Source organism: Equus quagga, chromosome 3 (assembly GCF_021613505.1).
Source record: "Equus quagga isolate Etosha38 chromosome 3, UCLA_HA_Equagga_1.0, whole genome shotgun sequence".
NCBI lineage: Eukaryota > Metazoa > Chordata > Mammalia > Perissodactyla > Equidae > Equus > Equus quagga.
Window position 1 is genome coordinate 123,898,128 of NC_060269.1, and position 72,089 is coordinate 123,970,216.

Sequence of the window (72,089 nt, forward strand, 5' to 3'; positions counted from 1 at the left end):
TCCCAGCTGCTGCTCCTGCTGGTTTGCTCTACTCACACTCTGAACCTTTCTTTGGAGTATTATTCCCATTTTCTGCCTAAGGCCACTGGTGCGCACATGCTTAATGAGGTAATAACAACAATGCCTCCAAGTTAAGATGCTTTCAGCTTCAAGAGAAATTCCTATTTAAACTGGTTTCGTTAATAAAGACGTTTATAAAATGTCTCACCACACAGGAAGGGAGTTTGAGGGTTGGCTGGTTCGGTGGTTGGAAAAGGGGCAGGGACTCCTGTACTAGTTGTTTTCTTAAAAACCAGGTATGTTTATCACTCTCATTTTCTTAAAGATGCCACTTGTGCTACAGAAACAAAAAGATTAGACATAATAAAATGGGCAAACACCAAACTGTAACGCGTTGGGGACCACCGATACATTACCTTGTCCTGCCCCGTCCAGGATGTTTTCTAGACCTCCTGCCTGCCATGCCTGTGCATCTGAATGTGCTTCTTCTTAGCGCATTGCTGTTGAGGCAGGTCAGCTCTGCCCTGGGCTTCTCAGATTCAAGCCTGTCCATTCTCGTACAGCTGTGCACGGCAGGACACCTCTACGGCACGTGCTCACCACACTCGAGCGCCCAGCAAGACCAGCCACGCGTTCCAGTCACGGTCTGATGGTCAGTTACACAACGACGAGTGAACGAATAACGAACCCAGAAGATACTATTTATTTGTGATTCCACTTTGAAACACACATTTCCTGCTACTCATCTTTCATGCTTTTTGATTAAGTTTAACTGGAGAGTATCTTGAGATTGCAAGATGAGGTGTTCGAAAATTTTTTATAGTTTATTATTAGTTAGCTTTACCAGTCAGGATTTTTCTCAATACTGTGTAACCAAAATCACACAAAGAAATAAGACTGCTGAGGCTGATAAAAGACAGCAAATGTCACCATGACTCCCAATTTCACGTTTGCATCAAACAGCTCCATTTTATCATTCACTATTTTTATACATAGCTGTTACAAATCTGAAACTTTAGGGGCCAGCCCGGTGGCATAGTGGTTAAGTTTGGGGCTCTCTGCTTTGGCAGCCCAGGTTCACGGGTTCAGATCCCAGGCACAGACCTACACCACTCGTCAAGCCATGCTGTGTCGGCAACCCACATACAAAGTAGAAGACTGGCATAGATGTTAGCTCAGGGCCAATCTTCCTCAAGCGAAAAAAGGAAGATGGGCATAGATGTTAGCTCAGCGACAATCTTCCTCAAGCAAAAAGAAGAAGATTGGCAACAGATATCAGCTCAGGGCCAATCCTCCTCATCAAAAAACAAAACAAAACAAAAAACAAAAAACTAAAAAAACTCAAAAAACAAATCTGAAACTTCAACATAAATTTGTGCTAATAAAACACCATTTTAATTATTTTACATTGGGATTCCAGGAAAATTTCATCTCACAAAATGATTCCTCTGCTAAAATGTTTCATTACCATTTGTCTAGACTGTGCAAAATTAGGAAACACCCAGATTACATCACAAAATCAGTGCCTGGAAAGTAATCATTTTTTCCTGTGAAATAATAGATTTTAAGGAGGGTGACTGCCAGAGATGTTTAAATTTAAAGTTGATGAGGTCAATTTTACACAGCAAAATTTATTAGGATCTACAAAGAAAGTCAAAGTACACATGACTTCCCTGAGTTAAATTAAAACGTAACCAATTTTCAAAGTTATGCATTACTTTTATAAAAAATACTAGTTCACATATTTAAAAATTCAAAACAAAATTGGCTATCCACCTTACATATTTTAGAATGTAACTGTCTAAAGACTTCCTTTGTGAGATGCAGTAGAAAGAGAGGATTTGGAGTCAAAAGACGAATTTGAGTTCTAGTACTCAGGAAAGAAACTCCTTCTTCAGGTCATTACTATCATATAATACAACCATCATCTCATCAGAGCGGTGTGAGGAATCAAAGGAATAAATGGTATAGTGCAGTCTATCATAAAACGAGGGTTAATACTGTTCTTAGGTTATATTGCCCTATCTTAGAACATCGTGGTCTTGGTTTCATAGAGGTCCTAAATCAATGCAAAACTATTTTACAGGTCTAAAACAGTCACACCAATGTAAAGAATCAACACTCAAACCCTTAAGCCTTTTAAAATTATTCCAATGATGTTATAGTACCATGTGAAGGTCTCATGCTAAGTATACGTGAACTGATCAGAGTCTCAATCTACACTGACTGTTTCATCACAGTATGACATTTTTCAGAAATGAAATTTGACAGTGATGTACAGGTAACAGGCTTAAAGGATTCTCTAGAAGTTTCAATGTATTTTTTAATTATATTGTTAACAGTAAACTCTTACAAAGGTATTTTGTGATTACACCATAGCAAGCAATTGTTTACTGGAACAAAGAAGATATGCTAAAAGACAAATCAATTACTATAATTAAACATGCACTGTTTATTGACATTTTTCCTAAAACTAAAAGTCTGAGGTATGTCCACTGAAGTCTAGGCATTCTGCCACCACCTCTCTTACCAACTAGAATCAAATTTTAAAAATTCCTCTGATCTTGAATGTCTTATTAAGCATTAGAGGGCTTCTGTTTTTCTTTTAGCCACTAGATTTTTCAGAAAAAATTCACCTATTTAGGAAAAATGAAAACACATTAATATCAATTTAAAGTAAATTCAGAATAATTATGCAAACCTCAGTGTTTCCCATTAAAGACTTTTATATTCATTGGTGTTTCACTCTTCTCAAATCTCAATGGCAATAATTTTCTAACCTCACATATCCCCTATATCTTTTGCCCTTTCCCAACAATAATGATTAGTCATTATTCTTTAAAATTTTTTTTATCACTACAGTCTCTACTATTATTCCTTCTAGTAACTCAATATTACAAACGGTGACCCTACTGTATCGATGGGGCCGCTTCTGTGCATTTACTCCCCTTTATGTGCACTATCCATTCCTCATCACTGACAAAGTATTGCTGTTGGCACAATTCATTTCAGAGAGCAATTCTGCTACATTATTAGCCTGGATCTGATGTTTATAAAAACAGACCTCGTTGCAGTTGAGCAGACACATCCGATGGAATCTCTTTAGTTTATTCCCCTCTAGGGAAGCAAGAGCTCTTCATTTATAACAGGCTTTCTCTCACCCCCCAAGTTGTGCCTGTGCAATAAGTTAGCTGCTTAGAGGGGGCACATTCACCTTTCAGGTCATCAGGGTTCCATTTAGTCTATCACTATTACAGCACAGCTCAATGCGTACTGGCACAGCTCAGCACTGCAGGCCTGATTTTACGAGGAGTCTGATTAACTTCTCTTTGTCATCCTAATATACAAGTAGAACAGCAACGATCATATCTGTACACAATCACCGAGGATCCCCAGACTCATAACCTAGCCAAGTCAGAGAGAGAATAACTCGCGCTGCTCCACAGCTCATCTAAATATGATAGGACGAGAACCAACATTATCAGATCCTAATCCACCATCTGAGCCCAAGGCTCTACACCCCAGAACTCGATCTTTTACTGGTAATTTTAAAAGCATTAAAAAGTTCATAATTTACTTCCTTATAAATGCTAGAAATTTTCCTTAAAAAAACCCCAACAAAATAAAAACTCCTTTCAAACAATATTATTCTACTTTAACCACTCTGGAAGCTGATGCTGGTCCTATCCTTTATATATATATTTTAGCTTGCCACTAGCACTGCTTGAAGAAGAACAAATCACTTGTAATTATTGGATTCCTAGGTCCCCACATCCTGTCAGTCAGTGTTGAATCAAATTCTTGGGTTTTATAACCAGGATAAGTTGTTTTTAGTTCACTACAGTGTCTTCAATTTCTTTAAAAGAATACAATGAATATTACTAAAACTTGAACATTAATTTTTACAAGTAGAATTACACCTAATTTAAACATATGTATGATTTGGACCCCAATATATAACACAGTCATTTAAAAGATCATTAATAGTAATAACATGGTTTAGACAAACAAAAAATAAATAGCTGTTTGACCCACAACTAAAAATACGCAACTACGTACTGGGGGCTTTGGGAGAAAAAGGACAAAAAAAAAAGTTAATAAATAAATAAACAGCTATTTATTCTTCAAAAAATTATAATTGTGAAGTCCAACAGGGAAAACACCATAAACATTTTTTGAACTAAATTCAATCTTCAGATATGTTCTCATAGACCCCCTGATGGTCACTACCACATGACTTTTTATCTCTTGGAAAAGCCTTTTATTTTCATAAGTCAGCTCAAGCTACTGATCAAAGTAAGAGCTGAGAAGGTGAAAAACTGCATTGTAGCTAGTAAAAACACTAAAAATTTCTATAGGGAAAATAATCTTATGGATTTTTTTTCTGTTGCCTCTGGGAGGGAAAACACAAAGATCTTAATGGTATAAACAGCAATGCTGTCAAACAGATACTTTTCAAGGTTCAAACTGATCTCAAATTGGGAGTTTGGAGAGGTAGCTGGCATCACTGTCAAATGAATATACATTTTCCAGAAAACTATGTTACATGCTTGACTGATATTTGTCTTTTCTGAATAACCTACTATTGAAATCCACACACAGAATAAACTGATTACTTCTGCTTTCATCATAGCAGCTAAGCTATAGGGGAGGTGGGAAGGATTCTTTATTTAAGGAATAAAATAGGTTTAAGAGAAATTTTTCCTTAATATGACCCCTATGGAGCAAAGCTCCCAACGATGTTCCAGAAAAAAACATTTTTTCTTTCACAAAAGACAAGCACGGCAATTATAATTTTAATGCGGAAAATTATGGTCTATATAAAACCATCCCCTGCAGTCTAACTTACCTGCTTTATATGAAGAACGCACCAGAGGGCCACTTGCAGTATAATGAAATCCAAGTTCGTTTCCTACTTTTTCCCAGTATTTGAACTTTTCAGGAGTAATGTATTCTTCAACCTAGATTTAAAGAATTCATTCTGATAGATTCTAGAATTTCTCTAAATCATTTTGATTCTATGGAAAATCTATGTCCATGCATTCAGGGTGATTTTCGCTTCATAATTTATTCTGGCACTCCCAGGCTTTCCTTCTCTCCCTTCTCTCTGACTACCTGTCTCCTGGTCACTTATGTGTTGGTCACTCCATCAGAACATAATTACATAGAATTGGAGAGGAGGGGAACCATATCAATTTTGTATTATATTAGCTACTGCAAAGGACAGAGAAAGAAAAGGAGACTACTATAGAGATTACATATCTGTATCATTCCTTTACTGACTGGTAGATACAATCAAGAATTAGTCATGCCTGTAAGATTCTTGAGGATAAAACTGTGTCTTATTCATCTTGTATCTTCTGCTTAGCATTGTGTCTGGCACATGGTCACTACTCAAGAAAAGTTTCTTGAATGAAAGAATATATTCCAATATAGAAATAGGAAGACTGATTTTTCCTTCTTACTTCATCTCTGGTTTTCATGTAACTCCAACAAATCACAAGATCACCCAGTGGGAATGAATGTAATTACCCAACTTTAAAATTTTTTTTCTGTGGGTTCACTTAAGTCATACAATTTTGGGGGCAGCAAATAAGTGCCAGTGTAGCTGCTTTATGCGGATAATAAAACGGAAACTGGAACTGGGACATATACATGGCACATTACACCAAAAAGCCAGCAGCTTCTTAATTTTACCTATAGATAATAAAGATTTAATTTAAATTACCAATAAACATTTGGCAATTCATGGTAGCTGTACCTTAAGATGGCGCCTTGTTGGCTGCATATATTGTCCTAAGGTCAAACAGTCCACATCTGCCTCACGGAGTGCTATAGAAAAAAAGCACACATTGCATTACCAGATGTTTTTACAATGCTAAATTTGTGGATTTAAGCACAATTTTCTGAGCATAATTTTACTTCAGACCAGTGTGAACTTTACGCGGCCTATTATCCCGATGTTGGGGAATGACTATACCTATCCATTCAAAAGTATTTATGTGCCAGGAAATACACTGTGGTTTGGAAACACACAATTAAGGCAGTCATGTGGGGAAAAATATAAGGACAAATAACTCTAATACAGTGGAATAAATGCTAAAATAGGAGTGGAAAGGTATTTAGAGCCAGAGTCTGTTAGGCAGAAAAGATGAAGGGAACAGTATATGACAGGCCTGCGAACATTCATATTACAGTCCAGATATGCCGTCTTCGGCTTTTGCTACATGTACAAGATACGCTCTGCAGGATGTGATTTGATCTCTGCCGTTTCAGAATCTGTCTAGTAAAATGGTATACACTGTGGTAAGGAGCAGCTTTTAATCACTATTTGAACTTATTACTCTTTAAACCAATAAATGACTGCACATAGGCCAAGAATCCTCAGGGAAAATAAAGGCTTTTATATTTTAAGATTTAAAAAGCCCAAGAATCACAAAGCGAATGGGCTTATGGGACTGAGGTTCAGCAAGGTCCAAAGCACATGATGTTATGTGACACTACAAGTAAGCTCTTCCTCAAAGGCCTGGATTCATCTTATTCATCTTCGAATTCTCAGTGCCTGCCAGAGCTCCCAGTACTTGGCTAGCTCTCAAAAACTGTCCAACGACTGACTAAGAAAAGTGGACAAAAATCACGTTTTTACTTGATGAAAGGGTAGGGAATAAAACGGGATAGCAATTTCATATCCTGAGCTTCCTGCACATCATTCCATAAAGTTCTAAGAAAACATACTTCCTTTGCTTTCCATGCTGCTGTTTATAACCACAATACTGTACTTTGTTCTGACTGGCACTTTCACTGAGACCGTGGAGGAATCATACATAACACGGCCTTCAAAGTGGGGTTCCTGCTATTACTCAAATTAAATGGGAAAGAGTTTCATTTTTCAGTTTCTTTACCTTTCATTGTTGCATATACTTGCTCATCACTCTCGCCTAAACCCAACATTATAGACGTTTTAGAAATAACATCAGGCCGAACCTCCTTGGCATGTTTCAGTACACGCAGAGACTGGTCGAAATTGGCCCGGGGATCACGAACTTTCCTTGAAAACAGCAGGGCTGTTGTCAGCAAGAATAACCACAGCTCAACTAAGTACACAGTTATGCAAGCAACTTGAAAGACCAGAAAAGTACATTCTAGACATTATATTACATCATACGGTTCGATGGCAGCATTCGTGCACAAATGTCTGACTGTTACTTTAGGAAAGAAAATAAGGCTTCACTGGGCCGCCTAGCTCTGCTGAGTTTTAAGTCCTTTCATGCCTGGGGCAGTGAAAACTAGAATGGAAGTAATTTAGTTTATGAATTACTCATTAAGAAACTAGAATTCTGAAGCTGAGAATGAGTGATTGTAGGGGTAGTCAAGAGAGAAAGGAAAAAGAGCACAAGTAAGAAAATCTTGATAGCGAACAAAGAAGAAACTGTTTAACCTGAACCCACATTTCAGGTCTGAAACTTTTATGTTCAGTTCTTTTCTAAAGACTAAGCTGCCCTCTGCTGGTGAGTATACAACACTGACATCTCTTAGGTAAAAAAATGCACAATTCTGGAATTTTCACTGGAAAGGATAATGTTTCTTAAGTGAAACCAGGGAAGTTGGCACCCACTGGCGGTGGTATCATGAGATAGGACAGGGTTGGAACAGGCCATGTGCTAGACTTCAACAGGGGCCAAAGCACCGAGGTCATATGGCAACAAGGCCCAAAGGACAGAAAATCACTATGTTAAACCATATGCTAGCATTCATTTGAATTCTAATGCACCTTTATTTTGTATATTGGTTTGCTGCTGTGGTTGTTATTTTTAAATAGGGACCAGCTCACAGGGAAGAGAGAAAACAAATTAATGAATTTAAAAATAACCACAAAATTGATAATACAGGAAAATTACTTTTTGAAAGTATTTCTCCACTGAATTTAAGTTATGCTCCCTGATGTTTAAGTATGATTTAATGGGAATGCTGGTTATTGTTTATCATACTTCTTTCAAGTTCTATGACACAGAATAATGTGTAGAAGCCAATGAAATCACTGCCAAGTACTTTACTAAAATTTATGAAAATGAATTTATTAACCTCACTTGAATCAGGCTAAAACAATTTTCATTTTTCTGAAATATAAATATAGTCATTGATATGGAATAACAATCTTTAATTATTCCTAACTACTAAAATTATTAGGAAGAGTAAAGAAGCATAGTATCTACTTTTTAAAAGAGATTTAAAATACATCTGAATGATACCAGTTTTTCTTTGGCATTACTTATTGCATATATTAGTGCCAAATGCATTTTTAAAAGTCCTGTTTTTAGAATTACAATCAAAGCAACTGCTCTTGTGTAACTTTTTCTTTTTGAAAAATGTTCTTTGAAAAAAAAAAAACTCACCAATACTTGCAATATACTATTAAAAAAAGAAAGAAAAAAATATTATTGTGTGTGTACCAACACATACACACATATAAATATATAAGTATATACACACTTAGATGTCAGTAATCAATGTTACTGGACGGAAATATTATGGGTGATGTTTACACTCTTTTTGTTGGCTATATTTTCTGATTTTTCTGTAATAGACATACGTTGTTTTTGTTTAAAACAGAGAATTCACTTTATAAAAGTCAATTACAAAGTTTTCCCCTGAAAAACCGTGAGAAAACAGTACAGCAGATTCTGACCCTCCAAACTTCCCCACAGTACTCTGTGCATGTAATCACCTCTGTAATTCCGGAACTGTTTCTACGTTATGTGCGTACACATCTAATCCTGACAGAGCAACTTTTTCTATTGCTTTAAGATCTCCTCGGAAATCAGGGGTAAGACATTCCACAAGAATTTCTGGATTCCTAGGGGAAAAAAGATAAGCATCAAACCGAGGAAAATAATCGACATAACTGCTGCTCAAAACAGAAATCGCCAGTACTCATTCAATCTCAGTCTCAACACAGTAATCTTTAGAACCGTGCCAAGAAAAGCACGAACATACAAATGTTTATATATGAGCTGTTAAACGAAAAACACCCCCAAAAAACGCAGAACATCAAATAAGATGTACATGGTGGTTAAAACACACCTGCATGCAAATAATGATCAGAATAAATTTTGAGATTATATAGACTTTTAAATTTCATTGAATAGGTATTACAAAAATAAAATTGTTTTTATAGGAACTAAAATATAAATATTAAAACATTAAATACAAAATAATTTCTTTTTTCTTTAGAAAGTAAATTAGGACATTTCTTATGTGAATACAAATATTATTTGATTGCTTTTAAAATTCAGAGTGCCCTCTTCACTTCCTCCAGGCAAATATTTCACTATTTTCTGAGTTGCTGAGTCATGAGCATTGCTTAAATGAAATACACATTAAACATTAATCTTGTTATTTATATTCTGGGTATATCTATACGTTCAGGCATTAAAAAGTGAACTAGGTCATAGAGCTGTTCCCTTTGACGCCACTTTACAAGACTGGGACAGCTGATAAATTGTTTCACAAACCCAATTGCAAAGTTCCTGGAGCTGTTTCCTGACAGAACAGATGTAGAAAAGACCAAGATACACCCTCTCATGGATATAAGAGATGTTGAAAGAACACATCCTGTAACTCACCGTTTTTTAACTGCGAGTTGAGACTCACCAGTAGCTGTGAAATCAAGTTAGTGGGTTGCAAATAGAATCTCTTTTTAATGAACTATAAAAAAAATAAAATAGAAAATATTGGGGGAATCACTGAAAAAAGATATACTAAGTGTGCCAGGTGCTAGACTAGCTGAGCTGTAGGAGATTAGCATAACTCCTTTTTTATGCTTTTTAAATAGATGGGATTAAAAATACTAATAAAAATGTGTATTATGGGTAAAATTCCCAAGGCATACGAATATGGATAAAATCTATTTCAAGACTTACATATTTTAACAATGTGGGAGCTTATCTCATCTTAACTACTTCTAGATGATGATTTATTCAAAATCAGTGCTAGGAAGACTGCAGTTTATACTTCTTTTAAAAATTACTCAAAGTTTAGAAATCAACTACAAGAAAAAAGCTGGGAAAGGGACAAAGATGTGGAGACTAAACAACATTCTACTGAACAACCAACGGATCACTGGAGAAATCAAAAAATATCTGGAGACAAATGAAAACGAAAACACACCATACCCGCTCATTTGGGATGCAGCAAAAGCAGTCCTAAGAGAGAAACTCATTGCAATACAGGTTCACCATAATAAGAAGAATCTCAAATAAGCAATCTCTACACCTTACACAATTAGAAAAAGAAGAACAAACAAAGCCCAAACTCAGTAGAAGGAGGAAAATAATAAAAATAAGAGCAGAAATCAATGAAATAGAGACTAAAAAACAGTAGACAGGATTAATGAAACTAAGAGCTGGTTCTTTGAGAAGACAAACAAAATTGACAAACCCTTAGCTAGACTCACCAAGATAAAAAGAGAGAAGGCTCAAATAAATAAAATTAGAAATGAAAGAGGAGAAATTACAATTGGATATCACAGAAATACAAAAGACTATACGAGAATACTATGAAAAACTATATGCCAACAAATTGGACAATCTAGAAGAAACGGATAAATTCTTACACTCTTACAAACTCCCAAAACTGAATCAAGAAGAAATAGAGAATCTGAATAGACCCATCACAAGTAAAGAGACTGAAACAGTAATCAAAACCTCCCAAAAAATAAAAGTCCAGGACCAGACGGCCTCCCTTGAGAATTCTACCAAACTTTCAAAGAACGTTTGTTACCTATCCTTCTCAAACTATTCCAAAAAAATTGAGGAAGATGGAACACTTCCCAACACTTTCTACAAGGGCAACATCACCCTGATACCAAAGCTAGACAAGAACAACAGAAAGAAGGAAAATTACAGGCCAATATCACTGATGAACATAAACGCAAAAATCCTCAATAAAATATTAGTAAACTGAATACAACAGATTAAAAAGATCATACACCATGATCGAGTGGGATTTATACAAGGGGCACAGGGATGGCTCAACATCTGCAAATCAATCAATGTGAAACACCACATTAACAAAATGAGAAACAAAACCACATGATCATCTCAACAGATGCAGAGAAAGCATTTGACACGATCCAACAGCCATTTATGATAAAAAAAAAAACTCTCAATAAAACGGGTATAGAAGGAAAGTACCTCAACATAATAAGGGCCATATATGACAAACCCACAGCTACCATCACACTCATCGGGGAAAAACTGAGATCCTCTGATTCACAAAATAAACTCAAAATGGATCAAAGACTTGAAGATAAGACCTGAAACCATAAAACTTCTATAAGAAAATATAGGCAGTACACTCTTTGACATTGGTCTTAAAAAGATCTTTTCAACTATCATGTCTACTCAGACAAGGGAAACAAAAGAAAAAATAAACAAGTGGGACTTCATCAGACTAAAGAGCTTCTGCAAGGTAAGAGAAATCAGGATCAAAACAAACGGACAACCCAACAACTGCGAGAAAATATTTGCAAATCATATATCCACAAGCGGTTAATCTACATAATATATAAAGAACTCACACGAACTACAAAAAAACAAACAACTCAATCAAAAAGTAGGCAGAGGATATGAACAAACATTTCTCCAAAGAAGATATACAGATGGCCAAAACGCACATGAAAAGATGTTCAACATCCCTAATCATCAGGGAAATGCAAATCAAAACTACACTAAGATATCGCCTTACACCCATTAGACTGGCTATAATCGGGCTGGCCCGGTGGCATAGCAGTTAAGTTTGTGCACTCCTCTTTGGTGGCCTGGGGTTCACCGGTTTGATTCCTGGGCATGGACTTATGCACCGCTTATCAAGGCATACTGTGACAGGCATCCCACATATAAAATAGAGGACAGATGGGCACAGATGTTAGCTCAAGGCCAGTCTTCCTCAGCAAAAAGAGGATTAGTGGCAGATGTTAGCTCAGGGCTAATCTTCCTTGAAAAGAAAAAAAATCCAAATAAAGGGATTTTATTAAAAAAAAAAAAAGAATGGCTATAATCACCAAGACAAAAAATAACAAATGTCGGAGAGGGTGGGGAGAAAAGGAAACTCTCATATACTGCTGGTGGGAATACAAACTGGTGCAGCCACTATGGAACAGTATGGAGATTTCTAAAAAAATTTTTAAAAATAGAAATACCATTTGACCCAGCTATTCCACTACTGGGTATTTATCCAAAGAACTTGAAATCAACAATTCAAAGAGACTTGTGCACCCCTATGTTCATTTCAGCATATTCACAATACCCAAGATGTGGAAGTGCCCATCAACTGATTGGATAAAGAAGATGTGGTATATTTATACAATGGAATACAACTAGGCCATTAAAAAGACAAAACAGTCCCATTTGTAACAACATCGACGGACCCTGAAGGTATTATGCTAAGCGGAGTAAGACAAAGACAAACACCATATGATTTCACTCATATGTGGAAGATAAACACAGACAAAGAGAACTGTTTAGTGGTTTCCAGGGGGAAGGGAATTGGGGTGTGGGCACAAAGGGTGAAGGGGAGCACTTGTATGGTGACTGGCAAATAATGATGTACAACTGAAATTTCACAATGTTGTGAACTATCATAACTTCAATTTAAAAAAAAATTACTCAACGTTTGGACTAACACTCAAATATGAAGAAGGGGTTCTATGGACTAAAGGTCCATGGATAAGTTTGTGCCTCTGAATGCCTGAAATTTCTGAAAATATGTATTTGTATGTTCAAGTATGGTTTTTCTGGAGAAAAGATCACATAACTCCCAGCAGATTATCAGAAGAGTTTATAACCCCCAAAAGGTTAATAACCACTGCTTTAAGGTAAAGATCCTAAATAAACTGAATTTATATGGGCCAAAAAAAGTCCTTAAATTACACAAGCAAACGGAAAAACAAGTACCTTTCCTTTAAGTATGATACAGTCTTTGCAAAGTGCTCAGCTCCTCCATCAGGCATATCTAGAAACAAAAGAGTCCACTAATCAAGATGATATCACAACTTAGTAAGAGCCAATTTCTGGAAGAGGCAATGATGACACACTAACCATCTCGATCCACAGACGTCAGGACAACATAATCCAGACCCCACTCTGCAATTGCCTTTGCAGTATTGTAGGGCTCATTGGCATCCACTGGAGGTGGATTCCTTGCAGTTTTAACAGAACAAAATCTGCAACCTCTCGTACATGTGTCACCCATCAACTAGAATAGAGACATTACAATTTAAATCAAATAGACAGATGACACTCAAAAATTTAATTTTGGGAGAATAAAGATGCAAAGAATGAATACAGTTTGATTCTATTTATAAGAAATTTGAAACATTCAAAGCCAAACAATTTATTTACGGAATTCAAATATGTGTGGTAAAACTAGAAAAAGAGGGAAACAAGCTCAGAATCAATAGTAGCGTTAAGGGAAAAAGAAAGGGGAGGGGATTAGGAAGGAATGCACAGGGGGGTTCAAAGATAATGCTACTATTCTACTCTCAAGCTAGAGGTGAGGATCAGCGTGGTTGTTATATTGGTATTCTTTTAACTTACACATAAAGATTCTTTTTTATCTATTTAATATTAATAAAAATGATTTTAAAAGAAAATATTCAATTAACATATCAATATGCAGGTCTCTGTGGGAGTTAGAAAGCAGAGCTCCTTCTCGTTTAATAGATGAAACAGAAAACACATAAAAAGTCAATAATCTTGGGGGCCGGCTCTGCATTGGCGGCCCAGGGTTTTGCAGGTTCGGATCCCGGGCAGAGACATGGGACCACTCATCAAGCCATGCTGAGGCGGCATCCCACATGCCACAACTAGAAGGACTCACAACCAAAAATATACAACTCTATACCGGGGGGCTTTGGGGCGAAAAAGGAAAAATTAAATCTTAAAAAAAAAAAGTTAATAATCTGCTTCCTGTGGGTACTGCCATTTCCCCAGGACTCTGCTTCTGCTGCCACAGGTCACCACCATGTTCTGCCCCCTGCCAAGCACAGCCACTGCAGATGTTCTGGGGCCACTGGGAGTTTCAAAGCCCCACAGCAGGGTTTTGACTTGGGGGAGAAAGCTCCTCTTCCCCTTTATGTTTAACTCTCTCAGAGGAGACCCACAGCAATGGTGCTTAGGCCCAACATCTCATGAACTTTTACTGAAACAATGAACTCTCCCCAGGAACCAGTTAGGAGTCAATAGTGGGGAAAAGGTTTCAAGGGATGAAACCAGAGATTTCTATCATGGAGTATTCAGAATCACTCCTTCCTTTAAGAACTGAGGTTGCACAACTTGGATAAGCTCCCTGGCCAGCTCTGTATTATTCCAGAAGGAGCTCTATCTTACAAGAATCCTCAGTCCCTCCTATAAATACTGCAGTCTCCTCGTCCCACAACTCAAGTTCATCAGACATTCCCAGACAAGTACAAACTTTTAGTTGCACACAATTTAGGTTTAACCTCAATAACTCAACCTCAAACCCCTCTGGATAAACATGGTACACTGCGTTGTTAATCCCAATTCTTACTCCATCATATTAAGATTATACATCTCATCCTAGGCCAGGTAACTTGCAAGGTCCTCCCACTGAGGGAGGAGTCTATGTCTCTGCTCCCATTGATGTTTCGCTTGGCCATGTGACTGACTTTGGCCAAAAGAATGACAGCAGGCTTGACCAAGGAGAAGCCTCAAACGTGCATGCATGGTTGGCTTGCCCTCTTGTGCCCCTATCCTCCTCTATCATAAGAACACACCTTGGAGAGCTGCTGGACCACGGAGAACAAAGCTCTGTAGAGCAGACCCGAGCCCAACCTACCTCCTGGAGTCCAGCTTAGCCCAGTTGAGATCAGCTGAACTCCAGTTAACTGAAAGACCCATGACAGAGAAGAATAAATGCTTGTTGTTTCAGGGTACAAAGAAGTTAAGCAATCATGAATAACATTTCCAAAAATTAACAGAAGAGATATCTCAAGGCAACACATGAATAGCTGTCAGATAAATGGAAGAATCAATAACAGATTTATTCAGAGAAGGGTGAGATTGTAACAGGCTGGATTATTCTGTCAGGCTTTTTCTCACATTTCTCATACACTCGTATGTACCAAAAATTCTGATCCAAGATTCATAGTGCACATTTTTAGGATAAAGATATAAAATATCTCCTTTCAGTTTCTAGACTAAAACTTCAGAGTTTGAGGCTGGCCTTACCATGATTGTGGCAGTGGCAGTGGCATATTCTCCACCTCCCCAACACTCTCCAATATTGGGACATCGAGCTTCTTCACACACCTGTGAGTAAAAGGTAAGTGAATACAATCAAATTGAAAATATGTACTAATTGAACAAATTAGCAATCAGGCATTTTACACTGTCCATTCTTTATAACATATTTATGAAAAAATTTACTATTCAAAAATGCTGTTAAACTGCCAAACTGTATATATATTAGGATCCCATTTTTATATTAAAAACTACATGAATGGGGCCAGCCCCAGTGGGCTAGTAGCTACATTCAGCACACTCCACTTCAGTGGCCCAGGTTCAGTTCCTGGGCACAGACCTACACCACTCTGTTAGCAGCCATGCTGTGCTGGTGGCCCACATACTAAAAAATAGAGAAAGATTGGTGCAGATGTTACTTCAGGGAGAATCTTCCTCAGCAAAAAAAAAAAGAAAGAAAGAAAGAAAGAAAAAAACTACATAAATGTATATATTTTATATGTGCAAAGAAAAAGGTCTGGAAGGATACATATTGAACTGTTAAAGTGGTGTAGTTAACATTTGGGATTGTGTGCATGTTTCACATTTAATACTATAGTCACATTGCATAATGACATGTCAGTCAATGACAGAGTGCATATACAACAGTGGTCCCATAAGATTAGTGCCATATAGCCTAAGTGTGTAGTAGGCTATACCGTCTAGGTTTGTGTAAGTGCACTCTATGATGTTTGCACAACAACGAAATCATCTAACGATGTATTTCTCAATACATATCCCCATTAGTAAGCAACACATGACTGTGTACTCTTTCCAACAAGCATGGACTTAATTTGTAATATAAAACAAACAAAAAAACCATCATTTCCTAAGTTGAAGAAAGAAAATCTTTGTTTTTTGCACTATTAAATGAGAGGTCAAGAAATACAATTACTTTCTGTTTCTTTTGCAGGGAAAATTATTTTTAAATATATTTCCATTATGGACAGTAATGCATCCTAAACATCTTTACTGACTTTCCTTGCTGTTATTGATATGCATTCTATTAATTTTTAAGTTGCAGATATGTAGGAATGTTATACCTTTTGGTCAAGAGGGACAGTTAACACTGACAACTTACTGTATGGAGATTTAAATTCCGCAATGTATTTTTCAGTCTATTGTAATTTTTCCCCATGGGAATCTCTGTCTTTAGCCATGGAGGTAGTCTTAACCTGAGGAAAGCCAAACACATCCATTAACAAATATGTTCCCATAGAATCACACAACTTCGAAGTTGCTTTGCTCTATTACAATTCCTAGTTTTTTCCCTACAATCCTGGATTAACTCTTATAGTTTCTGCCACAGGACTAAGAACAGAGAATCAAATTTAGGCTTGTTCAAACCACTTTATAAAACATCAATAATTGTGTCTAACAGGGCAACATCCTCATGTCTACCTTTTGCAAAGGCACTGAGTAAGAGTATCTTAATAAAAGAATGAGGAAGATTTTGAACATTTCATTCGTAACGAATAACACTGACGAAAAGTTCTACGTTTGTTCAGAGTAGGGAGAGATCCCACAAGTGTACTTTCTGCTCTACATTCTAGAGTTTATGATGGTTATTCAATGGAAAAAGTCTAAAATGTGGAGTGAAGACCATGTACCCTCAGGTTCCCCTTGACTTCCATCTACTGGTGATCAGAAGTCGTTGGGTAAAGTATCCGGCAAAGCAATCTGCCCTCTGCATGAAATGCCCTCACCATTCTTTTAAATGAAGGCAAAGGATCCAAAGGTCATATGTCTACTGACTAGGAGAAGCAACAAGTTTAGATCATCAACACGCAGTAACAATGAAAACTTTATCAAGGTCTAATAAACTAGTAGCAAGGTGATAACCTTCACTCTGAAGAAATTTGATGCTAGATAGAAAATAGGAGATGGTTAACAAACAAACAAACAAACAAAAAAGAGGAGATGGTTAAGTCCTAGGAAGGTTGAAGAAAAACTGTCAAAGGGCACAGACAAAACGATTCCAACAATTTCACCTACTTACCTGTTCTATGTCTGTTATTGCTTCTTTCTAATGATTTTAAGCTAAATTTAACAAGTCATTAAAAATATTCTCTAGGGCTTGCTTATATCTGCAAATAATGCATGATGAAGGAATGAGACGTTGAAATTATCTCAAAATTTCAATTACCTTTCTCCTTTCTGGCGTTTTAAGTTTCCTTTATATTCATCCCAGGTGTTCTTGTCTGCAAGATCACCAGATACAAAATCCTGAAGTTCTGGTCCATTCTGTAAAAATTTCTTTTTTTTATCTGGCAAGGAACTTATTGCTTGGACTGGACCGCATAAATATTTTCCAAATACCTAAAGAAAGATTCATTATGACATTTATCTAAGGAGGGTTGGAATAATTTAGTTTTAACCTATTTTGATACCTAACAGGAAGGGTAAAGACAGAGAACTGACTCAGAAATTATGTCAAACTATTTACAAAATGGGTCGGAGCTTAGAATCTAAGATTAAAGATGACTCAAGAACAAACCAAACCTAAAAGAGAATGGGGGTTAATCATTTACTACTAGATTTAGAATAGATTTAAAAACCTTTAGAACTGGCTAATATGTCACACTGTCCCATAACCCACTTAACAAGTACTAAAAGCCTGTCTTTCATCAAGTTTAAACTGCAATAACTGGAGAAGATGCCACAGCTTTGAATTTTCTATCCCCGACCTGAGCCAAAGACGTTTAACAGGAAATTTGCAATAAACCTCTCTGTACTTTGGGCTTTGGATAAGCACAGGTGTTAAACCGTAGAGGTAATGGTTCAGTGGGTTTCGCAAAACTGGAAGGAGGGAAACCAAACCTAATGTTTTAATTTTCTAGGTTACATTCTGTGTTTGAACATAGCAGTCACTCAGCATACAGTTGTTGACCATAATAAACCATTGGCCTCTAGATCTGTACACAAAAGATAGCTGAAACACTAAAATTCACTAGTCAGTACATGTAACGCAACAGAACCTTCAACAATTCAAAAACCGTGCCTTTGAGGGAGCTGCACGATAGCTACTGCATTTGTTCACGTCTCCCGCTTAAAGCCTAGAGCGCAGGGTTGTGTACTTAGCAGCCAGAGCGGTGTCTAGCACACAGTAAGAGCCCAACACAAAGCAGTAATTTGGGGTGCCCATCGCAATTCTCCAAAAAAAAATACAGGATACAAATCACTCTGAACATCCGAAAAAAAAAACTAAAGAGAAAAATAAAAGAGAAAAAAAAATCACTCTGAGCAGCAGGAAAAAAGCTCTCAGCGCCGGAGAGAAACCTACAAACAAACCAATACCAAAGACTCTACCTCATGAGGGTGTCGGGAGAATTAAATGAGATCCTACATGAAAAAAGATCAGAGCAGTGCCTGGCTAGAGGTATACGCTCAGCAAGTATGGGCCTTATTATTGGGCGCTCTGAGGAATGGGAGCCCGCCACCCCACACCCGCACCCTGCTCGCCCCGCCGCTCACCCAGGGCCCCAAGGTGCGGGCGGGTCCCCCGCAGCGTAGAGACATCCCCCTCTTTTTTTTTTCCTAGCAAGGTCGAGGCATCACTAACTCCCAGGAAAAGACACGTGAACAAACCGTCGCTCTGTTTATGACGGACCACGTGAGCCACCATTGACCCGGTGGAAGTTGAGCTGCTCCGCGATTGGCTGCTTTACCCTAGTGGCGTCGCGCCCTCATGACGCCATGCGCAGGGCTTTTTCCGGCTACAAGAACGTGATGACGAAAAACGTTCTCTCTTTGCCGCGTCTACTGCGAGGTGAGGATGTGTGTACTCTCGGTGGGCGCTGGGAATCTGAAGCCATCGGCTCTGGGAAAGAGAGCGGTGCGAGTCTAGCGCTCGGATCCTTTATTCTGGTTGTCACCCCGCGCGGGGAGCGCCGTCTGGATCTGGCAGCGCTGGGATTCGAGCCCTGGTCTGGGCTTTTAGGCCTACCCCCGCCCCTCAGCCTTGCCGGGATGGCGCCGCCCTAATAGGGCTCCCAGGGTTGCGCTGAGCGCGTTCGCCCACCGGGCCTCATGACACCGTGAGGGAGCTGCTCCTCCCGGGCCGGGACGCGCCGGGGGCCGCTCTCCGTGTTGGCCCTCCTGCCTCCTCCCCGGGATTCCTGCTGCCGGGCCGGTAGGAGTGGCGCTCTGTGCAGGGCCGTTTGGTCGAAAACAGGTCCTGCGCTGGCCCGCTTACCCCAGGTGTTTGTGTTTCAGAATGAAGACCATTCTCAGCAATCAGACCGTCGACATTCCGGAAAATGGTACGAGACTCGATGTTTGCCTTTTCCTTACGTCTTTCCTGCCTTCCGTGTGCTTTGTTCCGAGGCCTCACGAATACGTTCTCTCCTAGTCGACATCACTTTGAAGGGACGCACAGTTATTGTGAAGGGCCCCAGGGGAACCCTCCGGAGGGACTTCAATCACATCAACGTGGAACTCAGTCTCCTTGGCAAGAAGAAGAAGAGGGTGAGGAGCTTTTTTTTTTTTTTTTTTATCTCTCGGTTGATTGGAAGGCGATGGCTTAAGAGCATTGAATGTGGTTGCTTTAAAAATTATAGAAACGAGGTTCAGTGTTTCAGCTTAAAGTTGAGTGTCCAAAATTGTAGTTAGTTTCAGGGTATTGTTTTAGCGAAGTTGGAAAACCAAATTCCGAATCCAGTGGCTTGTCGAGCTCAGTACTAGTAGTCCTCATCAGTGGCGGGTCTCAATACTGTCACAAGTTGGGTTTACTTTTCTCGTGGTTGTCAGAATCTTGGGAACCGGGCAGTTGGTCTTTTAAACCTGATATTTTAGATTTCCGGAAGTGAAGTTTGATGCAGCTTGTACAGAAACGGTGTTTCTGGGTTGTCATTCCATTGTGAAATTGTGCACCTGTGATGTACAGTAATAGAAATGTTAGTTAATCTTTGAGAACTTTATATCCGGTGGCTTGCATTTTTCCAGTTGAAAATTGTATGTTTTAATCAGGGTTAATGCTAGACTCCAGAGTAATTCTGTAAATAAATGAACTGTGTTCTTCCAAGCCTGCTTATTACTGGAAAGAGTTCTAAAGTTTTTGTTGTGCTGCAGCTCCGAGTTGACAAATGGTGGGGAAACAGAAAGGAGCTGGCTACCGTCCGCACGATCTGTAGTCACGTCCAGAACATGATCAAGGGTGTTACGCTGGTAAGCGGTCGTCAGACTTCTTGGTTGCGGGAGGGGAGGTTTCTCAGCTGTATTTTATGTATTCGACATAAAGGTCTACTGCAGAGAGTAGATTATGCATGTAATTTAGTGAGATACTTGAGTTCTAGAACTTAGAAAAAGGGGATTGTGGCAAGTGTGTTTAATGGCATCCCTGGGTCTTTAGGATAAAGTGGTAAATGTGAGTAAAGACCAGAGGGTCTTAAAGGCTGATGTGTTTTCACACAAAGTAAGATTCACACCTCAAAGGTGTGTTTTTAGTAGAAAATGTGGCACATAGGGTAGGCCCTGACTTGTTGTTATGCCTCTCGCCACCAGGGCCCTTGGAGGGGTAGAAAAAACGTGGATCTAATTTCTGAGCTCCTTGTCCATTTCCCTAAAGCTTATTTGGTGTCACTGTTCTCTTTCCAAACCCCTCCCCCCAGCTTTTAAGATAAAGTTCGTGCTGCTGTCTCGCTGAAATGCTTTTCTTTGCATTAAAACTCAGCCCTTCCAGAGTGCATCTGTTCATGGCACCCTGTACTTGACTCCATTGTAAGCCTATCCGGGCGTGGTTCCCGTTCACCCTTGTTCCCAGGCTCAGTTCCTGGAGGGCGGGGGGCCTGTCCTGATAGCCTCAGTTCTTGCCATCTGGTGTAACTCAGTAAATGATAGCTTAATGTGCAAGATGGAAGACAGACTTTAGGGTCTCATTAAAAGAAGCTAGTATTGTTTACTGTGGGCATAGGAGGTAGTAAAATAAATGCTGTCTTAAGGAGCTTCTCAGTCCACTGAGGAGAGACAGAAACAAGTGTTTGTGTATAAAATCTTTGTAAGGCTTGGTACGGGTGACAGTTGGCCCAAAACCTTGACAAGGAGTGCTGTGTGAGGACTGTTTTAGTTTTAAATAAGTATAATGTAAGTACCGTACAAAATTTGGGTTTTTCAAATTTCTCAGCATCTCTAATAGTTTGTTTATTTAACATAGGGCTTCCGTTACAAGATGAGGTCTGTGTACGCTCACTTCCCCATCAACGTCGTCATTCAGGAGAATGGTTCTCTTGTTGAAATCCGAAATTTCTTGGGTGAAAAATACATCCGCAGGGTTAGGATGAGGCCAGGTATGTGCATACTTTGGGATATGATTCAGAAATTTTTCTTTATACTTGTGAAACCTGGTTTTTTGGGTTGGCTATAAATGAAACTAGATGTGTTTCATAATTGTCCATTTTGATTATGCTTGTAGTAACTCTTGTTGCTAGCTAAGGTTTTACATGATATTTATACCAATTGCACTTCCTAAAGGCTTATATGTTGGGGTAGTTTACAGGGCATGGTGGCTGTTTAATTAGCTTTGCAAGCTGAAATCCTTAAAAAAAAGACCATTTGAATGGTGATTAATAGCATAGACTCTGCCTAGGTTCAGATCTCAGCTTTCACAATCAACCTTGAGCGGATTGTCTCTATGTAGCTCATTTACTCATCTGTAAGATTGGGAATACCTTATTTAACTCATTAAATGAGTTAAAATTGAAAATGCACTTAGAGTTCTTGCCTGATCGAAAGTAAACGGTGAAATGTTAGAAAATTTTAAAGCCTAGTGCTCTGTTGATGCTTTTTGATTCTGTTGGGGTGGGGAGGATTGGGAAGAACGGATTCTTAGTACCAGTTTCATGGGCTCTGCAAGAGTATTATATTAGTATGGTCAGCAACATTTAATGAGAACCCTTCTTAAAAAATAAACTTTTAAGGGATACCAAATATGTGTGGTAGAAATAAGACTTCATACAAATCTTTGTACAGCTGAAATCCCACTAGCTGAATACCATTTTCTCATACTCATTTGAACCACAGAAAGAGTCTGACCACTCTGGGACAGATTCATTCAAGCAGGGACATGAGACTTTGGCCCAGATAAGTCAGCTCCTGTAGAACCGAAATCTCAAGTTTCATTTGGTGTGTAGAATTTTAAATGGAATAAATTGCTACTTAATTTAAATACTTTTAAATTAAATATTTCTTAGACAGATTGGATTTTTTGTTGACACTATATGCAAATGCTCTCTTCCCTTTTAGGCGTTGCTTGTTCAGTATCTCAAGCCCAGAAAGATGAGTTAATTCTTGAAGGAAATGACATTGAACTTGTATCAAATTCAGGTTCGTGTGTTTACTATGCCTAAATGTGCCTACAAAATTTTATCTAAATCTTGTAGTTGAATACATGATTATTCTCTTCAGTTGATGAGCTTTTTTAATTGTAGAAATTAAGTAAAAAGCTATCCCAAAGATAGTCAGATTTTAAGCATAGCATATAATAAAGCACTTTGTTAAGATGGTTTGATTGGTAAAGTAATTGTCTGTTTCTCTCTACAGCTGCTTTGATTCAGCAAGCCACAACAGTTAAAAACAAGGATATCAGAAAATTTTTGGATGGTATCTATGTTTCTGAAAAAGGAACAGTTCAGCAGGCTGATGAATAAGATGTAAGGTAGGTTGTTGTGAGTTTTATTACTGCTGTAATTGGAGGTCTTAATTTACTAAGACTTCAACTGGAGTTGTAGTAATGGGAGAAAATGGTGAGTTGAATTCTGGAACTCAGTAAATTTGGCAGAATAAGATGGAATTACACACGTCTTTGTTATGGACCCATAAGTCTTAATCATAAAGTATGTTTTAGATTGTTGAGCGTAAAACTTTTCTGGGCAAAGGTGTTGATAGAGATTTACAGACATTTTCATTTCTTTCTACAGTTGTCCAGCTACAGAAACAGCAAGATGCCGGATGATTCCTGAGACTTATTTGTGATATTTTAAAAGATGCAATAAAAGCTGTGTATTGATTTGGGACTTTTTCTTAAACTGAATTCTTTCTAACTATTTGGCAAGTAAACAGTTAAGAAATAAATTCTGGTGTGTTAAGAACAATAATGGAAGCAATGGAACAGGAGTTTTTTCTAGTAAGACTTCATGGGAGAAGACTTGAAGTATCAAGGGTGTTTCAGGCAAGAGCAGTATGGTACCCATGAAAGGCAACAGCACTATAGGCTATTCATCATTGGATATAGAACTTTAGGGAGTGTCCAAAGGTATCTATAATTTTGCAGAGTCAGGAATTTGAGTATTTGTGAGGCAAGTGTGCCTGAGTCACTTGTTTGTATATGAGTAACTTTGTGAAAAAGTGCCTGAAAAGTGGAACAGAGATAACAGTTTTAGTAAAAGTTGGAAGATGAAATTAATTTGTGTTTATGATGAACATGTTTGCTGGGGGCCAAGGTCCTCTCAGTCTTATCCTTTATCCTACCTCAGCCACTTACTCTCATATCCGAGTCCTTGGTATTTTAAAAAACTGATAGACCTCCCGTAACCTCTTAATTCCGTGCATCACATTCTCCATATGCTGCCACACTGGCTACCCTTTAACTCACCCAGGTTGCTCCCACACCTCCTCTTAACAGTCTTCCCCATCTCATTTGACGGAAACTCCAGCCTTCCAATTTCTCGGGCAAACAGAACATTCAACCTTGGTTTCCCTTACACTACACTTCCAATACATCAGAAAAGTCTGGGCTCTGCCTTCAAAGTAAGATGTTCAAAGATTTTAATAGAAAAATTAAGCAAAAAATAAGAGCCTTTGGAATGTATGGATCTTACTGAGATTTTGATTTAAATGAATGAACTGGGTTTTTTTATATTAAGGAGTTAATCTTGGATGATAATGGGGTTAAGTTTTGAAGAAATGGATGAAATCATCTAGGATTTACTTTAAAATATCTGAGATGGGGTTAGGGTAGGCGTTGGATGGGGTTCTAGGTGAAACAGCTTACTTGTTGAAGCTGAGCAATGGTGATTCATTATGCTATTCCTACTTAAAAATTTTGAAATTTTTTATAATGTAGAAAATAAAAAAACCTGTGTATTTCACCTGTTACTGTAACAGCCTTTTAACTGGTCACCTTTGCTCCTCCCCCATCTGTTTTCAGCAGCAGCCAGAATGCTGCTTTCAAACTCAACTCTCTCTTAACCTTTCTGACTACACTGTGACCCTCCTGTCCCTCAACACCGCTGCTTTAAAGCCTTCAAGTTGCCCGCCCTTTGGAGTGGCAACTTCAAGTCTATAGTCAAACATTTTCAGTGAAACCTACCTTGACCACCCTATTAATTGTGCTCCCTCCACACCCCCATTATAGCATACCCTTACCCCTGCTCTGCTTGTTTTTGTCCATGGCATAATATTTATTGTTTACTTTGTTGTGTACTGATTGTATGCTTTTTCTTTTCCTGCTAGAGTAACCTTCATGAGGATGCAATCTTTTCTACACTGGGATGTTCCAAGTACCTGGAGCAGTTCTTGGTACATGGCCATTTGCTGGGTGACTGGTACCCAGACTGCCAGGGAGATTCAAGTTAGAAAGACTTAGACAGTAATAACAATGGGACTAGAAAGGAGATGTTTTGGGAGTTATTGACAGGATTTCAAACTGAATTTGAGAGTTGTGGAAGAAGAGTCCAAGGGGCAATATTACAAAAGGATAGAAGTATTAATATTGAGAGCATCAAGTATATATAGGCAGTAGTAGCGGCTGTAGGAGTAAACGTAATCTCTCCAAGAGTGAAGACGCCCAATATGCTGGGTGAGACCTTCACAGGATAACTGGGAGGCTGGTTGTAGCTAAGGAGTGATTTCTATGTAATAACTTGGATGTGGAAAATAAAAGTCCTGCTCTTCCAGGGAAGTCTTCCATGTCTTCTGTGTCTACTATGGATAAGCACTTGTGTGTTATTTTCCCAACTGAGGTGCAGGTGTCAGTGTCATTTTATAATGAGAAAACATACATAGAAGTAAGTTACCAGTTGTCGCAGCTTGGGAGGCTGAGGGGGGCAGGGTTGGGACAGAACCCAGCTGGAATACCAAACCCATCCATATTCCACGGTGCTTAGAATTGATCAGCTTGTTAGTTGAATATAAATAATCAGCATAAACCAGTTTATTTGGAATAAATTACATTAGTAATTAAACATTTAGTCACAATGTACTGACCTCATTTTCTAGAGGCTCTTTAAACATGATAGTTAATGTAATATTTCCATAAATATGAAAGACTTACTAGTGATAGTTATATTGAATACACAACGTAACACAAGAATACAAACGCTAACGTTAGATTTTAAGATGATTTTTTTTCCCAACAAGTCTCAGAAAAGCTTAAACTTTGAAGATTTGATCCTGTCAAAAGCTATCAACACTTTATAACTGACTCTACGATTTTTAAGTGAGTTTAGGATAAACCCAAATAGTATAAGTGATCATGAGCCCGATTAAATATTTACCTAAAGATTCTTGTATGATGATGGCTTAAAAACTAGAAAAATAATTCCCAAGCGGCAGAAAGGGAACGATTGTGTAAGCATTAGGTTAGGAACTTTAGTAATTGGTGAGTTTATGGTCAGGCAAGTTCAAAAAGGAGGACGTAAGTTTCAAGTGTAAGCTCTAAATGTAAAGACAAAAATAGTGAAGGTTAATGAACTAGTAAACCACCAATACAAGATAATTAAAGCACAAACTAGAGACGAGGAAAGGAAAAACCTAAGTTTAATTCCAAATCTTTGTTATTCCTATGGCTAAATATGCATTTCTTTTTCAAAATCTTGCGTGTCAGTTTAAAAAATTGATGAGTGGCTCAACTGATAACTTCCTATGAGAATATTCACTGGAGCTTGGGTCAGAGCGAATCTGTGGCACAGGAGGAAAAAACACAGCCAAGTGATTCTTTTAAATGATCGTCTTTCCACATGGTAACATTAATTGACCAGTTACTGTAATTGTGTGTAGCTTCAGGCCCACTTAGTGGGTTCTCAAAATACCAAGAATTCCTGGCAAAGCATAACCTAAAAACTGTCAAGTTTGGGGGAGAGAGTCCAGTGGGGCAAAGAGAATAGGCTAAGAAAAGAAACGAGCAAAACTTTACTATTTGAATTTGGGCAGCTAAATAGCAAACTGATTTCTCATCACTTGTATTTATTTGAATTGACCAATTGTGTTATCTTTTTACAGTATCTTTGATATTTGTTGCTATTCCTTATCAACTTGACTCAGTTATGTATGAAATTTGGCTTCTGACATAGGTGGACCTGGAAAACAACCGTCATTGCCTTAATTTAGGGTAGTTTCCTACCAAGGCTTTTTGAACAGAAGAGCTTTCCTTTGACTCTTGAGAGTGAGTTCTTGGACAGAGTGGACAGTGCCTAGCTACTGTGTATACTGAGTGGTTGCTTAAATGTTGGCTAACAGAAAGAAAGAATGGGTGTAAATGAGTTCCAGTTTTCTTCCTCCAGCGTTTAGAAGACGCTGAACAAATCTGAAGGACAGAGTTCAAGGAAGTCAAATTCAGACTTCAGAATTTACTTAATCCCAGCTTCAAAGGTGCAATGTGGAAACAGTTTTAAGTCATTCAGATCATCAGCGTTCTGAGTTGCATCTGAAGAGTCACAGTGCCAGTTCCAGGTGTCCTGGCTGCGTTCTGCACCTCGAGAGGTCCCTAGATGTGTGTGTGTCAGAACTGTGACGCTCCTCAGGGGAGAGGGCAAGTCTTAGGATACTGTCCTTTGATGACTTGTTAATAAGTAAATTTTTACATCTTTTTAGAATGTTTAGCTTTCGTAAGTGTGCTAGATCTTGTCACCTCACAAAAATCAGGAGGAAGAATGATGTCAATTTGTCTTGAGAGGAAGTTGCTGTACTGTGAGGTTATAAGACTTCCCCTGTCTTCACAGGCAGTTGGGTCCAGCTCTCTTTAATCTTAGTCCTCTGATCTTTTTGTGAGATTAGTTATGGAAGTTACATGTTACTTTTTAAAAAATAAGATCTGATAAAAAGACCTCACAAATTAGATGTTTTATAAATACTTGCTAACTTGTTTCTATTGAGAAAAACTAAAGGATTGATATGCTTAAGAGTCTATGCAGTAACTGGATATAGACAAGCACTGCTTACCCTACTGTTTTTTTTCTTTCCGTTTGAGAACCACCGTAACCTAAAGAGGAAGCACCTTGTTAGAAGTGACTGAGTAGGTCACTAACTATCCAGTGTTAAGAGATTTAAATCTCTACTATGGGGTCTAACAAAACAAAGTTGTACTTTTTCAAAACAATTTTTTTTTATCATAAGTAGCTATGGGTATTTATAGAAAGCTAGAGAAGAATGCTGGAAAACAGCTCATCAAACTTCATGCAGCAGTGTATCAGATAATCCTCATAGCTTACTGACTGTCTAGGTGAAGCCTTTATCTTCAGATCCAAGAACTGAATTCACTGACATCAACACCTAAGGGAGAATTCATTTGAATCACAGCAGAGAGATCCAATGTCATCAGTGGCTACCACTAATATCTTAAATTGTCTTCTTTCTACAATATGGGTGTATCTTTGTTACCAGTATATGGAACTGGAGTGAACTTTTAAACTTTCTGTCTTGCAGACAGAAATAGGATCAATTTAGCTAAGAACTCTCTTGTGGCCTTTTTTTAATGGTATGTGTTGTAAGTTCTTTGCTTTCCAAAATTTTCTTCTCTTTCGCTTATGAAAAATGGTAATTGCTAAAAGTAGAACCAGGGTGGAGAAGAAGCAACAACCAAAGAATATCAGTGGTGTCTTCTGCACGAGAAACAAGCAGACAATGCACTCGGTGCTCCTTTGAGTCTCATTGCATCTCGGACTACTCTTCTCAGAAGGGAAGCCACTGCTACTGACCAGTTTGTTGTAAAAGTGAATTGAGGATTTAGCTTTGAAATCAGATGTGAAGAATCCAAATCTGGGTTTAGATTTTTCTTCAGTCAGTTTGAATGCATAATAGCCTTTGATTTTGACTTTATCAATCAGGTATGCTGAAAAATATCAGAAATGGACATTATTAATTACAAATAGACTATAAAATATCTTTGAATAAGAATTTAGTTTTCACTGAAACAAGCTAAACTGATGCCCATAAAAAACAGGTGGTGATTTCCATTAATGGCCTTTCAGACATTCTTTTATGATTGATATAAAGAAGAAAGTTAAAATATATGTAATGATTTGTTTAAAAAGAAATTCGAGGTAAAACTTTGATCCATAAATAATACAAGAATGCCTTGTGGAAAAAGCAAATTTAAGAATTGGAGCCATGGGGGCCAGCCCTGTGCCCAGTGGTTAAGTTGGCACGCTCCGCTTCAGCGGCCCAGGGTTCTCCGGTTCGAATCCTGGGCGCGGACATGGCACCACTCATTAAGCCATGCTGAGATAGTGTCCCACATGCCACAACTAGAAGGACCCACAACTAAAAAATACACAACTATGTACGGGGGGCTTTGGGAGAAAAAGGAAAAAAATTTTTTTTTAAATCTTAAAAAAAAAAGAATTGGAGCCATGAAAGTAAAAGGACTTAACTATCACTTTTGTTCACAGGGTCACAAGCAGAAAGATCTTGCCTGTTTGGCAGGATTCCAAACCTCAAATGTACCCTTGTTGCTGCCCGAAAACCACACTTGGTTTCCCCTAGTCACTCACTCTCACTCTCCCACTCGACTGTTTTACACCGTCTCTCTGTCTTCAAACTTACAGCACCCCCTCTGTCCTCCTTGCTTTGGAGTGATGACCTTCCTTGCTTCTTCAGTGAAAAACTGAAGCACTCAGGGGAGAACTTCTTCAGTCTCCCACAATCACATCTACGCATCTACTGGCATCTGCACTATATTCTGCCTTCTCCCCTGTTACTATAGATGACTCCACTTAATTCTCTCTTGCCCACTCAAGGACTTTGCTCCAGGTGTTCTCCCCTCTCTTTTCTCATGTGTTAGTTTTCCCTCATTACTGGGTCATTTCCATATAAACGTGTAACTTCTGGTATCTTAATAAGCAAAAACTACCACCTCCCTTGATTGCACATCCTCTTCTATTTATCTTGCACAGCTCTGGCTCCTGTTCAGTCTTTTTTACTGGTTTCTTCTCTCTCTGACCTCCAAATGTTGAAGTGTCCCAGGGCTCAGCCGTTTTCTCTATGCTTGCTCCCTTAGGGATCTCCTCCAGCCTTATTAAATACCACCCATTTGCTCTTGACTCCCAAATTTGTATCTCAGCCCCAGACCTCTCCTCTGAATCTGAGACTCATATCTGTTAGCCTACTTGACATCTCTAATCGGATGTCTAATAGACATCGCAAACTTAACCTGTGCAACGCCAAGCCACTCATCTCCAAACACTGTTCCTACCAGTCTCCCTCAACCTGGTAAATGGCCACGCGTCCTTTTAGTTTCTCAAGCCAAAACCTTGGGATCATTTTTTCACTGTTCTCTCACACCCCACATCCAATCCTGTTGACTTTACCTTCAAGATACATCCAGAATCTAGCCACTTCTCACCATCTCCACTCTCAATAACCTGATCCAATCCACCATTATCTCTTACCTAGACTAGTGCAACACTCTTTCTGTTCTTCTCCTTTACACTGTATTCATGAAAGAACAGCCAGAGCGGTTATTTTACAGTCTAAGTTAGATTATGTCAACTTTCTGTTTAAAACCTTCCAGAACCTTCCTATCTCAGAGTAAGAGCCAACGTTCTTACAATGGCCTACTGAGCCCTACCTCTTCCCTTACCTCCTGACCTCATCTTCCATTACTGTCTCCCTTGCTCTTTCTTCTCTAACTACTCTGACCTCCTTCCTGAACCACAAACAGACCAGGCATGCTCCCACATTAGTGTTTTTGCATCTGCTATTCTCTCATCTGAAACACTCTTTTCAGATAACTCCACAGGTTTACTGCCTCACTTCTCCAGATTTTTGAAGACTTCCCTGACCACTCTATCTAGAATTGTAACCACTCTCCTATCCCCCACCCTGGGCGCCCTCTTCTCTGCTGTTTTTTCTCCATTGACTTTTTCATCTCTGACATGCTATATCTTACTTATCTATTTGTTTGGTGACTCTCATCCCACAAAAATCCAGGCTCTACAAGGACAGTAATCTTTATTTCATTCAGTGGTGATATGGTGCCCAGAGTAGTTTTTGCCCATTTTAGGTGCTCAATAAATATCTGTCAAATGAATAAATTTCTGGGAACTTTTTGCTGCTTCAACAAATTGATCATGAACATTTAAAAATAAGATTTAAAAAAAAATGATAACAGGGGCCTGCCCGGTGGTGTAGTGGTTAAGTTCACGTGCTGCTTCTCTGGCCTGGGGTCTGCAGGTTCAGATTCGGGCATGGACCTATGCACTGCTCATTGAGCCATGCTGTGGCAGGTGTCCCACATATACAGTAGAGGGAGATGGGCACAGATGTTAGCTCAAGGCCAGTCTTCCTCAGCAAAAAGAGGAAGATTGGTGGCGGATGTTAGCTCAGGGCTAATCTTCCTCAAAAACAAACAAAGAAAATGATCATAGCCAATGCTGGGAAGAGTATGAGAGATAAGTACTCTCAAACACTGCTGTTTATAACATTTGACCCAATAATTCCATATTGGGCAATCCATCCTAAAGAGACAATCAGAAATGAAGACAAAGATTTATGTACAAAGATACCTATTTTTTTAGTAGTTAAAAAACCAACCTAAGTATCAAACATTAGATGAATGGTTAAGTACATGGAGGTAAGTCCATATGATGAGATATTAAGCAACCGTTAAAATAATGTTAACAAGGAACTTTTAATGATGGAACACGTGATAGTGAGAAAAAAGTTGGATACAAACTATTATAGCATGAACTCAATTGTATTAAAAATATCTAGCAAGCACAAGTCTAGGTGCTTGTTTTGGAAAGTGAGATTTCAGGTTTTTTTAAAAAATGCTTTTCTATACTTGCCAAATTTTCCATAATGAGCTGTCTGTCACTAATGAGCCTACTCCCCTCCTTCTTTTGTTTGTATTAGTCGGGAATATCATACTTCACTGTATCTGAAGTGGTCCCCGAACCTCACCTTTTAAAGCCTCCTGAACGTATTTCTCTAGGTAGTATTTTCGGAGTTCATCATTTTCCAGAGACTGGTCATCGATGCCATTGGCCGTAATGTAAATATCCACATCTCCATAGTTCCTCTGGATCCACCTCAGCACCTTCCGCTCTCCCCAGGGCATCACGGCCAGGCGGCTGGGGGAGCTCAGGCAGGTGATGTCCTGCAGAAACTGGACGTCCCTGTCGGCGTCGTAGTTGCTGCCGTTCTGGCGCGCGTGCATCACGAACCTGGTGGTGAAGTGGTTCAGGGCGTAGAAGTCGGCAGCGCCCTTGACCAGCCTCCTCTCCTCCTCGGTGAACTGAGGCAGCGTGGACCGCGAGAGCCCTTGCCTGTTCTTGAAGGCGATGTACTCCTTCATGGCCGGCGGGTAGTCCCCGGTCTTGAAGAGGGGGTCTGCGAACCAGGCGATTTCGAACTGGAGGAAGCGCTCGGCCGCCTCCCAGTGCGAGTCCGCGTAGGGGTTGGCGGGTTCCGCCCAGTCCGAGTGCAGAGACAGCGACACGGCCCCGCGCTGCGCAGGCCGGTACCGCGCATCGTAGAGGTGCCAGGCCCGCGCGTGGGCCATCAGCAGGTTGTGGGCTGCCCTGTAGGTGTCGTTACTAGTGCGGCCGTAGATGTCACTCAGCCGATTGGGCTCGTTGATGGTGATCCAGAGCTTCACCAGGTCCCCCAGCTCCTGGAAGCACAACCCGGCGTAGTCCAGGAAGGCCTGGGCCGTGGATGGGTTCAGCCATCCGCCGCTGTGCAGCAGAGGCGTGGGGAGGCCTAGGTGGGCGTGGGTCGGATAGTACAACGTGACCATTGGGGCGATGTTGAGCTTCAGTCCCTCACTGACCACACACCTGTAGTACCTCAGAGCTTGTCGGTTCACCGAGGACAGGTTGCCAGTGGGAAGGATTGAGGGCCAGTCGAGAGCAAACCTGTAGTGAGTGACTTTCATTCTTGCCAACATCTCAAGTTGTCTTTTGATGCTGACAAAATCTGTGCATTGCGCTGGCCGCGTTTTCAGCCTCACTCCTTCCACTCGGTGCAACAGTCTGTTGCCGGTCACATTCCACACGTACAGGTGAGGATCGCTGAACTGGGGCGAGGAAGCCACCGACTCGGGCTGTGAAAAACAAGCGCGTTCAGGTAAAGCACACCCCGCAGACAGGCTCTTAGCGTACATGGCCCGAGAGGAAGAAGGGCCCCGTCTTGTTTTGCCTTTCACTGACAATAGAGGAAATAAATGATGCATATGTCCTTCATAACGACATGTGTGTTCCTGCTGTTCTCCTGGTGATGTAAACGAACAGGGCTGATGGATTATCCTCCCTTCCAGCCCTTGAAATTTCCCAGGGAGACCAGAAAACATAGGGAAGGAACCACACCCAGTGCTTGGCTTGGAAAACAAGCTGTTTTTCAGAAAATGCTGAGAAGCCGTTTTGCAGTTTGTCCTAAAACCCACGTTATACAGTAGGGTCTCATGAGATTCTCTTCAAATGCATGAAGAAATTGGCTTGGTACCCTCAATTAAAAGGAATCTCTAAAGATGGACCTTTCTGCCATAAATTGGAGGCAAAGTTAAAATTCCAGTTGTAGGGGCCAGCCTGGTGGCAGTGGTTAAGTTTGTGTGCTCTGCCTCAGAGGCCCAGGGTTCCCAGGCCTGGATCCCAGGCTCGGACCTAGCACTGCTCATCAAGCCATGCTGTGGCAGTGTCCCACATACAAAATAGAGGGAGATTGGCACAGATGTTAGCTCAGGACCAATCTTCCTCACACACACACACACAAAATCCAGTTGTAGAGAATTTCACCGAGGCCAGCACTCGGGGTTGGAGGAGGCTGGTTGACTCCAGCCACAGTTCCTAAAGAAGCCAGTGGGATGCGATAGGGAAAGACTCCTTGCATCTGCCGAGTGCAATTCTCTAACATCTCCTATTTGAAAAGTCCAACTGATATCACATGTGCATCCTTGTGTTCTTCCCCACCCATGTGCCTGTGAGAATATATCATTTATTCATCCAACAAGAGAATACCGAACACCATCTTTATGCTGGACACTTGGATTAGGAGTGGAAAGGACAGTAAAATACTCCCCAGAAACTCCCAAGTTGACTCTCGGATTTCATGGTGTCTCATTGCCTGCGCTTCCACCAAGAAGACAGCCTTGGTCTCCTGTTCTAGTTCTGTCCCTTTGAAACTCAGGCTTGGCAACTCTGTATAGTGACAGAGCAATCTCACCCCCTTCACAGGTGTGCTGTGAGGTGTTAACGACTCTGGGCAAGTGCTCTCTCAACTCGAAAGCACTCTACAAACATAAGGTAGTTATGACTTGGGTTTAATTCCCCCTAGTTGCAATAATTGCCTGCTTGAGTGTAAGTTAAAACAGAAATGGCTTAAGAAAAACATTTCTTAAGAAATTCAAGATTAACAAGAGAAAGTAAAAGTTCTGTCCTTGTTTTAAAGTACTTTTTCTTTTTGTGACTGAATTTAAATGCACCTGGAAAAAAATGATAATTAACCTTTGGTAAATATTTTCCCTCTAATTGTTTTCTCGTGTGTCATCTTTCATAGTCTAATTACAAAACCACATCACTGCCCACTTGCCATCTGCCAACCAGTTATCTAGAACATTAAACTGAAAGAACATTGATCATGTGAGCATGAAGTTAAATCTGTATCTAATTATTTGAGTAAAATCCTTCTAGCCCGGATGGTCAGTTTCAGTGTTTTGAAACCTCAGAGCATCATGGTTTTGAAAGCAAGTTTACACAGGGCAATCTTGCCGTAAAGTAAGGCAGGATCAAATGAAAAATCTCTCTTCCTTTTAAAAACCTCCGAAAGCATTAATCTTAGCAAGTGGGTGTGATTAATCTGCTAAGAGATCTAGTTAAAGATAATGTGCCCTGGTCTCAACCCTAGCTCCCAGAGCTTGGGTGTAAAATTCTATTCCCCACTGAAAGGATCCTGGGCTCCTTGGAGAAATGGCTTTTTCCAGGTCTGGCGCAGGAATAGCATGAGGTGAGCTGGTACATCTTGCACCAGAAAAATAAGAAAGTGCTTAAAAACTGAAAGGGAAATGTCAAAAGGACACAAGAGCATCTTGAGGGAGTCCCACTGGCCACATTTGAGATAATTTGAGCACCAAACATCTAATGAAACAATGACAACAATGATTTATAACATATTGAATTTAAAAGAACCCACCTAATAAACATAGAAGGAATAACCTAGTTAGAAATTCACCATTTTGCAATCTACAAAGTAATAATTAATTCAGGCAAGGCTCATGAATCAATGTTAAGGCCACTGGATGAAATGTTGTTGGGGAACAGGATATTTATACAGTCTCAAAGTATCACCATCAGATTACTTCTTAATTACAAATGGAAAAGGTACCTTTCAATTAAGAGATCTGGCAAATGCCACCTTAACCAAGACATCTGGTGGCTACTACTTCAACCAACGTTTTCAGTAATGAAACAAACTGACATCATGTGCCTCCTGATGTGATGTGTTGGGAAAGATACAACATCATCTGTGTAGTATTATTTCCAGAAATGGTTAACTGAATCTAATAAAGAAAAAATTAGGGGCTGGCCAGTGGCATAGTGGTTAAGTTCGCATGCTCTGCTTCGGCAGCCTGGGGTTCGCAGGTGCAGATCCTTGGGGCAGACTTACACACTGCTCATCAAGCCATGCTATGGTGGTGTCCCACATACAAAATAGAGGAAGATTGGCAACAGATGTTAGCTCAGGGTGAACCTTCCTCAGCAAAAAAAGTAAAAATGTTGACTTTATTCATTCACTATGTATTGAGCATCTGCCGTATGCCTGGCACTGCTCCAGTAAGGCATACAGCAGACAGCAGCACCTCCTACATCTCCATGTGTGGAGAGAGCTTGCATTCTAGTAGGGGAAGACAGGTGATAAATAAGAAAAGTGCGTAAAGTGGTTGCCAGGGGATGGGAGGTGGGAGAAATGGGGAGATCCCTGTCAAAGGGTACAAACCTCAGTTATAAGATTAACAAGTTCTGGGGACCTAATGTACATCATGGTGAGTATAGCTAATAATACCATATTATATACTTCAAATTTGCTAAGACAGTTGGTCTTAAACCTTCTCATTACAAAAAAGAAATGGGAATTATGTGACGATATGGACTTGGTAGCTGATGCTGTGGTGATAATCATTTTTCAATATATAAACCTATCAAATCAACACATTGTATACCTTAATCTTGCATTATGTTGTACGTCAATTATAGCTCGATAAATATAAGCTGGAGAGAAAAATGAAAAATGTGAAAAGTGCACAATGTTAGATACTGATGAGTGCTGTATAGGAAAATGAAGCAGGAAGGGGAATGAGAGGCGATAGCGATGGGTAGTTGAGAGAGGAGGGATGGCTTATTGAGACGGTGACATTTGAGTGAATATCTGAAGGTGAGGAATGAGACATGTGGGAAGGCCCCACTGGGATATAGAGACCTCATAAGGCAAATTACCCAAATCTGTCAAATAAGAGGAATCACTTAAATAAAGGGCCACTGATAATTTGCTTTTGGCAAAACAAAAACCTAAAAAAAATTTTTTCCTATAATTTTGTTTGTTTTTTTTGTTTTTGAGGAAGCCTGGCCCTGAGCTAACATCCATGCCCATCTTCCTCTACTTTATATGTGGGACACCTACCACAGCATGGCTTAGTCAAGCAGTGTCATGTCCGCACCCAGGATCCGAACCGGCAAACCCCGGGCCGCTGAGAAGCAGAACGTGCGAACTTAACCGCTGCACCACTAGGCCGGCCCCTATAATTTTGACACTACTAACAAATGCCTCTCACAAGAATGACTATAAGTTCCCTGAGACTGTGTACTCCTTGAGGGCAGCCTCCATCTCCATCACCAAATATGAGCTCTGGCACATGAAATGCTCAGGAAGCATTAACTCTTCTCTTCCTCTTTCCCCGACTTCCCTTCCTAACCTTCAGGTGATCATGGTATTTGATATCGTCTGACAGCTATCTTTTAGCTGTCATTGGGTAAATGAACTAAAATATTGTGTACTGTTTGCCCCACTTTATAGTTAATTTGTACATAGTCACTTACCTTGAGGACAGATTCAGTGACACCCCAGGAGAAGTCGCAGGGAAACTGACCCTGCACATCTGGTGTGGACTCTTTTAAAGTAAAACCATTTTCTTGGATGATCTGTTTATAGTAACGTGCTGAAGACTTGGGTTTTCTTTCTTTTTGTTTACTATTAAAATCCACATAAAATAATCCTCGGCGAGTGGTGTAAGCATCCTGCCACTCAAATCCATCCAGGAGAGACCAGGCAGTGTAACCAAACACTCGTATTTCGTCAAACCTTATTGCTGCTCAGAGGGAAAAAAAAAAAGCAGAGATGTTTGGAAGACTAAACACTCTGGTTCATGTTTACAACTTCACTGACAACATGCCAGGGACAGCATATTGCGAAACCAACCTTTTACCTGTTTTGCAGGCCCATTATATCAAACAGAAAATTCATGTTTATGCTTCAACAGTAGCAGGGAGTTGCCTCCAGAATGATTCCCCCCACCCCCCAACAAGTGAAGGACACAGTTAAAGAATCAAATTAAAAATATTCCCGAGAGTGTGCAAATCTGTGTCAGAAGGCATGGAAATTTCCAAAACTCTTGGGGACCAATGCAGATGTCTGCTTGTGATCAAGAGTTTCTTATTTCAAGCTTGGGTTGGTTCCCATTTGTGAACAAACTATCCATTCTATGAAATTATCCTTCAGGGATTGAAAAATCAGCTTTGAGAATTAACATAAGTGAATGTAGATATAAGAGGAGAAAGAAGTAGGGTGATGGAAGAGAACAAGACCTGACTGGGCCGAGGGGCAGGCGGTGGCAGGGCTTGCTCTTGCTCTGCTATGCTCCTGGGAGGCTGCTATTGAGCAAGTTTCTTGACCTCAGTTTTCTCCTTTGTAAACAGAAAAGACTGGAAAAGATGATCTCTCAGGACCTTTCTAACTTTAAAACTGCAGTTCAGTGACTTTTAGGAATTGAGTAAAAATGAAACATGGAAATCAACAGCAGCAATAAGAGCAACGAACAACCAAATCAACCATGAACCATTTTCCTTTTCTTAAATGCTTTCATTTCTCTCATAGAAATGCCTCATTTCTGCATTTTGGAGGTTTTATCACTGACATTGTTTTCCTCAAAGGTGGAAAATCCATGCCAAGAGATGCCTGTGAGATAAATACATTTCAACAGGCCCTGGTTCTAGTCCTCTCGGTGTAGTGTGCTGAGGAGAGGTGGAATGGTAATGTCTGGGGAATGACACCCATTCTGCCCAAGGGAATGGCATTTGGCCCAGGCCGTGTAGGCAATCTTCTGCTCTGGAGGCCCCGATGTACGTGTGCCCGAGGCTGGGCATGGCTCTTTTCCATGCTGCTCCTTCCTACAGGTTAGGGCAGCAGGGTCTTGCTCTCCCTGAGGGCACCCCCTGAAGACTCTCCTGCAGAACCTGAGATTTTCCTCCAGGCTTATGACTTCTAAAGAGAGCTACAGACTTTTAGAAAGATCCAGAGAGTTTCTTTATATTTGAGAGAAATGGAGCCCAATTCTGCAGGGGCCAGAACCATCGTAATTTGAGCTTGTATTCTACTCCATTATTTCAATCAGCCACCTGTAGATGTCACTACTTGAGTAATGGAAAAAGAATGAGAGGCTAAGTAGGGGTCTGAGCCATATCCAGGAACAACAGAAATTACTCAGCTTTGCCATTCATGGCTCATTCTTTGTCTTCAGACTTTTTCGTCATTTAGTCATGTAATAGAGTCAATGGAGCACCGATTTCAAGAAAAGCTTTCAGCATTTCAGACTAAAGTACTACGGTTAGAAAACTTCGGACAAATCTTTTTTAGCATTATTTCCTTCTTAAAAGAATGAAACAGCATCTTGCTCCCAATTAAAGATGTATCTACAGTCTAAAATTATTTTGTTCTCAAACTTTTATTTAAAAAGACATGAGAGTCACATTTAAAAATTCTGTCAACATTGGACGATAGGAAAGGCCAATAACAGCAATAACCATATATTCAAATGTTACTTTAAATATCCTATGAGATCAGTACTGAAAAAGTTTTAAAAAATTGAGCTAATGCGCAACCAACCTCGAAGGACCTGATTGAGGAAATTCTTCATCATGTAGATGGCTGTGGTATCTTCTGTTTTCACGTGACTATCTGTGAACCAGCCATTCTCAGCAATCAAGATTCGGGGGTTGCCATATTCCAGTTTAATCCAGTTTAGCACTTCTCTTAAATTGAGTGACACATTTTGTCCCATTTTAGCCATGGTGTTCTGGGGCTTGAAATTGTTGGGTCCAAATGAAAAGGCAAAGAAGTCAGCTGTGCCCCTCACCTCATTCTTCTCTGCTTCAGAGAAAAGGGGTAGAATAGAGAGCAACTTCTTTTTCATCACCTCTGGATAGTCGCCGTCCCCGTGGATGGGGTCGGCAAACCACCCCAGCACAGAAACCATGGATTGTTGGCACTTGAGTATATCCATCGTGTTTTCTGATCTGTTTGGCTCAATCCAGTGGGATCCCAACGTGATCGATAACCAACCCTTCTGATGTGGGCGGAAATTTATGTTGTAGTTATGCCAAACTTTCGAATGAGCCTAAGAAGAAAATATTATTAATCTTTATTGTCCTTCCTCACAAGGATTGTCACTTGCCTGATGGAAGGTCTTTTCATGAACAAATTAATGAAACATAGGGTGATGCAGGGGAGAGCTGCCAGGGAGCCCTGATGACCTCAAAGTCTGCTTTCTGTCCACTCCCTGGGCTTCCAACCTGAAGCCTCTCCGAGGGGATTGCCAAGGGGCAGGGAGAGAGCCCTTGTCCAACCTCCATCTTACTTCTCTCCCTGGCTGCCTTCCTGGGCCTTGTTTGGGCTGGGTACAGGTGAGATAGTATGTGGATTATAGAGTTTCTTCCTCTATATAAGAAGACACAGACCAGTGATCTTTCATTGTTCTATGGAATCTCCCTTAGGCCCTAATTTAGAAGTCCGGGATAATCCAGGCTCTAAATTCTGTAAATGGATAATGATAGAGCCACCTCCTAAGCTTGTTGTGAGGACTGAGTGAATTAACATACATATAGGGCCTTAGAACAGAGCCTGGAACAGAGTAACCTCTTTATAATCCTTGGCTATTATTACTATTATGATAAAAGGGCGGCAGGCTCTGCAAAAAGCAGAAAAGCTGGAAAGAACGTGGGCTTTGGGGTCAGCACACTTGGGCTTGAAGTTCAGGTACTTACTGTGTGGCCTTAGACAAGTCACTTAACTTTTCTGAACTCCTCAGCTGCAAAAGGAAGTTAACAATATGCTTTGTAAAGTTGTTGTTAGATGTAGAGCTAATGTATATAGTAAATATGCAGCATAAAATAGAGCACCTAGGAGGGACTGCCTAAAGACGGATGTTATTATTGGTCTTCCCCGAGTTTACATTTCCAGTCGAGCTCTCATAACAGCTTCGAGGTCCTATTCTGTTTAATAGGTACTTATTGACCACTTACTCAAGCCTGGCTTGTCCTGCCCTGAGGAGGCTAAAATAAATGGCACAGGAACTTGCCCTCAGGAGCAAGCAATCTTATTGGGAAAATAAGACTAACATGTGTGAAAGAGAAACATATAAATTGGCATAAAGTAAGGCATTAAATGAAAAAATAACTAAAGCCAGAAAGGGCCATGAGCTATACTAGAAGGAGGAACCAACATTAAGGACTGCAATTAAGGATTCTAGGCTAGATAAATGCCCAAGGCCACCGCTCTGTCCCCGCCAGCCACACAATTAGCCTTTGTCTGTGTTACAGCCACCTCTCTTCCCCTCAGCGCTTGACTTGCTGCCTTTTGATGTCTCTTCCCAGGTGTCCCAATTTCTCTTCTATCTGGGTATTTCTAAAACAAGTGCACAAACCTTTACTATTTTTAACTCACAAAGTTTTCTTTCAGTTTTGCTCCTTAGCTTTTCTTTCGCTTATTAGAGATGTTTTATATTGGGTTGGGTTAATCTGAAAGTGCCTTTTTGTAGGTCAAAAATAATCAAATATGAGCAACAGTTCAAACCTAACAGATTCTGTGGACACCAAAAATGTTCCAGGATGGGGAAAGGTGGGCGTTACTGTAAGAGGTGAGGATTCCAAAGCTGATGCCGCCTTGCTTTATGCAAGCATAGCTAATTTAAATCATTCCATGAAAGATTTTCTGAAGGAGTAGGTGTCTCGAGGCATTACTTCTGTCTACTTGTCTTTGCTCAATTTTCATTGGAAGATCCTGGAACCATTTATCATCCAAGTTCCCAAGGATACTTAAGAATGCTCTCCTTTGGGCATGGATGTTAGCTCAGGGCCAGTCTTCCTCAGAAAAAAAAGAGGAGGATTGGCAGCAGTTATCTCAGGGTTAATCTTCCTCACAAAAAAAAAAAGAGAATGCTCTCCTCTTAGAGAAGTGTTCTGGCTGGAGCCTCCTCCTTTGCCTCCAACCTGAGGTTCTAGCTTCTTGGAAGGAATCACAGGGGAGCCTTGAACAGACTCCACCTTTTGTGGTCTCAGCCACTCTTTCTGGGCTTTTCTGGGGCTAGAATCACAGTGGAAAGTCTTGAGAACTGCTTTTTTCCCTGATGTGAGACAAAAGCCATCATGCATTACAGGAATTCAGAGGGGACGTTCTTTGCTTTCTAACCGGTCACTTAATCCCTTGCCAGCCTCAGGGCTTTCATCCATTCAAGCCCCAGCGATCAGTACGCCTCTTCAGGGCTGTGGTGCACCCCTGATGTGTAAACTGTAAAGCACTGAGCACACGTAAGATTCTGAGCCATGAACCAGCTGCCTTGCAAAAATATGATGCCATCAGACACTAAAGGGAAAGTGAGATGGAATCAGTACAAATTTATTAAACCAGTTGTAACGGGAACTAACCAGTCCTAATAGAAAAAAAAGGAGGGGTGAGTATCTTTAAAATAGATGTTTTATTTCATACAATAGAACATGATTACATGAAAGATGACCTAAACTGTGATAAAAGTTTGGTTACATCAGCATTTTAATGACAAATAAGACAGCTGAGAAGACAACAGACTGGTACCTTTGCAACCATTTTCCAAGCAAATTTTCTGAGTGTATATATAGATTTATACATATATATGCGTGTGTTGTCATGCCCCAAGGTGACCTTTGGGTTCCACAGTGTCTCTTTCACCTTTGCTGCTATTTGCATAGGCTATCAAGGTATCTAGGGTTATCTTTGCTCTCAGCTGAAGACCGCCTCTCCATTCTCATGAAGAGAATGTGGGGGAGGTTCTTTGTGCAGCGCTTATGGTTATAATTTGATCCTGTTTGCCAACTAACAGGGTAAAAAGTATTGTTCCACATAGTGAGTTTGACATAAATCATCATGAAACAGGGGTATCTATGTGGTGTCCTTTGGTCTGATGCTCATTAAGGAGGTCTGTTGGCAAAACTAAAATGGGGTTGGCAGGAGAGCACAACCTGGGCCTGCAACCTTGCACAACAGTCAGTCTGCGATTTCCCAAGGTTACACTCTATCTTGTACAAGGCCAGCTACCTTTGGAATGATTGATTTAAGGGAGCTTCAACCTTTGTTCTTTAGATTCCGTAGCTTAAAGGGGAAGTCAGCAGCTTTTTCTTTTTGAGCCAGCTATCAGGGTCTGATGTCAGAGCCGGCCAGAGGCCTAATATCTCATTCTGTTCGCTCCTCTAGTCTAATGGAGCAGTTTTCTTTGATGCTCCTGGAAGTCCAGACTCAGATAAATTCTGTGGATGATAGGAAACAAATAAGATATCTGGCATAACTTTAGAAACAAGATGAAGAGGGGGTTCTGGGTCAGGAAGACACGGCGGGACACTGGTGGAAGGGAGTGCTGTGGAAGGATGGGGTTACAGACAGAGGAACGAGTCCTGCACATCATGGGTGTCTGCATTTAGGGAACCCCAGTCATCTGTCAAAAGTTAAATTTCCAAATCTGTGCGTGATGGTAGTCACTTTTGGCTGAAATATCTTCACGTGAACTATGAACTTGTTTAATGTTAAGGGTATTTTATAAAGTGTTAAATAAAAACTGTCAAAGAAAATTTATGTTAAAACTCCATGATCATAGCAAGCTGTTTTCATATTTTTGTGTTCCCTTCCAGCTTTTCCAAATATATTTCCCAGCTAAAATCACTTTGAACTTTTTCCACGTTGTTTTTAGTCTTCATAATGATCTTAACAGTATAACAATTCACCAATGTGATGAAATATGATTTACTGTCGTCTCTCTCTTTTAATAGAAATTAGCTTGTTTTTCTTTCTTCCCTCCCTCCTTCTTCCTCTCTCTGTCTTTCTTTTTTCCTGTCATAAATAATGTTGGCATAACTAATTTGGGGCATATGGCTTTTAATTTTCTTACATTATTGCCTTTTGTTAATCCCAGGAATGGACTACCTATTTTTAAAATTGTTTTACGTATTTCCAAACTGCTTTCCACACATTTTGTCCATTGATCCGAGTGTTCTTTGACCATTACATTGAACACTTAGAAACATTGATTGCTCTATTTGGGGATGTATGACCATCAAGAATGATATAAAGATGCTACTCACCTACATGGTACTATAGGGGACAAGGCCCAGATCTTGAAAGCAGGAGACCCGGGGTCTAGTACTGGCCATGCTATTAAGTAGATTTATGATCTTGGATAAATCGTTTCCCTCTCGGCAGCCTCAGTGCCCTCCTCCATTATACTGAGCTAAAAATAAATACTCTAGAGAACGGTTGTGAAGATGGAACCAGGTAACATATGTGAAGACATTATGGAAACTACACAAATGTAAATTTCAAATACAGATCTTCCTCAACTTCCAATGGAGTTACATCCCTATAAACCCATTATAGGCTGAAAATGTCGTAAATTGAAAATGCATTTAATACACCTGAACATCAGGTGAATTACTGAACGTCAGAGCTTAGTCTAGCCTACCTTAAACGTGCTCAGAACACTTACATTAGCCTACGGCTGGGCAAAATCATCTAAAACAAGACCTATTTTATAATAAAGTGTTGAGTATCTCATGTAACTTATTGAATACTGTACTGAAAGTGAAAAACGGAATGGTTGGATGGGGACAGAATGGTTGTAAGTGAATGGGTTGTTTACCCTTGTGATCGCGTGTTGACCGGGAGCTGCGGCTCGCTGCCTCTGCCCAGCCTCATGAGAAAGTATTGCTAGCCCCAGAAAAAGATCAAAATCCAAAATTCGAAGTACCGTTCCTACTGGGATTGATTTCAGTTTGGTTCGTTTTTTTCATCTACTCAGCACTTCTTTATACTAGTGTTGTTTTCTGCTAATTACAATTGCTGCTCTTCCTGATTATTTAACATGCATTCATTCATTCATTCTGTGTTCCACAAATGTTTAGTGAGTGCTTAAGGTACGTGAACTTTACTGTTCATTGCTACAAAATTGTGTGACTATTATTTCCTTAAAATAGATATTATGTGACTGTTTTTTCTTTGAATTTTTTTGGCAATCTTGAAATTCTCTTGGAAACAATATCTTACCCTCGTTATTCTTAGGAGAGAATTTAAGTATTAACAAAAATTACCACCTTTCGTTAAGAAAAATACCATCCTAGTTTTAATGGTTCAAGTTCAGATTTTCATTTTAACGAATTTTCCTCTTATTTTCTTTTCAATCATTATGTTTTCAAATTATTCTAACAAATCATTGATCATTCTCAGTTTGTATAGTTTCAGGCTTTCCCCGTAGGAATCATGTAAAAACTAAACTCTAATATATTTGTTCCTTCAAAACAAGGGACCTATTATTGTTATAGAATTCTAATTTCAACTATAATATTACTAAATTAAACTAACACCTGAGCTAGAATCTAAACCCGGCAACACGAAGAGAAAAAAGTATAGAATAAATTTCATAATTAATTAAATGAAGAAGCATCGGTGGGTTTCCCCAGATATTAGAAGGGAGCTTAGAAGAAATCAATGTTAGTAAATTGGAACTTTATTGAAGGTCAGGTTCCGTGCCCAAGGAGAACATTTGCGTGCCAACTTTGCAGAGGGTGGAATGATATTTTAAGCTTTCTGGTATTAGTAAATTAACAATAGTGGTCCTGTTACTAATTTTTTCATGCAGCTGGACCATATCTCAGAGTGTAATTGAAGCTAAACTGGCCTGTGGTGACTTGAAGCCTTTCCTCAGGATTTAGGAATGAAGAGTTAAAGACAGTCAATACAGAAACCACAAATAATATAGTTATTACAATAACAAAAATCAGACCTATCATTTTTGGGCCCACAACAAAGGCAGATTTACCATGAACCTAAGGAAGCTGAAGCTTTAGGGTCCCTCACTTGCATGGGGCACTGTAAATGTCCTAGGTGGGTTGGGAGCCAGGTTCTGAGTGGAAGCATTTCTAGGTAAGTATTTCTGATAAATTCCCTAAAAAGGTCACAGGAAAAAAAGGAATCTGAATCTCCAAGACTACAGTAATTTATTGTGATATTTTTCTCATTCTAAATAAATGTTTACTTTTGTACCAACTTTTGTGTTCATAATTTTGTGGGGTTTTCTTCCTTAAAGAGCACCCCTGGACTGGCATACAATACTTGTTGAATGAATGCCTGCTACAGAACAGCTAGTTTGTTGGTCCCCTGACACACATCGTTGAAAATACAGCCTCTGTAAGGCAGATCTTATTTTTCCCATTTTAGAGAAGAAACTGGAGTTCACAGAGGCTGGACAGTGGTGGAGCAGGGATTGGAACCCAGGCCTCTCTAATTCCTTTACTAAAACCATCCTGCTTCTATGTCCTGCCACTTCTAGATTTTGAAGCTGTTGGGGAAAGGCTATTTGACACAAACCACAACATACTGTCTTAAAATTGTATTTTCTTTCTGCTATACTTGGTTATTAAAATAAACAGTCCTGGAATGAAGGTACCATATCCCACTCTTGCATGCTGAGAGGAAAATATCTATGTATGTCTGGAATTCAGGATCACCTAGAAAGGTCATGAAGGACCTGCCAGCAAATTTGGGGTGTTCAGAAAACCATGTAGTTGTCCAAGTGCCTAGCACAGCATGTAATGTTTATATGTAATTCCCTGTGCCTCTTTGCTAGAACCAGCCATATGGCATTGGATATTGTCCTCACTGATATCAGAGGCTAAATGGATCCCTCGGAGAACACTTCCACAGTTGACTGTCTTGACTGAGGATGATGATCTTTACACCATTGTCAATGTCAGACTCAAGAGGAAAGGGATGCTGTGCTTGCATAGTGTTTAACACTGCAGCACCTTCACACAGGTCGTAATCAAATGGTCCTTTTTTTTCTGAGGAAGATCAGCCCTGAGCTAACGTCTGCTGCCAATCCTCCTATTTTTGCTGAGGAAGACTGGCCCTGAGCTAACATCCATGCCCATCTTCCTCTACTTTATACTTGGGACGCCTACCACAGCATGGCTCGCCAAGCAGTGCCATGTCCGCACCCGGGATCCAAACCAGCGAACCCCAGGCCCCCAAAGCAGATTGTGCATGCTTAACCTCTGTGCCACTGCGCCAGCCCCTTAAATGATCCTTAAAGATGAGTGACATTCATGATCAAATATAACAGAATAGTGATTAAGTTACAGAACCGTAGAAAATTAATAACATAAATAGCAATAGCAACCAACACGTCTCTAGCGCCAAACGTGCCAAGAACTGTTCAAAGCCCTTTCCATGTGCTGTCTCATTTCATCCTCATTTAAATCTTGCGAGGCAGATACTATTACGATTCCCATTTTAGAGGAGAGGAAACCAAGGGGTAGAGAGGTGAGGTAACTTGTCTAGTTTCACGAACTAAGTCAAGCCTGGGCTGTATTGCTCTGAGTTCTGTGCTCTTGCATGCTAACTAGAGGTAGAGGACAGACCTGAGAGGTCATTTGGTCCAATTTTTTAAAAATTTCCAGTATAGGTGAAGAAACTGAAGCCCAAGAAATAAGTGACTTGCCCAAGGTCTCAGTGACAAAGCTAGGATTAGAACTAAGTCCTTTGGCTTTTTAGGTCACTGTGATTTCCGGGACATTATGCACATTAAATTATGTGCCTTTGAAACACACTTTTACACCTTAGGCCAAAGGTGATTGAACAGGCTGTGAAAATCCAAGGAGGTATGCAACAGACATGGCACAAAAACAAGGGCCAGTATACTGAGAAAGCCGTGTGACAGACTTTGGGTGCCAAGAACACTCTATAAAGAGGCAGGCTGACAGTGATGGTCTGATTATGCCTTTATCCAGCCTCACCAGCTGGGGTACCACCTCAGTACCCAGTCGAACAGAGAGTGCATCAGCATTACCTCCTGTTCTGTTTTTTTCTCTTACACAAATTGTACACATCAGCAAAAGCAAGTTTAGATAAATCATTTTTATTTATCTTCATCCTTCTACCCATGGCTATTATTTTATCCTTTTCTTCACTCTTTATTCATTTACATTAATGAATTGCTTAAATTCAACTCTGTAAACACTTATTTAACAAATACAAGGCAACTTGGCAGGCATTTAGAAAAAATGTTAACAAGATAGCTCCTGCCTTTTCTATGACCTCTAATGGGAGAGAAAATTACAGAAATAAGTAGAACAAAAACAGTATATTTCTATGTTTCAGTTAATCAGAAATGATAAGCAAAACACTGTAATAATATGATTCAAATTTTGTAAAAGCATATGACTATATCTATGTGTTTATATATGCACAGAAAAACATTTGGAGGTTGAACAAGCTGCTAACAGTTGTTGCTTCTGGGGTATGGGGTTAGGGAGTAAGAAAAGAAGAGATCCTTCATTTGAAACTTTATGTCTTTCTGTATTATTTGAATGTTTTGCAGTAAAAATGCATTATTTTCATAATTTAAAAAAGTCAGGGGGTCAGCCCCGTGGCCGAGTGGTTAAGTTCGCACGCTCTGCTTCGGCGGCCCAGGGTTTCACCGGTTTCACTGGTTCGAATCCTGGCGTGGACATGGCACTGCTCATCAAGCCATGCTGAGGTGGCATCCCACATGCCACAAATAGAAGGACCCACAACTAAAAATACACACCTATGTACTGGGGGGCTTTGGGGAGAAAAAAGGAAAAAAATAAAATCTTAAAAAAAAAAGTCAGGAAAATTGGTTGGAGCTGATAGTTCTATCAGTGAGTTTAATTGCTCTATGCTATTGCGCTTCAGTTTCTCCAAAGTTCCAAAAATTTCAAAGGAAAAAACAGAAACTTGAATAAAAAGTTCAGTTATTCTGGATTTCGTTATATGTTAAAGAATGTTTTTTCACTCCATGAGAACATGTTGATATTCAAAGGTAAAAGGAGGAAACATACAACACAGACGTGATTAACATGAGAGAAGAATCCATAACAGTAAACCCAGCTCTTTATTTAAGACTCAGTCACATAATCTCACGTCAAGATATGACGCTATGAAGAACCAACAAATGAACTTCCCCAAACACTGAAAGATCCTGGTTTTCAGCAGCCTCAAGGCTCCCCCAAAACATTTTCAAATAGCACCACCAGATCATCGAGGAACCACTTTAATTACTTCGTGACTCACTCTCCAATGGTTAGTGAGTTAGAAGGTTCTAATTATCCTCAACGTCTCCACTACTTTTCAGCAACAGAATCATTGTGAATGTTCAATAGTTTTAATTTCTCCTTTTTCTTTTAACATAGACTATTTTCTAATGTTGAGTTTTCTCAGTGAGACTTTTTCTATGCAATGAAGTGACTTATTTTATGCTATAAATGAATGTAAAGTTCCCTCAGTTCACAGTTTCATCATATCTAGCACTGTTTCCATTACTTACAATATTTTCTGATTTCCAGTTGGGCCTAACTTTCCATGTATGAGAGTGTTCATATCAAATCAAGCTGTTTAAATACGATCACAGTGTTATTCTCTGAGCATTTATAATTGCATTTATTTAAACTTGTTAATCATTCACTGAAGTATGACTTTTCTACTTAATGATTAGAAAAAGTAAATATTGCTCTCGTGAAGGTTTGAGAATACCAGTTGTCGTCTACAAATAGATTTTTCACGTGACTTATATCTAACAAAGGTATTCTGGTTATAGAAACTGTCTCTGGCAATTCTTATTCGCAAGCAATTTTCATCTTTTATTCAGATTTGATTAGAAACGTCTAAAAAGTGCTCTTTTTAACTTGTTTGATCATTATTTCCTATATTTTGTTAGTGATGTCTTAGGTCCTAATGGAGATGAGTTGGGATTATAATATAGGTTCTATGCATTAGCTTATTAAATGAATAATTATGTTAACATTTATCTAAACTTTAGATTGTGTTGCCAAGGGTACACATGTGATTTAACATCCCTTAAATGGGACACTAAAGTCTTGAGCAAATGAAAATTAAAATCACGCGGACAAATGAAAATCCTCATGGTTAATATATGAGTCAGGGATAAACGGGTCATGGGCTTTGTGGGCAAACACAACATGTCAATAGATTGTTTTGGTCTTTAAATAGGCAGTGAAGTCAAATATCTGTTGAGTCAGCTTCAACAGAAGTGGCTGCCACGGTTTTGAGGCTGTAAATTGTTCTTTTTCATTGAAGCTAGGTAGCTGATTCATGTCATCAAACCTTGCTAACTCAGTTCAGACAGATAACATTTGAATTTTGGTTCTAACAGTTATTATGGAGTAAAAAACCCACGCATATTCAGCTGTGTGAACTCAGGTAAATTTATCTGGGCTTCAGTTTTTTCAGCTATAAAATGGCTGTAAGAAAAGCTACCTGGCAGGGTTGATGTGAGCATTAGATGAGATAATATATGAAAAGTACCTAGTACAGTGTCTGACACTACAGTAAGCATACAATAAAATATTCTTCTTATAATTATTAAGAATAGTATTATAGAATGTCAACAAGTCATCTGTAATAATTGTCTCATTCTCCACTTTAAGAATTAAGACCAGGGGCCAGCCCAGTGGCGCAGTAGTCAAGCTTGGTGCACTCCACTTTGGCAGCCTGGGTTCACAGGTTTGGATCCTGGGTGCCGACCTATGCTACTCCTCAGCCACGCTGTGGTGCCGATCCACATGTGAACTGGAGGAAGATTGGCACAGATGTTAGCTCAGGGCTAATCTTCCTCAAAATAAAAAAAGAATTAAGATGAATTTCTGTTCTTTCTTCTCCCCATTTCTGTGTTCTTTTTTTTGTTTTGTTTTGGAGTGGGAGGGGAAAGTAGTGGCAGGTAACAAATGATTGTTTTCAACCTTCTTTTTTCTGTCCTTCGTTGACAGAAAAACTTGGCCTAGTTTTTTAGTTACAAGATTTGGCAAAAATTAATTTTGGTACGTTATTGTCTTGCAACTCAAGTTTAACAAGGGAGTTTTTAAAAATTCCTGTATTTTTTTCCGAGAAGAAAAAGTCATTTCAGCTGATCCTTGAAGATTTTGCTTCTACCTAACGAATACAAGCTAAAAAAGGCTCCTGCTAATATTTCCATTTCAGAATATTACGCTTAGTCTTCAAGATATTGCTGGGGGCTGGGCAGAAGAGGTTTAAAAATGACATTTAATCTATTTAAAAGTGCCTGTGAAACACTGCAGCCTTCTTGGTCAAGAACGTTGTTACAGCAGTCTGTTGGCAAAGAAGGCTTAGCTATTAATCACGTGAATGGTGACTTTTTCTTTCTCCAAAAGCCCGAGCACATAGTTGTACATCCAAGTTGTAGGTCCTAGTTCTTCTGTGTGGGACGCTGCCACAGCATGGCTTGACGAGTGGTGTGTAGGTCTGCACACAGGATCCGAACCTGTGAACCCAGGCTGCCGAAGTGGAGCACAGGAACTTAACTGCTACGTCACCAGGGTGGCCCTGAATGGTAGCTTTTTCACAGCTGTTTTTGCAGTTTTAATACTAAATTTTGGTTAAGAATTTCAACAGAGCTTTTAAGTGTACTATATAAAAATGATTTTCTTTTCTTTTAAAACATAAAATATTCTCTTTACGTTATTTTATTTATTTTTTACTTTTAATTGTGGAAATTGTCATCACACATAAACACAGAAAGAATAATATAATGAACCCTCATGAACACATCACTCAGCTTTAAGAGGTGTCAACTTTCTACAGCTTGTTTCAAGATGGGCTTTTAATGTAAAATTTTTAGGAAAAACTGATTTGCATGTTCTGAAAAGACTATATGTTTATGCCAGAATCTGTGTTGGGGTGTGTGTGTGTGTCTGAAATCCACTTTTATTCAATTGCAGTTTTAAATTCTTTCTGGGACAAGATAGGTCTTCCTTAAATAGAAAATAATCAATTGAATTATGTATTAAATACCTAAAACATACCCAGCCTTGTGTGAACTTCTCTGAAGAAATGATGCCAAGAAATGCTACAACAAAGTTCCTGAAAGAGGTGGGAAAACAGAGAATAAATAAAACCTTATCCCAGGCTCAGGAACAAGTTGGTAAGGCCTTGACCTAGAGTAGAATTTCCCAACATTTCTTGTCCTGAAAAACTCTTTCACAGTATTAAGCAATCTCTTGAACCCCTGAGGAATTTAAAAAATTATTTCATCATTTGTGTGGTATATACAAAAAAGTGTTGACATACATTTGATTTCATAGAAGTCTATTTTATTAAAGGTTGGATTGAAAAGTTTGTTTAAAATAAATTTAAAATATTCAGAAAATAAATTGTATTTAAAATGCTCAATACGTAAATATAACTATTGGCATTTTCTAATTTAATAAATATTTTTACATTATGAAAATTATTTTAACTACATAATAAAAAGCATTTTATGGCACATTTAAAAATTATTATTTATTTATTTATTTTGCTGGGGAAGAGTCACCCTGAGCTAATGTCTGTTGAATCTTCCTCTTTTTTGCTGAGGAAGATTTGCCCTGAGCTAACATCTGTTGTCAATCTTCCTCTTTTTGTATGTGAGCCACCATGACAGCACGGCCACTGACAGACGGATGGTGTAGGTCTGCACCCAGGATCAGAATCCAGGCCGCCAAAGCAGAGCGCACCTAACTTAACCACTAGGCCACAGGGCCGGCCCCCTCAAAATAAATATTTTAAAGAAAAATATTTTAGCAAATAATAGTACCTGTTGCACTTGGATATGCAAATAAACAAAAAAGGCAACATGAAAAGCCAACATAAAGTGATGCACGACAATGTAAAATTTGTGAAACACAGTGTTATGGCATCAAAAAAGGATAAAAACGGCTAATAACATTTTGTTTAACTCTTGAATTTTGCTTTTTAAAAAAGTATAAGCTTTCATGGGCCAGCCCCGTGGCCGAGTGGTTAAGTGTGCCCATTCTGCTTGGGCGGCCCAGGGTTGTGCCAATTTGGATCCCGGGTGCAGACATGGCACCGCTTATCAGGCCATGCTGAGGTGGCATCCCACATGCCACAACCAGAGCACTCACAACTAGAACACACAACTATGTACTGGGGGGCTTTGGGGAGGAGAAGAAAAGAAAAAAACGTATAAGTGTTCAAAAAAGCAGGTTTAGTGTTTTGTTTATAAATAACTATATAAGAGAAATGGTTTGGGGCAGCTCTTTCAAGTGTTTGATAAATAACACAAAGCCACTAGGGAGAGTTTATTCCCAATGTTTGAAAATCTAAATTAGATATCATCATCAATGTTATTTCCTCATTTAACATTTTTTAAAAACATTGTTTCTTCTCTAAAAACATCCTGATATGCTATAAGTTAATTTTGAGTTTAGGTATGAACCTTACAGATCTGGTCAAAATCTCCCTGAGGCAATTTTATAAAATTGATTTTATTGCAATTTCATGTCCTTTATACTAGTTAAATTTCAATGTCCTTGTTCTTTATGCTTTGTGCCTTTAAGCAGCTGTCTATTATAAGTATAAATCAGTGGTTTTCATGGGAGGAAAGGGGGAGGAGCTTTGCCTCCCCATCCCCACCAGGGGCCATTTGGCAATGTCTGTAGACAGTTTTGGTTGTCACAACCCTGGGACAAGGGTGCTACTGTCATCTGGTGGGTAGAGGCCAGGGGTGGTGCTAAACATCCTACAATGCACAGGATAGCCCATCACAACAAGGAAATTATTTGTCCCCAAATGTCAGTTGTGCCAAGGTTGAGAAAGCCTGGTAGTATATAACCAGTACATGTCTATGAAAGATAATGATTTAAAGCTATGAAATGATCAGACATAAAAGTATATGTCTATGAAACATAATGATTTAAAGCCATGGAAGCATGGAGTGGAGTATTTAGTGGAGTAATAAACCGAATGAGTTACCATCTTATGAGCAAACTCATCTCCCCAAACCTCTGTGCATGTTTCCTCAGAGGCTCTCAAATGTTCCCTTTTAGGGGGCAGAAATCCACAAATTCAAGTTATTATGCAAATTTATTGATATAACTTGAAATCCAAAATTCAAGTTATTATGCATTTTTATTGATTTAAAAATAGAATGAAAACAGACACCATTATTGCCTTTGCCAATGTGAAATCTTGGGGCTTCACTGATCTAAGGGATTAGCACATAGGCCAAACAGGCTGGAATCTGACTCTGGGATTTTAAAAACTGAATTTTGGAGAGAGAAATCTTCCCTCTGCAAAGCAGAGAATGACCCACAAGAAGAAATGGACATGAGAGATCGAGATAAAGGGCTTCCGAGAGTGTCTTGGTTATAGGGTCCGTTCATCACTGTGATTTGGTTACCGAGCCAGGAGATTGCTCATTTCTGCTTAAGTCAACTTAAATTAGGTTTCTGTCACTTGTAACCAAGAGTCTTGACTAATACACCACTGGATTAATATAGGCAATATTTCAAGAATTAGCAATAATGCAATGAAATACGACTTTTGAGCTTGTGATTGGTTCTTTGATTACAAGGTTTAAGAGAGAAATCCTAAATCACTCATTCAACAAACATTTATACCTAGCACATACCTATCATTCTGTGCTAGGTGCTGGAAACACAAAGATAAATAAAAAATAATCTCGCCTTTCAAGGAACGTGCAGGCTAGTTGGGAGACAGAAAAGTTCCTTATGGTATGAGTGCTATGACAGAAGCAAGCACGTCTTATCATGGGAGCCTTCAGGAGGGGCACTAACCCTAACAGGTCAAGAATATCTTAGAGGTGGTGGCTGCCTAGATTGAGTCTTGAAGGACATTAGGTGGGTAAAGCAGGGAGTAAGAAGGGCATTCTAGGTGGATAGAGCGCTAGCAGAGGCAGAGTGGAGAGGAATAGTAAGGTAAAATTGAGACACTGCTAGTAGTGCTTTATAGTGGAGTGCTGGGTACAAGGATTTGGCATTAGTGATGGGGATGGGAGAGTGGCCAGCAAAGAGGCTGGAAAGGTGGCTAGGGGTTGTGTCTTGAAGGTGTTGATGAAATAGCAGGACTTTATCCCAAAAGCTTTGGGGAGCCACTAATGGATTTAATGCAGGGGAGTGACATGATGCTTGTTAGTCATAACGCTCTGTAAAATGGGGATAATAATAGGTACCTGGCAAGGTTGTTGCAAAAATTATAGATAATATATAAAGCGATGATTACTGTGCTTGGAGATAGTCAAGCCGGAAAATGCACCCTCTTTCTGTTCCAAATATTGTTACAAACTCAGAGTGGAGCATCCCTTAGTAGGCGTGATTATGGCAAATTTTTACCTGAGGCTTAGACTCACTTTAAGATAATCAGCAGATCTACAATAAGGTGGAATCTACATTCCGGGTCAATCTCAGCACTGGCTAGACCATTCAGGTCTCCTCCAAACCAGGACATTTCAGACTGGGATGGAGTTTTCAAGATCATCCTGGAACTAAAAAGACCCCAAAAGCCACTATGAAATCTTTTCAATATCTGAGGATTGGGGAATAAAGTGGTCTATAATCACCAATGAATTTAGTTTTCTATTAGGCTTATCTTAATAAGTGTTATTGGACTAAAAACTAATCCTAAAGAATGCTTCTTGTGGGTCACAGGTGGCACAACAAGGAAGAAATACTTTGTTGCAACATAAAATATCAAATTAATCTTTTCTATGTTCAAGGAAGGACAGAGAGGGGAAAAGTGGGGAAAACAAGTTCACCTCAGGCCACTAGACCATGGCAAGATTTCCCTCTGGCGCTAGAAATCATGGGCTTATGCAGCATGTTTCACTTTCTGACTAATTTCAAGAGACCCCTTACACTCCTTACTTAGGTTAGTGATTTAGAAATTTTAAAGAGATGGAAGAAATTATCTGGAAAACAATAATTTAAAAATATAATCCCTCAATTTAAAACAACAAAATTCCTCTCATTCTCAGAGAGTGCTAGTTTTGTGTTAAAGGCAGAGCTTATCTCAAATAGAGAAAAACTAAAAACATCAGAAAATATAGCACTTTATATGCTAAGTTTGGAAGCAATATCTGTTAGTTGCAACATTTTCCCTACGTATTTTTATCAGCTGGCCAGTTTTAAAGGCTTTAAATTAACCACTTATATATACTTTTCATGAAAATTCTAATTGTTAACGTGTTTCCAGGTAACCAAAAACTTTTCAACACTTTAGAATATTTTTCTTTATAATAAGGTTAAATAAACATATGTGTCCATGTATTTGCAGAGAAAACTTTAAAAAGACTATATAAGAAACTATTAACAGTAGTTTCCTCGAGGTTGGGATTGTCAGGTGGAGAGGGAGAGAGGAATTGATCTTTTTCACTTTCTATCATTTGGTACAATCTGATGTTTCTCACTTTACAGGAGCATATGTTGTCTTAATAATTAAAAGAACTAGATAAAAGGAATGTTTTTCTAACTTATATATGCATAATCTTCATAGTTAATAGCTATAAGTTTTCACTCCTTTAAGGTCTCATTTGCCGTATCATAGTATATCCACACACATTAATAATATATTCTATATACAACTCTATTCAAAGATATGTAAATGACCTTGAAATCCTACGTAGTCTGTTGACCGCAAGGGTGATGTGACTGAACCACAGCACAACACACATGTAGAATAATCCAGAAAGTTCAAAAAGAAAAGAAGGGTTAGCAGGTATTTTTGTATGTGCAAACTTAGATATGGAATTATTTTACGTTTCTATACATCTTTTCTGTTTCTCTATATTTAACATTTGCTTATTAAAAAATCAAATTCCTCCTCCTAGCACATTATGAAACTCTTCTAATAAGGGATTTTCATTTTCAAAATGTAACAGGTGTCCAGAGTAATTTATTTTTCCCAAGTAAACTATTTGGCTCAAAAAGTTAAACCTGATTCTAGATAGTAACTTCAGTGTGAGGTGAAATCTCTTGAAAATCCCTGAAAGACTGCACTTTTAAAAACTTTCTTAATAAAGGCTTTCAGAGTTTAATTATGTTGTCATATACAATCCCATGTTCACAGCAGCTGCATTTTATTCTGTAACCTTGGGCAAGTTATTTAATCTTGCTAAGCTTCAGTTTCCTCCTCTTTAAAATGGGGATAATGGTAGGACCTAGTCCATAAGGTTGCCGTGAGCAGGAAATGTAATAGTGCAAGGAAAATGCTTAATGTAGTCTGTGGCACGTAGTAAGCACTCAATAAACATTAGCTGCTATTTTGCTTACATTTTCGTATTGTTTTAATAATTGTGACATTTCCCAACATAAACTCTGACTTTTGAAATACACTGCTTTAAAACACTTAGTAGACCATATTCTTCCAAGTTTTTATATTACTAGTCTAATTTTACCTCCCAGAACAATTAATCTCATCTTTTCTGCCATGTGCCAAATAAACCAACTGTGAAGTACGTTTATTTCAATTCCTGTACTTAATGTGTATCAGTTATCCAACACTTATTTAGCTTACTATCACTAAGTATTACTAAGAATAGCAATACTAACAACAAATACATATTTGAAATGGTCATGTAGACATAATTCTGAAATGGTTACATGTTGTCAGAAAAGAGTTTCGACAATTAAATTTATAAATACTGGTTTTCCACAGAATGAAAGCAAACTCATATTCTCCCACTTTAATGTATAATCGTAGCTTTAAAAATAGTTAAATAATTTTGAAAGTGCAACTTTTAAGGGAAATAATTGGATTAATACATTAATAATAGCTTAAATAAAACATCCACTAAATATGCAAACTGAGGACAGAAATTGTGAGTTAGACTAAAATTAGTTCAGTTGATTTCAATAAAAAGAATTATTTAAAAGGAAGATACATTTCTCAGTGTTTCCTTTTAGCTCCTGCTCCTTATATTCTGAAGCTATGATATGAAGCCAGCTGTACAGTACCTTGATCAGGTTGTGTCCCACAGCGTAGACAGCTGCTAAATTTCCCTTCTCTCCAGGGGCATGAATACCTGTCCCATACCCATGCCAGGCAACTAGATATGGGTTGTGAATTGTAATCCAATATTTGACACGGTCCCCAAACATCTGGAAACAGTATGTGGCATAGTCATTGAAGATATCTATTATGGTTTCATTTTTCCACCCCCCATATTTTTCTTGTAGTGCCAAAGGCAAATCCCAATGGTATAAAGTAACTATAGGTTCAATGTTTCTAAGTACTAGGGCGTCGATAAGGGTATTATAGTACTGGAGACCTTTTGCGTTGGCGACAGCCACGATTCCATCAGGGAAAAGTCTTGGCCAGGAAATTGAAAACTGATAAAAAGAAACTCCTGTAAAATCCAGGGCCGATAAGTCTTTTTCCAGGAAAATGTAACTGTCACTGGAACTATTCGTGCTGTTGGCATTTTTAAGGTGTGTATGGATGAAATGATCCCATATAGAGAGTCCTTTTCCGTCTGTCTTCCAATTCCCTTCCACTTGAAATGCTCCAGTCCCAACGCCCCAGAAAAAGTTTTTAGGAAAAGTGTCATAGAGAAACAGCTGACTTTCATTTACCGGACTAAAATTAGGATTTTTAGACCATATAGCTCTTCCATCTCCAGAGAATCCAGTCACAGCTCGTAGGAGAATAAACACTGACAGGATGACAGATCTTTGCAGTCCCCCGTTGGACATTGTTTTCCTATAGCGTGTGTTTCTTTCATCGGAGCCGGAAAAAATCCATTCATTCCCTGGAGAGCCTGCCGCCCAGCTTGGATTCATTTGCCACTCACTGCTCGACTGTCTTATCAAGGCTTCAGTAAAAGCTTGTGATTGTAAAGCTCTGTCAATGATTAGCTTGAACTGTGAGACTTAGGATGGGTCATGCAGAGCAACGTAATTTGAGGGAGGCGGCACTAGGACACTTACACCGCGTTTCCTTCTCTCTTATTATGGGAAAAATTAGACGAAAATGCATCAGGGACGGCACTTCGAATGTGAACTAAAACATATAGCAACAATGAACAAAAATACCATATTTCATCTGTAGCCTTTCATATTGACCCAAATCTTTTCTCAATGTTTTGAACATTATTGAATAAAGTATATACCTTTTCTATTTTTATAGTTTTTGAGTGGTAATTTTAGTATTTCACATTTCAGGAAAAATAATCATATACAAAGAAATAGCATTCCTATATGCCAATAATAGAGAATTATAAAACATAAGATATTACACTTGCACAAAAATAACACATCTAAGAATAATCTTATTAAATGCTACCTATTTTAAGAAAATTATAAAAATGTGTTGATAAATTTGAAAGAAGGTAAATGAAGAAATACACACCCCTTGCTGGGTGGAAACACTGAATACTTTCCAGTTTAAATTACAAATTCAATGAACTTTTAACTAAAATCCTCTAATCCCAAATTTTAGTTCAACAAAACTATTGTGAAATTTCTTTGAAAAATAAATAGGCAGCAATTCCCAAAAAAACCCCAAACAAACCTGAAAAAGAAAAGAGTGAAAGCATAGACTACATTCAGATATGAAAACATAAAAAAAGCACAGTTTAAACGTGATTCTGAAATAAGAATAAATAAAAAGAAATATTGTGCAGAGCCTTTAGCCTCCAAATCACCTTTATAAAATTTAATGTTTTAAATATTTCAAATATCACATACTAATGAGAGGCAGAGTAGTTAATAGTTTGGCCCCTAGAGTCGGACCGCCTGAGTGTAAATATAGCCGTGTGGCTAGGAACGTGTTATTTAGCCTTTCTGGCCTTCAGTTTCCTCTTGTGAAAGAAAACGCATAATAATAGCATCTACTGCTGGATTGTTGTGAGGATTAAATGAGTTAATACACGTAAAACACTTAGAACAGAGACTGACGCATAGCAAGTTCTCAATAAACATTACTCTTATTTTTATGTGAAGGGGAACAATTATTCAGGAAGCGGTTGAGGCTAGGATTTAGCATTAAAGACACTATGTTTTGGCTCCTGTCGGTATTTTTAGCTTTCTCTCTCCTCAGTTACCATCTGTAGCACCCTTCCTGTTAGCCATAACAAACAACTTTTACTAAGCTCTACACATGTTGATGGCTCATATCCCTGCTCCTTGGTGTGTATGCTCTCTAGGATGTGTCCCGCCTTCACGTACCTCATGCCTCCCTGTTCTTCAAAACTTCAGGACCCCCTCTGGAAAGCCTTTCTGACTCCCCAGTTTGACTTTATTTACTTATTTAAATTTTTAAAATGTTTTCACAGTTTATTAATCTCGTGAACAATCTGCACAATCACCGCAGACAAAGTCACTGTAGAATCTTGACTCCTTCAGTTGTCCAACCTCCAGCTCACCTTTCGCCGGCACCAACGCTGGCCTTAGCGGTCTCCCTGACCTTCCCACTCCGTTCTTGTTCTTTTCGCTGTATTCTTGAGGTCTGTTTCTTCTCATACAGGCCAGGTCTTGCAAATCTACGTCTGGGTTCGTTTTTTTGTTGCTGTAATCCAAGGAATCGTAAATCATGCTGAAGCCAGTTGTCTTGCCACCACCAAAATGGGTTCTGAATCCAAGTACAAAGATGACGTCTTGTGTGATCTTGTACAGTTTGGCTAGTTTTTCCCGAATTTCTGTCTTAGGTACTGTTGCCTGCCCAGAGCGAAGGACATCGATGACCATTCGTTTCCCCTGAAGTAGTCGGTTGGTCGTGAACTTCAGGTCTGGATGGTTGCTGTGTCCCTTGTGATGGCAGTCAATCCTCAGGCAGCCAGCGAGGGAAAAAGCCAGTTTGATTTGATTTAGATGGATCTCCCTTGTGTTCCCATGGCAGCCCGAGCTTTCTTTATCATGACACTCATTGCACAGTAAATCAGTAAGTCACACAATAAATTCATCTGTATCCTTTGTTCGACTGTAATCTGTCTCTCTTTTTTAAAGACAAGGACCATGACTGTTTGGTTTCCTATTGAGTGTCTGGGGCCTAGTAGTTACAAAAGGATATACTGAATGAGTGAATGTACCTATAGCATACTATGTACACTCCATCACTGCATTTATTATATAATATTATTATAATCCTGGAGCTGTCACCTCCACTAGACTGTAAGAATATCTCTTATCTAAATTTTTATTATCGCTTATCAGAGTAGATGCTTAATCATTGTCTATTGAATGAGTGGAGTTGATACAATTAATTCACTATTTAGAAAATAATTTTTTTTCCAGGTTTATTGAGATAGAGTTGATGTATAATACTGTATTAGTTTAAGGTGTGCAACATAATGATTGGATATACGTATACACTGTGACACAATTACTAAAAATACAATTTTTAAATGTAATAACTTATGCCCTCACAAATTAATTAAAAATATATAGCCACAGAAATTGTTAAGATGGTAAATCTTACCACAATAAAAAAAAAATAGCCACAGAAAATTAGAAGAAAATAGAAGTAAATATTAAATTATATAAACATATAGTTTATATGATCATATAAACAATTTAACTATAATTAAAATATCTAAAAAATTAAAAGTTGAAAGACAAATAACAAACTTGGAAAATGTTTGAGTAAATCTAGAAGGCAAATGGACAACTTTTTTTTCTGTTTTTAAGGAAGATTAGCCCTGAGCTAATATCTGCCGCCAATTCTCCTCTTTTTGCTGAGGAAGACTGGCCCTCAGCTAACATCCATGCCCATCTTCCTCTACTTTATATGTGGGATACCTACCACAGCATGGCTTGCCAAGCAGTGCCATGTCCGCACCGAGGATCTGAACCGGCAAACCCCAGGCCGCCAAAGCGGAAAGTGCACACACAACCACTGCACCACTGGGCCGGCCATGGCCAACTTTTTATTATATAAGTAATTCACACAAATCAATAAGAAAAACACCAAATAGATAAATAGCCAAACAACATTAATAAAAAATATACAAAAGAGGAAATGTAACTGTATAGCTAATAAAAACATTAAATAACCAGTGATTAAAAACACGTATAAAGATAGCTACATAATATTTTCTCTTATAAAATTAACAAAGTTAAAATAAATGATGAAAACCAATGTTGATGAGATTGTAAGACATTGATAATTAGAATACAAATTTGTATAATATTCATGGAAAGCAATTTTTCAATGTATCATGAACCTTGTATTTTTTCATATCTTTTCATCTGATTTCAGCAATTTATCATAATAAATTAATTCTAAGTATATAAAATGCTATGTGTGCAAATATTTTTATAGTAGCATTATTTATGACAGAGGGAAATTAGAAATAAAGATTCATTCATAGGAGAATAATTACCGAAAGCACAGAACATCCATTTGATGAAATATTGTAGTCATTAACATTTTCAAAGAATATGTAGTAACATTAAAATATTTAAGATAAAAAACTAACTGAAAAAATCCTGACGGTAAGTTGAATAATCAGTATGATTATAATGGTGTAATAAGTTATAACAAATATATAGAATTATAAGAAAATACAGGGGCCAGCCAGGTGGCACAGCGGTTAAGTTCGCCCATTCTGCTTTGGCAGCCCAGGGTTCACTGGTTCGGATCCTGGGTGCAGACCTATACACCACTCATCAAGCCATGATGTGGTAGGCATCCCACATATGAGAAGTAGAGGAAGATGGGCATGGATGTTAGCTCAAGGCCAGTCTTCCTCAGCAAAAAGAGGAGGATTGGCAACAAATGTTAGCTCAGGGCTAATCTTCCTCAAGAGAAAAAAAAAAGAAAGAAAATATATTTACTATACTGTATTTGAATGGAGAACAATAGTTATATTTTCCTTCTTTTATATGTTTAATTTTTTTTTTTTGAGGAAGCTTAGCCCTGAGCTAGCCACTGCCAATCCTCCTCTTTTTGCCGAGGAAGACCAGCCCTGAACTAACATCCATGCCCATCTTCCTCCACTTTATATGTGGGATGCCCACCACAGCATGGTTTTTGCCAAGGGTGCCATGTCCACACCTGGGATCTGAATCAGCGGACCCCTGGCCACTGAGAAGCAGAATGTGTGAACTTAACTGCTGTGCCACTGGGCCGGCCCCTATATATTTAATTTTAATAACAAAAATGAACATAAAAATAAAAAACTAGTCAATATTAGATATAAAAGTTTATGGATGAGAAATTAGATACATTCCTGCTAAAATTAAGAAGAAGGCAAGGATCTCTACTCTCACCACTTCTATTCAACATCATACTAGAAGTCCTAGCTAATGCAATAAGACAAGAAAAGGAAATAAGAAGTATACAGATTGGGAAGCAAGAAATAAAACTGTATTTGTTTGTGGTGATAATGATTCTCTATGTAGAAAATCCCAAAGAATCAACCAAAAAAAAAATCCTGGAACTAATGAAAAACTATATCAAGTTTGCAGGCTACATGGTAATATACAAAAGTCAACTGCTTTATTATTTACTGGTAATGAACAATTAGAACTTGAAATTAAAAAGACAATACCATTTACATTAGCACCAAAAAAAAAGATTAAACACTTAAGTGTAAATATAACAAAATATATACAAAATCTACATGGGGAAAACTACAAAACTCTGATGAAAGAAATAAAAGAAAATCTAAATCAATGGAGAGATATTCCATGTACATGGATAGGAAAATACTGTAGTGGTGGATCCATTTATCAAAACCCATAGCATGTTCAACACAAAGAGTGAACCCTAATGTAAATGACGAACGTTAGTTAATAATAATGTATCAATATTGGTTTGTCAGTTGTAACAAATGTACCACACTAATGCAAGATATTAAAAATAGGGGAAATTGGAGGTGGGAGGGAGTGATGTGCTATATGGGAACTCTGTAACTGTAGTTGCTCAAGAAAAGTTCTATTAATTTTAAAATATTTATTGACAAAGGCTAAGTTTTTTCAGGGGGGATGATTGGCCCTGAGCTAACATCCGTGCCCATCTTCCTATAGTTTACAAGTGGGACGCCTGCCACAGCATGGTTTGATAAGTGGTGCATAGGTCTGAGCCCGGGATCCAACCTGGGGAACCCCAGCCTGCAGAAGTGGGGTGTGTGAACTTAACGGCTACACCAGTGGGCCAGCCTGACAAAGGCTAAGTCTTGAAATGTGTACTGAGTATTTATTTGCTAATGACCAATAATTTATCATTAAATTATTTCAGATTTCGTATGAGAAAACAAAGGAAATGGATAATTGTCAGGATAAGTTGATTAAGCCGATTAAATTGGAACATACGTAGATAAAAACAACATAACTTCACATGCATTAGGATGGATATTATGAAAAAAAAAACCCCACAAGGAAATAACAAGTATTGGCAAGTATGTGGGGAAATTGGAACTCTTGTGCATTGCTAGTGGGAATATAAAATGGTGCAGGTACTATGGAAGACAGTATGATGGTTTCTCAAAAAATTAAACATGGAATTGCCATTATTCAGCAATTCCACTTCTGGGTATAACTCTAAAGAATTGAAAGCAGGGACTCCAGCAGGTATTTGTACACCCAGTTTCAAGGTGGCATTGTTCACAATAGCCAAAAGGTGGAAACAACCCAAACGTTCATCAATCAATGAATGGATAAACAAAATGTGGTATGTAGATACAATATTATTCAACCTTAAAACGGTATTAATTTCTGATACACGGATGAAACTCGAAGACATAATGCTGAGAGAAATAAGCCTGACCCAAAAGAACAAGTATTTCATGATTCTATTTACATAAGGTAGTTGGAGTAGTCAACTACAGAGAGAAGTAGAATGATGGTTGCAGGGGCTGAGGGGAAGGGAAAATGGGGAGTTATTGTTTAATGGGTAGAGAATTTCAGTTTGGGAAGATGAAACAGTTCTGGAGATGGATGGTTATGATGGTTGCACAACAATGAATGTACTTAAGGCCACTGAATTGTACATCTAAAAATGGCTAAATGGTAAATTTTTATTTTTTTGTGGCTGAGTAGTCTTCCATTGTATATATACCATATCTTCTTTACCCAATCATCAGTTGATGGGCACTTAGGTTGCTTTCATGTCTTGGTTATTGTGAATAATGCTGCAATGAACATAGGGGTGCAAAGATCTATTTGTATTGTTGATTTCATGTTCTTTGGATAAATACCCACTGGTGAGATCACTGGATCATAGGGTATTTCTATTTTTAATCTTTTGAGAAATCTCCGTACTGTTCTCCATAGTGGCTGCACCAGTTCGCATTCCCACCAGCAGAGTATGAGGGTTCCTGTTTCTCCATATCCTCTCCAACACTTATTATTTCTGGTCTTGTTAATTATAGCCACTCTCACAGGTATTAGGTGATATCTCATTGTAGTTTTGATTAGCAATTCCCTGATGATCAGTGACGTTGAACATCTTTTCATGTGCCTGTTGGCCATCTGTCTATCTTCTTTGGAAAAATGTCTGTTCATATCCTCTGCCCATTTTTTGATGAGGTTGTTTGTTTCTTTCTGGTGTTGAGTTGTATGAATTTTTTATGCATTTTGGACATTAACCCCTTGTCGGATATATGATTTGCAAATATTTTCTCCCAGTTGGTAGGTTGTCTTTTCATTTTGATCCTGGTTTCCTTCTCCTTGCAGAAGCTTTTTAGTCTGATGTAGTCCCATTTGTTTATTTCTTCTTTTGTTTCCCTTGTCTGAGTAGACACAGTATTCAAAAAGATGCTGCTAAGACCCATGTCAAAGAGCATACTGCCTATGTTTTATTCTAGGATTTTTTATGGTTTCATGTCTTCCATTCAAGTCTTTAATCCACTTTGGGTTAGTTTTTGTGTATGGTGTAAGATAATGGTCTATTTTCATTCTTTTGCACCTGTCTGTCCAGTTTTCCCAACACCATTTATTGAAGAGACTTTCCTTTCTCCATTATATGTTCTTGGTTCCTTTGTCAAAGATTAGTTGTCTATAGATGTGTGATTTTATTTCTGGGCTTTCAGTTCTGTTCCATTGATCTGTGTGTCTGTTTTTGTGCCAGTACCATGCTGTTTTGATTACTATAGCTTTGTAGTATATTTTAAGGTCAGGGATTGTGATGCCTCCAGCTTGGTTCTTTTTCTCAGGATTGCCTTGGCTATTCAGGGTCTTTTGTTATTCTACATAAATTTTAGGATTCTTTGTTCTACTTTCATGAAAAATGTCATTGGGATTCTGATTGGGATTCCATTGAATCTGTAGATTGCTTTAGGTAATATGGACATTTTAACTATATTTATTCTTCCAATCCATGTGCATGGACTATCTTTCCATTTCTTTATGTATTCTTCAATTTATTTCAATAATGTCTTATAGTTTTCAATGTATAGGTCTTTCACCTCCTTGGTTAAATTTATTCCTAGATATTTTATTCTTGTTGTTGTGATTGTAAATGGGATTGTATTCTTGAGTTCTCTTTTTGCTACTTTGTTGTTAATGTATAGAAATGCAACTGATTTTTGTAAGTTGATTTTGTACCCTGCCACTTTGCTGTAGTTGTTGATTATTTCAAATAGCTTTCTGGTGGATTCTTTAGGGTTTTCAATATACAGAATCACGTCATCTGCAAACAACGAGAGTTTTACTTCTTCCTTTCCAATTTGGATACCTGTTATTTCTTTTTCTTACCTAATTGCTCTGGCCAAAACTTCCAGTGCTATGTGGAATAGGAGTGGTGAGAGTGGGCACCCAATCTCATTAATTGTTTTCTTCATCTCCAGGATTTCTGTTTGGTTTTTTTCAGAGCTTCAATCTCTTTGATGAAGTATTCCTTCTGCTCATTAATTTTATTCCTGAGCTCATTGAACTGTCTTTCTGAGTTTTCTTGTAACTCATTGAGTTTCTTTGTGATAACTATTTTGAATTCTCTGTCACTTAGATTGTAAATTTCTGTGAATTCAGAATTGGTTTCTGGAGACTTGTCATTTTCCTTCCATTCTGAAGTGTTAACGTAGTTCTTCATGGTGTTTGATGAAGTGATCCTTTGCCAGCACATTTGTGGTAGTATCAGGTCACAGATTCTGCCTGCCGCCATTGTGGGGGGAGCAGGAGCTGTGTCTTCTGATCCCACTCCATCTGCTGAAAGTTGTGCAGGTAGGGCTATTCTGTGTTTGCCTTGGCCAGCCCCAGCTGTTCTGCAGGTTGTGCTCATGTGGGCAGGACCTCTGTGCTGGGCAGACGAGTTGGGCACCCTAAGTGAGGCTTCTGTGCTCATCAGGGGATCAGCTGAGCAGCTGTATGCTAGGTGGGAGTGGTGCCTCAGTTGGTCCTGTGGGCTTCCCTGCTCTGCCACCGGGGGTGTGTTCCAAGCATGCAGGGTGCCTTCTCACCTGTGCTGCACTAGGATAGAGGGGTGTCCATGCAGAGGTTGAGCTGCTGCCACGTGGTAGAGAGCATTCCCACAGCCTGGCCGCTGCAGGATGTTGGGCATTCCCATGGGCCAGGCTGCTACTCCAAAAGCATTCACAGATGCCAAGTTGTCCCCACCTCCTCTTACAGTCACACCAGCTGCTGTGTGGGAATCCTTGAACTGGCTTGCTCCTGCAGGTGAGTGGGAGGGGTGTGCTTACTTAGTTCCACTGCCTCCCGGGTATCCACTCCACCCACCTTCAGATGCATAGCTTTACGGATCTCTCAGCAGTCCTGTTGTGCTGTGCAGGGAGTCCTCTGCTAGTTAATCAATGTCCATTTAGTTGTAACCTAAAGGAAAGAGACTGAGAGAACAACTCACTCCACCATGTTGCTGACGTCACTCTGTAAATATTCTTTATTTTGTAAACTTTATATTTGTGTATTTATCACAATAAAGCATTCCTTTTGAAAGAATGAATGAAAAAAGACCTTGATGAATAAAGAAACCTTAATGATGATAATAACTTAGTACTGAGTCTTAAAGAATTCTCCAATATTTATGAAAATAGGTTATGAATTTTTGAAATATTTATGATTTAGTGAATCAGTATAGAGGCTACATCTCTCTTAAACAATTATCAAATATTTACTGAATATTTTGCTCATAAAAGGACCCATGTTAGGTCCTAGGAGAGAATATATATGCCCCTACCCTCAAAGTGTTTACAGTTTAGTCAAGGAGAAAACATAATAAAAACCATAAAATGTCTAAGAATACAAAATATTATCTCTCAGGTACCATGTGAATGTGAACAACATTCACACTCTAGGAATTCTATTTTCAAAACATTGCTTCATAATGCTTTGTACAAATGACGGAATTTTACAGTTGGAAGGATCCTTAGAGATCATTCAATTTAACCTTTTATTATATAAATCAGGGTTTTGAGACCAAGATAATAGAGACCAGAATTCATCGTTCAATAATTCATTTATTCATTCAACGAATTTTTATTGAGTATCTACTATGGGTCAAGCTCTTTGTTGGAGGTTGCGATTTATAACCAATGTTACAGTCTTCACAAATCTTAAGAAACACATAGAAACAATATATAATCCAGCGTGGTAAGTCTGTGTGTGTGTGTGTCTGTGTGTGTGTGTGTGTGTGTGTGGTGTGTATGTGCATGTGTGTAGGTAGAAGGGTGGAGTAGAGGTGTCTGAAAACTGTGAGTTGAGTCCTAAAAAATGAAGAATGACAAGATGTTCACCAGAGGGAAGAGGGAAGGGGGAAGGGAGGCTATTCCATGTAGACGGAGTAGCATATTTGAAGTCCCAAAGATGAAAATGTTTGGCAAGTGGTTCAGGATACCCAAGTCATAAAAGTTAGTGGGGAATGGAAAGAAATGATTTGCAGATATTAGCAGGGACCAGGTTACAAAGGACTTCATGAACCATGTTACTGGAATTTTGGCATTATCTTGAAAGAAAAAAACTGCTATTGAAAATATTTTAAGCAACTGTATGAGTTAGGTTAATACTGTACAAATAGACCTCAAAATACAAAGCCAAGGTCAAAATAGAAAGTCATTTATCACACATTTGTCTGAAGAAGAAGTTCCCAGTTGTCAGGTGGCTCTTTCCCACAGTGATTCAGAGACCCTGGCTGCCTATGTCTGTGGTTCAGCTCCCTCCCTAAAGCCTCACAGTGTCCTCACCCCCTGCACTCATCAGGTAGAAGTGGAAATCTTAAAAGCTTTGGCCTGGAAGTGATGTACATAATTTCTAATCACATTCCACTGAAGAAAATAGTCACGTGGCTACCTCTAGATACAAACTGGGCTGCAACATGAAGCCTCTGGCTGGGCAGTCACTCTATATTCTACAGTCAATGCATAAATTTTGGTGTCACAAGAGGGTGACATGATCAGATCTGCATTTTAGGAGAATCACTCTTGCGCTGACCACAGGGAATAGGTAATAGTGAAATCAGGGAGAATGTTTAAGAGGCTCTTTGGTTAATCCAAGTGAAAAATATTTTGGCTTGCACAAACATAGTAGCAGTGTAGATGGGGAGAGACAAGTTCAAGAATTAGTTAGAAGACAATGTCAGCAGACCTCAATAATCAATTAGATGTTGAGATTGAGTTTAGGAGACAAGTCAATGATGACCTAGATTTCTGACTTGGGCGACTGGGTAAAATTGAGAATCCAGTAGACTTTGAAAAGCAGATGGTGGTGTAAATATTTTGAGTTTGCAGCATGAGATATCCAATGGGCAGGTAGGTACTTGAGACTAAAGTTTGAGGAGCGATCTTTTCTGAAAGTATAGATGTGGGCGTTATCAGTCAGCCACAGACAATAGTTGAAGCTCTGGAAATAAACTGAGATGAATCACATATGGAGAGGTAAAAAATTATTTTTTCTCAAGTCTTTAAAAATATTTTTATATTGTTGTAAAATATACATAACATAAAATTTACCATATTAAGCATTTTTAGCTGTACAGTTCAGTGGCATTAAGTACGTTCACATTGTTGTGCAACCATCATCACCATCCATCTCCAGAACTCTTTCATCTTCCCAGACTGAAACTCTGTAACTATTAAACGATTTTCCCCTCCCCTCAGCACCTGGTAGTCACCATTCTGTTTTCTGTCTCTATATGAATTTGACTACTCCAGGTACCTCATGTAAGTAAAATCTTACAATACTTGTCCTTTTATGTCTGGCTTGTTTCTCACAGCATTATGTCTTTAAGATTCATCGATGTTGTAGCATGTGTCAGAATTTAATTCTTCTTTAAAGCTGAATAATATTCCATTACACGTATATACTACATTTTATTTATCCATTCATTGGTTGATGAACATTTGGGCTGTTTCCACCTTTTGGCTGTTGTGAATAATGTTGCTATGAACATGAGTATATAAATATCTACTGGAGTCCCTGCTTTCAGTTCTTTGGCGTGTATACCCAGAAGTGGAATTACTGGATAACATGGCCATTCTTTGTTTAATTTTTTGAGGAAGTGCCATACTCTTTTCTACAGTCTCAGTGTTTGCTGTGCATCTGTATCACTTTCTGAGCTTTAAAAAATACGCATGCTCAGTGTCCATCCCTGGAGACTGATTCAGTAGACCTGAGTAGACACCCGATTTCTGTTTCTTTTTAGAATTCATATTTTAAAAAATATTAGTAAATTAAGAGGTGGGGGGCTGGCCCAGTGGCACAATGGTTAAGTTCACACGTTCCACTTTGGAGGCCCAGAGGTCGCCGGTTTGGATCCCTGGTGCGGACATGGCACCGCTCAACAAGCCATGTTGTGGTAGGCGTCCCACATATAAGGTGGAGGAAGTTGGGCACGGATGTTGGCTCAGGGCCAGTCTTCCTCAGTAAAGGGAAGAGGATTGGGGGCAGATGTTAGCTCAGGGCTAATATTCCTCAAAAAAAAAAAAAAAATTTAAAAAAGAGGTGGTTTTTAAAGAGTGAAAATAAAAGAATATGAAGCAAAAAGTTCAAGTCCCCCCTGTTAACATTTGGAGTGTATCCTTATACAAACGCACACACACTTTTTGTATTTTTAAAAAACATAAATATGATCACACACCATACATAGTGTAAGATCTTTCTATGTCAGTACACACAGGTCTAGCTCGATGTTTTTCAATGGATGCATAATATTCTATGGCATAGGTGAACCATATTTTATTTATTTAACCATTTACCTACTGGTAAATATTTATGTTTTTCCATTTTTTCTATTACAGACAATTCAGCATTTAAAAACCCTGAATTCATAACTTTGCATATGTGAGAGATACAAGATATTGCTAAAACTGGAATTGCTGGGTTAAAGGGTATGTACATTTTCTATGTTCATGGATATTTCCTGACTGCCCTTCAGAAAGGCAGCTGATACTTTTAAGCTCCTACCATTAGTTCATGAGAGCCAGTTTCCCGTACTCTACTTGACATCGGGTATTACTAGTCTTTCTTTTTTTGTTAATATGGTAAAGAAAAGATGGCATTTCATTTCTGTATTCATTTGGGTTTCTCAGATTACTAATGTTTCCATATTTTTTTTTTTTTGAGGAAGATTAGCCCTGAGCTAACATCTGCTGCCAATCCTCCTCTTTTTGCTGAGGAAGACTGGCCCTGAGCTAACATCCGTGCCCATCTTCCTCTACTTTAGATGTGGGACGCCTACCACAGCATGGCTTGCCACGCGGCGCCGTGTCCGCACCCGGGATCCGAACTGGCAAACCCCAGGCAGCCAAAGCAGAACATGTGCACTTAACTACTGCGCCACCAGGCCGGCCCCCATTTTCATATTTTTATTAGTCCTATGTATTTCCTCTCCTGTGAGTTGCCTTTTCATCTCCTTTGTTTACTTTCCTGTTTTTGTCTTTTTCTAATGAATTAGAAGGAGCTCATTAAATATAAAGCATTAAATCCCATGTGTGATATATATGTTGCAAATATTTTCTTCCAACAATTTGTCTTTTAACTCTTTTTAAAAATAGTTTTATTGAGATATAATTCCAATACCATACAATTCACCCACTAAAAGTATACAATTCAATGTTTTTTAGTATATTCAGAGTTGTGCAACCATCACCACAATCAATTTTGGAACATTATTTAACTCTGGTTTTTGTTTTTTTGGTTTTTTTTTTTGCTTGAGGAATATTGTCCCTGAGCTAACATGTGTGCCAATCTTCCTCTATTTTGTATGTGGGACGCCACTACAGCATAGCTTAAAGGAGTGGTGTGTAGGTCCACACCCAAGATCCCAACCTGTGAACCCATGGCTGCTGACGCAGAGCGCATGAACTTTACCACTGTGCCACCGGGCCAGCCCCTTTAACTCTGTCTTAATGTATTTACGTTGCAAAAGGTTTTCATTTTTGTGCAAACAAATTTATTATTCATTTCCTTTAGTGTTTCTGGACTAGGAAAGCAGTCCCCATTCTAAAATTGTAAAGATATCCTCTTATATTTTCTTTTTAGTACTTCTACAGTTTTGTTTTTCATCTGTGTTCTTTTTAAAATTAATTTTGTTTTTATTAAAGTATTTATTACCCCAGTCCCTTTTCCACTTCCAGCTCTTTAGCTGTTCTAGAATTTGTACATCTCCGCATTTATTCTTTGCATAGTATTCAGGTACTACTACCTTTCAATTCATTAATGTTAGACTATCTATTGATTTTCTATTATCAGAGATAAAGACTTAGGTCTCTTATATCACCATTTCCTGTTGGTAAAAAAAATTACTTTTTTTGTTAAATTGATATTTAGGGTTTGCATTATTTTTAAATAAATGTTATTCATTGCTGAATATTGTTGTGAACTGTGATTGTGTTCTGTCTCTTTGTTTTTCTTGTAGTTTAATAATGGCCTTGTTTCTTCATTTGCTTAGTTGTCTTTTATCTATTGCTAAGTCTTCTCACAACTGCCAGTAGCTCTCAGTACAATTTTCTACAAGATCAACCTCCTCTGTTATCAGTTTCAAACTTTTTTCTTGGAGTCAAGACTCTTGGAGACCTTTGTTCCCCTCTCTAGTGATGCCCTGGGCCTGCTCCTTTCTGTCTATTTGTCATTTTGGGACTTCTCTTTGTTGACATCTTCAGAATTCCTTTACTTTCTTCTGATTTGGATTCCGTAATATGAATCTCATTCTTTCACTTTTTTGGTTCACTCCCTCCTTGTCATGGAGTGTATCGCCCAGTAGCTTTGTCCAGTGGCATAGTGAGGACAGCCCTTGCCATGCCCGTCTCCTGAGCGACACTGCTGCTGTCTGGACCACTTGCCCTCTATACCTGGTGGACAGCTGCCACATGGGGTTTCCCTTCCCTTTTTTCCTGTGCTAGAT

The 72,089-nt window shown here is 38.8% G+C and overlaps 3 protein-coding genes across 3 annotated transcripts; 1 reads left to right on the forward strand and 2 right to left on the reverse strand.

Moving 5' to 3' along the window:
* Nucleotides 1-1,372: 1,372 nt before the first annotated feature.
* On the reverse strand, nucleotides 1,373-18,922 carry LOC124237161 (lipoyl synthase, mitochondrial). Its single transcript, XM_046656537.1, has 11 exons — nucleotides 18,774-18,922; nucleotides 17,446-17,618; nucleotides 16,381-16,474; nucleotides 15,249-15,329; nucleotides 13,098-13,254; nucleotides 12,954-13,011; nucleotides 8,726-8,854; nucleotides 6,903-7,048; nucleotides 5,762-5,832; nucleotides 4,850-4,961; nucleotides 1,373-2,636 (listed from the first exon to the last, which is right to left on the reverse strand). The coding sequence occupies exons 1-11, from the start codon at nucleotides 18,816-18,818 to the stop codon at nucleotides 2,584-2,586; spliced, it is 1,119 nt and encodes a 372-aa protein (XP_046512493.1). The 5' UTR covers nucleotides 18,819-18,922; the 3' UTR covers nucleotides 1,373-2,583.
* A 69-nt stretch (nucleotides 18,923-18,991) lies between these two features.
* On the forward strand, nucleotides 18,992-23,308 carry RPL9 (ribosomal protein L9). The gene is made up of 8 exons (XM_046656538.1): nucleotides 18,992-19,068; nucleotides 19,515-19,561; nucleotides 19,651-19,766; nucleotides 20,370-20,465; nucleotides 21,451-21,583; nucleotides 22,539-22,619; nucleotides 22,836-22,950; nucleotides 23,213-23,308. The coding sequence occupies exons 2-7, from the start codon at nucleotides 19,516-19,518 to the stop codon at nucleotides 22,940-22,942; spliced, it is 579 nt and encodes a 192-aa protein (XP_046512494.1). The 5' UTR covers nucleotides 18,992-19,068; nucleotide 19,515; the 3' UTR covers nucleotides 22,943-22,950; nucleotides 23,213-23,308.
* Nucleotides 23,309-25,629: 2,321 nt separating this feature from the next.
* Nucleotides 25,630-57,693, reverse strand: LOC124236880 (beta-klotho-like). Its single transcript, XM_046655826.1, has 5 exons — nucleotides 56,816-57,693; nucleotides 38,601-39,111; nucleotides 36,539-36,807; nucleotides 31,413-32,556; nucleotides 25,630-28,341 (listed from the first exon to the last, which is right to left on the reverse strand). The coding sequence occupies exons 1-5, from the start codon at nucleotides 57,638-57,640 to the stop codon at nucleotides 27,953-27,955; spliced, it is 3,138 nt and encodes a 1,045-aa protein (XP_046511782.1). The 5' UTR covers nucleotides 57,641-57,693; the 3' UTR covers nucleotides 25,630-27,952.
* Nucleotides 57,694-72,089: the final 14,396 nt, after the last annotated feature.

Bases quoted from the DNA above. Each gene is read 5' to 3' on its own strand.
- LOC124236880 (XM_046655826.1), bottom strand. From the start codon at position 57,640: ATGAATCCAAGCTGGGCGGCAGGCTCTCCAGGGAATGAATGGATTTTT. The intron at 32,557-36,538 runs GTAAGTGACTAT...TGTTTTTCACAG, and splicing joins TCACTGAATCTGTCCTCAAG to CCCGAGTCGGTGGCTTCCTC. The intron at 28,342-31,412 runs GTGAGGTTCGGG...GATATTTTTCAG, and splicing joins CGTTCAGGAGGCTTTAAAAG to CATACCTGATTGATAAAGTC.
- LOC124237161 (XM_046656537.1), bottom strand. From the start codon at position 18,818: ATGTCTCTACGCTGCGGGGGACCCGCCCGCACCTTGGGGCCCTGG. The intron at 15,330-16,380 runs GTAAGTTGTCAG...TTTTACTCACAG, and splicing joins GGAATTTAAATCTCCATACA to GTGTGTGAAGAAGCTCGATG. The intron at 7,049-8,725 runs GTGATTACATGC...GCTGTTTTCAAG, and splicing joins ACAGTTCCGGAATTACAGAG to GAAAGTTCGTGATCCCCGGG.
- RPL9 (XM_046656538.1), top strand. From the start codon at position 19,516: ATGAAGACCATTCTCAGCAATCAGACCGTCGACATTCCGGAAAATG. The intron at 20,466-21,450 runs GTAAGCGGTCGT...TATTTAACATAG, and splicing joins TGATCAAGGGTGTTACGCTG to GGCTTCCGTTACAAGATGAG. The intron at 21,584-22,538 runs GTATGTGCATAC...CTTCCCTTTTAG, and splicing joins CAGGGTTAGGATGAGGCCAG to GCGTTGCTTGTTCAGTATCT.